The 72,089-nt window shown below is 32.3% G+C and overlaps 2 protein-coding genes and 1 pseudogene across 2 annotated transcripts; 2 read left to right on the top strand and 1 right to left on the bottom strand.

The window, feature by feature from the left end:
* The window catches only part of LOC120070147, an 11,526-nt pseudogene extending 3,588 nt beyond the window's left edge, over window positions 1–7,938 (top strand).
* Window positions 7,939–28,367: 20,429 nt separating this feature from the next.
* On the top strand, window positions 28,368–31,526 carry LOC120070150 (rho GDP-dissociation inhibitor 1-like). The gene is made up of 5 exons (XM_039022004.1): window positions 28,368–28,568; window positions 28,984–29,050; window positions 29,894–30,115; window positions 30,310–30,434; window positions 31,446–31,526. Exons 1-5 carry the CDS (start codon window positions 28,368–28,370, stop codon window positions 31,524–31,526), a joined length of 696 nt encoding a protein of 231 aa, XP_038877932.1.
* Window positions 31,527–52,447: 20,921 nt separating this feature from the next.
* Window positions 52,448–68,754, bottom strand: LOC120070148 (phosphoglucan, water dikinase, chloroplastic). The gene is made up of 19 exons (XM_039022002.1): window positions 68,262–68,754; window positions 67,362–68,127; window positions 64,494–64,580; window positions 64,287–64,418; window positions 63,160–63,285; window positions 62,864–63,042; window positions 61,150–61,234; window positions 59,731–59,898; window positions 59,600–59,652; window positions 58,948–59,156; window positions 57,738–57,856; window positions 57,384–57,454; window positions 57,180–57,297; window positions 55,643–55,729; window positions 55,408–55,494; window positions 55,249–55,325; window positions 54,961–55,144; window positions 54,702–54,810; window positions 52,448–53,736 (listed from the first exon to the last, which is right to left on the bottom strand). The coding sequence occupies exons 1-19, from the start codon at window positions 68,471–68,473 to the stop codon at window positions 52,835–52,837; spliced, it is 3,771 nt and encodes a 1,256-aa protein (XP_038877930.1). The 5' UTR covers window positions 68,474–68,754; the 3' UTR covers window positions 52,448–52,834.
* Between the last annotated feature and the right edge of the window lie 3,335 nt (window positions 68,755–72,089).

The raw sequence follows: 72,089 nt of genomic DNA, 5'->3' as shown, positions 1-72,089 counted from the left end.
TTAAAAAGACTAAGGCATTTTGTATTCGATTGATTAAGCCCTTCTTGTTTCTTATGGAGTAACGTATCCATTCTAAAATAAAATTTAAAGGTTTGTAATTGATTACAAGACGAGACATTCCTCGTTCTATTTCTACTTGATTATTAATATAAAAAGCTACATAGCTCTAGGATGATTTACTAGGTCGTATGAATCCTTTTTCTAAAAGTTCTTGAAATTCTTTATGACGGTATTTTAATAGTTTGACATTCATCTGTATAGGTCTGTCTTTTGTAGGAATTTTTTATTCATGAAAACCTTTAATATATGGCAGGCTGACAATATGTTTTTTTTTTCCAGAAGGCATTAAGAATAGAAGTACATATTTCTTTTTCAATTAATTCATTGAATTGATTAATTTGGTTTTGAATATAAGGATCATCTAGTTGTTTTTCATTTCTTTTATGATTTCTTTCTTCTTTTAGAAATTGTATTTGTTGTGTCTTTCTTTTGATAGAATTAATAGTTTTAAATATTGAGGAATGTTGAATAGAATGTATTGTTTTAGTGGATATGGAATTTACAAATTTAAAGGTAATATTTTGATATAAAATCTTTGAAATTATTCCTTTCTCAAATGGATAAAGTTGGGATAGGAAGGTAGTTCCTATTATTATTTCTTCATCTAAGTCCTTAACTAATATAAAGGTATTTTAAAAATAATATCCTTGATTGCAAATAGGTGCATTAGAGAGTTTGTAGCGAATTTGTAATATTTGACCATTGGCACCATGTAATTTTTCTAGGGTTTTTTCAAAGTATTTAGTAGGTATTAAACTTTCTAGTATACAGGTTTGATCAGCCCTGATTCGATTAAGACCTTAGAAGTTAAATGATATTCCTTATTTATGACAAAATTAATATTAGAGTACCATTTTTGTAATTGAACTTTATTGATAAGATTAATAAAAGATTCATGAAAAATTTCATTGGTTTTGTTATCAATGTCAATGTTTTTAGGATTTTCAGAAGTAGAAGGTTGATCAATTATTTGTTGAGTTTGAAGCGATAAGAGTTCAAATTTAATTTGAGAATTTTATTTTTTAATGTTACATATTTCTTCTTTTATTGTATTTATTCACCTTTGAAGATCAGAAATAGTTACTGGTTTTGTTTTAGTTTAAAGCTAGAAGTTCTCTCTTTAAGATTGTAATGTTGGAAACTTTGTTGTTTAGGTTTTTTTCTATAATAAGATCTTTAAGTTTTCAAAATATTCTTTTTTAATTTGTGGATCTTTAATTTGACTAATGCCTTCAAAAAGAATTTCTTGATTTTTTGAAATGACATTTATAGTTTTATTGCATGTACATGTTCCGATTTCATTTTCACAAGTGTTTCATAATCAGAATTATCAGTATTTTGTTCGATTTCAAAAATTTGGTCATAAGAGGATTTTTCATTGTTATCTGATGAAGAGAAAGGGTCTGAAGGTATTAATAAATTAAATAATTGAATTTTTAAATATTCTTTTATTTCTAAGCTATTAATTTCCCTTTCATAGGACAGTTGGGAGCTGTCTCATTTTTGTCTACACTTATAACAAGTAATTTCTTTTCTCTTCTTTTATTTTGAAAATATCCTTAGTGTTATAAGGTTTTCTATAAAAAAAAAATTCCAAACTTCTTGGGTTGTTTTCTTGCTGATGGAGTTTGATTTTCTCATAACCATATTATACCCAAAAGGATCCAAGTTCTTGCTTTTGCTTATGAAATTCATTTTTCATTTTTACTTTCAATTTAAGGTAGGTGCATAAAGCTAAACCTTCATTGTTTATAAAGTTAATTAGTTCACCATAGGTTAGATTATCGATAAAAATTGTACCATGATAAGTTTGTCTTATTGTTTGGCGTACTTTTTCGACAAACAATTTTGGTAATCCTAAGAGGAATTTTTCTTTCCAATATTGATTATTGCAGTCTGTTCGGGTGTAGACTTTGTTTAAGAAAACATTTTTGTACCATCTAAAATCTTAAAGTTTTGGACAAGTAAGGTTAAAAAGTATTTTAGAACTTTGTTCTTAAAATTGGATGGGTTCTCTTATAAAGTTTTTTGTAATGGTGTAAATCAAAGTTGCAGCAACGTCCTGTATTTGATTGATTCCTGAGCCATTTTGTTCAATTTTAATGGAAGTTAATATTCTTATTTTGTCACTTGAGGATACACAATTATCCCATCATCCTTTTAAATTTCCAATGAATCCGAAAATTAGTATTTGAGCAATTTGGTAGTCTGTATTTTGGTGTATCTTGTAAACAATGGCAGCTAAGGTCGTCTCATGCATTAAATTTAAAATTAGAAGTTTAGTCATACCATCTATATTCCATTCATAGATGCCATTTACTGTATATTGAGTTTGAGTTAATTGTTGTCTTTCTTCATATCGCATGTCAGGGAGAGAAGGTCTGGAATAATAATTTCTTAATTTTGGATATCTAGGATTTGTTATCTTTTGAAGAGTAAGGTTCTGAAATTGTTCTTCTAGGTTATGATCAAAATTGTCTTCTAGTTCGTGTATGTCAGAATGATTTTCACCAAGGGTTTTATTAATGGTATTAACTTTTGATGTTGATGTATTTAAGGTTTTTGATGAGTTTATCAAAATCTAAACTCATCAAGGGTTGTGACTATCAGAATCTAAACTCGTCAAGGGTTGTGTTTATAAAAATCTAAACTCGTCAAAGACCTTATTGCTAACAAATATCGATAGAATTTGCTAACAAATTTCCAGATGAAATCACCAATAAAAATTAATTACAAAGATTTTTAGGTTGCTTAAATTATATTTCCGATTTTACTCCAAATTTAAGATAAACATGTGAACCCTTGTATCAAAGACTTAGGAAATCTCCCCCTTCATGGACTCATCAACATACATGCATCATTAAAACTATCAAAGGTCTAGTCAAGAGTCTTTCATATTTATCCATCATCAACCCACATGCATCACTCATTGTAGAAACAGATGCATCAGATATAGGATATGGTGCCATTCTCAAATAATCCATCAATGGTCAAGAACAACTAGTTAGATATCATTCGAGTACCTGGCTAGAATCGCAAAAAAAATATTCAACCATTAAAAAGGAAATATGTACAAACAAATTTCAAAGTGATTCAATCAACAAAAGTTTTTTAAAACGTGTTGATTGCAAAACAGCTACAGATATTTTACAAAAGGAGGTTAAAAATCTGGTTTCTCGATAAATTTTTGTCAGATGACAAGCAATACTTTCTTATTTTGACTTCAAAATTGAAGCCATAAAAGGAAGTACAAACTCCCTTACCGATTATCTTAGAGAGAATTTCTTCAAGGAAAGAGTGAAAAAAAGAGTGAAAGAGAGAAAGAAAAGAAAGAATGAGTTATACTTACAAGAAAGAAGAAAAGAATGATCGTGATCAAGAACAACAACGATCAACACCTCCACAAACCAAAACCTCATACTATCAAGTGTTTCAATTTCTCAAAGGAGAATCATCATAAGCAATGAAAGATCGAAAAGGGAAAAATCCTCAACCAATACCATTATTTAATAAATTTCATATTTTGGGATAATTCATCCCTTCAAGATCTTTTGCCTTGAGAATAAACTCTTCTCCTATCAAAAGTGAGGAATCATCCACTCTTCCCACCACTTACGTCCAAGCCATTACAAACTCAAATTCTCAAAATTCAGAAGTTATACCCTCAAACAAAACCTTTAATTATCGACCATCTTCATCTACTTCTTATCATAATAAAACCTAAACTTCATCTATCATAACTCTTGAGCCGAAATTCCTAGGTAGCCCAATTCTTGAAACAATCCAAAAAACATTTCCATCAAATTTTCATTTCATTCCAAGTCATCCACAAAAATTTTTTTTATTCTATGAATTTATTCTTGTTGATACCGATTCAATTGAAATCATTCATAATAGAAGCAAAGACGACCCCAACATATTTGACTTTTCAAAAGTTAGGATTCTTCGTGTCCTAACTCCAACCAAATGGAATCAAAGTATTTATATTGAAAAAAGATTTCCTCATCAATTTCTTCCATAAACTTATTCTTACATCGATTATCAAAATGCTTGGTACAATATGTTTTGGTTAAACGATTTTAATCATTTCTGGTTCATAATGTTTGACAAAACATGTATTCAAAATTTTCCATTATGATTTAATGATTGGTGGGATATATTTGACCTTAATGAAACCATCCTGCCATACCCAATTCTTGAAAGTTTTAAATACTTTTCAAATAATATTTTCTCAAATTCTTTTAATTTAACTCTACATTTTTCAAATTATTTTCATCTGGCATGGATCTTTTGTTGGAATTACTTAATCATAGAATCAAATGGTGGGATAAATTAATACGGTTGTTACTTCAAAAATTGTGGTGGAAAAATGGTTTTCCATCTATCCTCACAATATGAAGTCAAACCTACAAAAAATCAACAATTCTTGACTCAGAAATCTAGACTGCAATGACACAACACTAGAAGAAATTCGAGCTTTAATGTCGGTTGAAAATAGTGAAATTGGATGTATAATGTCGGTTTAAAAAAATGGATCTTTAATGTCGGTTTTAAACCGACATTGAAGATGGGCTTTAATGTCAGTTTAAAACCGACATTAAAGGTGTAATGTTTTTTTTCTTATTTTATTAAATAATATATCCCTAAATCCCTAAATCCGCCGCCTCTTCAACTTGCACTCCCCTCTATTCACTCTCGTCATCGAAGGGACCACCGACATATCCCTAAATCAAATCTTTGAAGCCGCTGAGATCTACCTGTCCACAAAAATCACCTCCAACACCATCTGCCTCTGCATGGTTTTTGCCTGCTCATCGATTAGTCAAGGAAATTCTTCTGAGTTATTAGGTGACGCTGGGAGCTCTTGCACGATAGAGTTTTCTTGAAACTTTAATAAATCGCAGCGAAGCTCAGGTTCTTTGATAGCTTTAAATTGTAGGAAGGAAAGCACAGATTTCAATGATATAAACCAAGTTGACTGGGTCTCCACAGAATCAATACTGAGTACAGACTATCCATCTCCCCGCATTTCATCTATAAAGTTGTAAATGAGGGAGGTGGTGATGGTAGGCGGTCAGCTGCAACATTTCTTGACCCCGAGTCTGATTATACATATAATGAAGAGTATAGTCAGGATGGGCCAGAAACATTACGAATGAGAAGAGAACCACTAAGAAAAGGAAAGACAGGATCTTGTTATCGATGCTCCAAGGGGAACCGGTTTACTGAAAAGGAGGTCTGTATCGTGTGTGATGCCAAGTATTGTAGCAACTGTGTGCTTAGAGCTATGGGTTCAATGCCTGAAGGTCGCAAATGTGTTACTTGCATAGGTTTTCCTATTGATGAGTCTAAGCGAGAAAATTTGGGAAAATGTTCCAGAATGCTTAAGAGACTGCTGAATGAGTTGGAGATTCGACAGGTTATGAAGGCTAAGAAGTGTTATAAGGTGAATCAACTGCCACCAAAGTATGTTTGTGTGAATGGGGAACCTTTATCTTTTGAGGAGCTTACAATGCTACATACCTGCCCCAACCTACCAAATAAGCTAAAACCAGGAAATTATTGGTATGACAAAGTTTTTGGTCTATGGGGAAAGGTGAATCTTGTTACATTGAGTTTTCCTCCTTTTCTTTTATTTTCAAGACGTAATTCTTGGTTATGCAATTAAACTTTCTAATCTATTTGACAGAAAGGATAGAAACCTTCAAAGATGATTACTCCTCATCTTAACATCGGTGAGCCTATTAAGGCAGATGCTAGCAATGGAAATACAAAGATTTTTATAAATGGCCGAGAAATTACAAAAGTAAAGCTCCGGATGCTATAGGTAAATTTTGTACTGTAACCTTTGTCTCTAGCATAAACTTCTAAAGTTAAAAGGGAATATTTGATCGTTGTAGTTGGTTGGAGTTCAATGCCCTGGTAATCCACAATTTTGGGTCAATGAGGATGGATCGTACCAAGGGAGGGTCAGAAGAACACCAAAGGGTACATATAGGGGAAGGTACTATCTTGTGCAAATAGACAGTTAATTTTGATTTTAGCNGGGGAAGGTACTATCTTGTGCAAATAGACAGTTAATTTTGATTTTAGCTTACATATGTAGCTATAACTGGTCATATACTTGTTTTTAACTTCTTGATTACATTTTAGGCTGGAACAAAGCTTGTCTGTGTTTTGTTATCACTATCGGTTCCTTCTAAATCTTCAACTTGTTCTGGGGAACCAGACAACAACCTTATTTACAGAACTTTTCCTGACTACCTTGCTCTTCAAAAGCTCCTTTTAGTTGGTTATGATGGATCTAGGACAAGTACTATATTCAAGCAGGTAGTCTCTAATTGGTCAATTAAGTATATGGTACATCGTACCAATATCACTAGATTGTCTTTGGACAGTTCCATTGGTGGTTATATTATGAGAAATGGTGCTCCATTTATTTTATCTCTGAGATAATGTGTGTACTCTATAGATTTCTTTAGTAATCTCAATTTTGTCTGCATTGCACTCCTTGATTGCAAATCTTTAGTAGTCCAATCAAGTTGGCAATCTCATTTCCTAAATGCTTTTGTAGGCTAAAATTCTATATAAGGATGCACCTTTCTCTAAAGATGAACGTGAAATTATTAAGTTGAAGATCCAGAGCAATGTGTACGGATATCTTGGTATAATTCTTGAAGGTCGTGAGCGATTTGAGGAGGACAATTTGCCTGAAATAAGGAAAAAAACTATCTGATGAAGTTGACCCTGCTGGTAGGAGTTATGATTCTTGCCTCAATATCTATTTAAGGCATTAGACAAAGTTACTGTTCATGTGCTTGCTAGTTACGTTGAACAAAAATTTTGGATAATGACTTAGGCTTTTTAGATTTAGCATTCAATTGTCTATCAAATGCACAATTAGTGTTGAACAGTGAGCTTAAATAAGGAAAAATTCTTATGTCTTCTGGGTCTCAGCCTTGGGGCGGGCATAGGTGCCCTTTGGATTAGTGGGAGTGGGCCACCGATACTGGGTTATCAGGACAAAAAAACTGATCACCTTGAGCCTGGAGCCAAGGATATGAAACCTTTTACTAAAGACATCAAAAGCTCTGGGCTATGTATCGATCTAACTATACATGATTACACACTACTCTGTCCTCAAAGGAAATATGCAGTGCCCTCGTCAACTAGATTCTGTAGGATGCGGGTACTATGTGCAAAAGTATATATATGAAATAGTGCATAATCCTACTACTCCCATTACTAGCTTTGTACATAAATTATTTATTTTTTATATAGTGCTAGCTTTAATTTAATAAATGGACGTAAACTTATGTTGAATTTATCTTCTTTTTTTTTCCTTTTTGTAGTTCAATACAAAAGATGCACATACGCAAGGAGAGATCAACGTAATTCGGACCCAATGGGCATGAATGTAAATTTATCTAACCATGATCTTTGTGAATGAAATTAGTACTAATATGATATTTGTGAATGAGAGAAATGATGGCTTGGTGTAAGTATTCTATGAAAGTCTGGTTCTGGTATTGTGATTCTTATTTGTGGATAAATTCATAGGTGGAAGACATGATCTGTTTATTATTGGAAGTTGTATTCATGGAGTATTTGGTGCCCCAAGAATATGTCCAGATAATAAGAGAATATATGTTGAACAAATGTCCAGTATCCCCGTACAATCAAGTGTGTGAAGTGTTCAAGAGAGAGCTTGACATGACACCGGATAAGGTATATTTACTTGGCTAAACCTGTTTCATATAATCAGATTATGCATTCATTCTGTTGAATGGAGATTACTTTTGCAATCTGACAGAATCTGGTTATCTTGATTGTGTTACTGTTACGTATGAGTTGGCACTTCTATTTTTTGTATCCTGATCACATTATAGTACGTTTCAATGTGCATGACAAATTGAAGTTTCATTAACATTTGGCCTTTCATATGATTATATTAATGTGATTATGGTTATAATATTAATTTTTCTCCTTGGATCAGAGTCTGCTTGAGGTTCATGCAAATGCGACAGAAACATTATGTGCTATAGCCCGTAATGCCCCATCTTTTCTTGCTGCCAAACTTTATAGCCCCAGGTTGACCAAGAACCACTTCTTTATTTTTCAGTTTTTATGGTAGTATGTAGATATGTCATCATTGTTTTGACTTATCAATCACTTCTTATGCAGTTTTGTTGCAAGGGTATTTGATCATGCTTTGGAAGATTCACTTTCAAAGTTTGGCCTTGTGCATTCACTTTCTGTATGCATTTCTTTGTTGGATCCAAAGAGATCATCAACGTATTCTCCTTTGTATCACTCTTTCCGAAATCAACATATGTATGAATGTTCAGTTTCTGTTGATCCAGAGACTCTTAGTGCAATGCTCCCTAAACTTGGTTAGTCTATAATGCTAGTTTCATTTATTTGATGATGCCTTAGTTCACACTTGTGCTCTCTATATTTTCTAAATCAATGGGCTAGATGTATAAAAGAAACCATAGAAGGCATACAACTATCAATATCAGGTCAATAATCATCAAAGTTTCAGAGAAATATTTAATTGTTATTGATCTGATATTGATAAGTGTGTATGCTTTGTGGTTTCTCTTATACATCTAACCCATTAATTTGGCATGCATGTACACAACAGGAAAGTAGCATTGTGAGTAGCACTATGAATACAGCAGCATGGTCTCCATAATTGCAAATATTTGATTTACTTGTGGGAAGTAAAATTCTTCTATTAGTTTCTAATAGCACTTGTCTCACAGGTGATTTGTTAAAACTCTTAAACTTGTCATCTGATGATAAAGTATTACCCACAACATATGGAGAATTACGACCTCCTCTTGGAAAACATCGTTTGAAGGTAGGTGCTTAATTTGTGTTGTGTAAATTTACATGTTCAAGGTATGGCTCTCTGCTAGAAGTTAGGTTTAAGAGAATTTTGTTTTAGAACTTGATATTGTTCTTATGTGTTGTGATGTGTGTTTTCTTAACTCATATCCTAACTTCAATTTTGCTTCTTTGCAATAAACTTTCAGGAACTATTGACATGGATATGACTACCACAGGAGTATCGACAAGCGAAAGGATGCGAAGGGAGAGTTTATTATCGACAACTCACAACATTATTATGGAGAAAATGCAGCTTGGAGGACCCTCCATACGCCTGGCCGAGATCTGCTGCTAACTTTTACTGTGTGCAGTAACTTTACTTATTAAGTTGAAGTTAAATTCTAAATCTTTCCAATTCTTCTGTAGTTACTGGATGAGCTGAAGAAGAAGAATCCTGATAATGAAGTCCATTTCAACAATGTATATTACATCTCTTAATCTCTCAAACCCTCCCAAATTTGTAGACAAATAAAATTGTGTTGCCCTTACACGGAAGATTATATTGCCCTTGTAAAATCATAATCTTTGTATTACTTGTAATTTGTGTTTTCAAGGCCTAAATTATTGTAGGTCTTTTAAATTATAATTCTATAGCAGAATTTGCGGATTAGATGTAATAGATTTACAATCCATACGTGAATAATATGTCATAGCCATAACGTTCGATGATGATTTGTCATGTTATACTTTTTTACCAAAAAAATGGATTTGGAAAGGGAACTTTAAAAAACGGACAATAATTGATAAAACATATAGATTTAGGCTTCAATGTCAGTTAAGAATAATAATAATTAAAAAAACAGGCTTTAATGTCGGTTGCAAACGACATTAAAGGCTGTGTTATTGGTATTATTGAAGCCCTTTAATGTCGGTTTATAACCGACATTAAAGGGCTTTAATAACCTATCTTTAATGTTGGTTGCCAACCGACATTAAAGCCCGAATTTCTTCTAGTGCAAGTATCAAATGAAGAAGAACTCAACATTATCCTTCAATAAATTTCGTCTCAACCCAATACTAGCCAAGAAGAAAATACTCCAAAATTAAAAAAGAATAGGATGAGAACGAATTTGTAAATTTTATGCATCATACTTATACCCCAACTCAATCCACCGATCCAAATCAGTAGAAGACAAAATTCTCAAATTAGCAGATGAAGATAAAAGTATTGTACATGTATCACTATGTCAAAGTATTGTACATATGAAATTTGAGACTTTAAAAGTGTAATATTCTGTAAAAACGTGTCCTACAATCCATGATAACGTGTCATTGTAAATTATCAACGTGTCTTGTTAATGTAATGTATGAAAAGCTTCCCGTCTGTATATAAAGGAAGCTTAGTACGAATCAAAGGGCATGAGTCTTTTCTTAGCTTTTTGAGTGTTTTGTCTTGAGAGAAAAAAGAGCTTGTACTATGTGGAAATTTAATAAAGGTTCTTCAATTCTACACATTAGTGTCGATATTCCAAAACCTAAGTAAGTTCCTAGCATATTTATATTTTCAATAACTATTTTATTAATATCAATATTCTTTAACAACTTTTATATTTTCAACAACTACTTTAGTTTTCCAAGAGTTTTCTTCATCATTTCTCACAATTCCATTCCCACAAGTCCATTATATTAAACTTAATCACATCAATACCCACATATTCTTCTTTCATAATTTCTATCTCATACAACTATCATTTTTTTCAATTGCCACGTGTCAAGCATGTATGCATCTACCTCTAGTTACATGCATCCATCTCACGTGTCCATACACCTCATGTTAGTAATGGTAATCACTATTTTTGAATTGTCCTAAACGCTTTTAATTATTTACTATCCATGAAAACTAACCTTTAGTGTCTTTATTATTTTAAAGTCATTAGTATTTACCCTTAAAAGAAAAGTCATTAGTATTGATTCATTCTCTACATTTATAGTGTATTAAAAAGCATTTATACACTTGAAACATTGATGACCATTTTTAGTTTAATTATCCCAAAACAAGGGAATTCTAGTTCAAATAAAAAAGGACAAGTTCTAGATCGGGAAAATGAAACAAACCAAGGGTAATCAAATATATATATATATATATATATATAATAATAGAAATGTAAACAACAATAAATAGTAGTGTTCAATCTTGATTCGTATTGATTTTACATATATGTAATGGAGTATAGTTTCCAATATCCGATTCTCTAATTTTCTCACTTGAATGTGAACATCGATCAAGTGTTGTGGTCTTCAAAGAGTGTTTAATATTCAACAACTTGGAGATTCTCATTTTTAAAATTTGAACCTTTGAATCTCTAAAATGAAGGAAAGAAATATCTTGGAAAATTGACAAAAATAGCAACCTTGAACTTTCTATCTTTTAAAATTAGCACTTTTTTTAAAAAAAATTGTTAAACTAGTTTTTTCGTGAGATCTACCATCGAATTAAAAAATCACTCTTTCTAACTTATCAATATTTTCCCAAATATTAAGTAATACATCCAAATCTTAATATTTTCAAATTTTCTTCAAATTCAGTTATCTTTACGGAATATTACACTCAATTCTTACGTAATTTTAGGGCAATTTCTGTTTCCACGATTATATAAATTTCTAAATTTTCAAATGAATTTACCAATTAAATTTTTTTCAGATGGATGATTGCATTTTGATTTTTAAATTTTGCAAAAAAAAAAAGGTAATATATAGAAAATATATAAAATCTCGGTATTAGTCTACCTGAGAATTCAATGATCTCGGTGTTAATCTGTCCAAGATTCATATCGAGATTTTATATATTTTCCATATTTTATTTTTTTGAAAATTTTAATCTTTCCAAAAATTAAAAAATTAAAATCAATCAACTAAAATCCATGTAAAAAATTTCATTGATAATTGGCAAATTGATCTTGGAAATTAGAATTTGGGCTAAAGATTTAAAAATTACGTAACATTTTGATACAATATTTAGAGAATTTTTGTATAAGATCACATAATATTTTAGAAAAGTTATTAAAATTTTGGTGTAATCTCTCCGATATAGACCAAGAAAAGCCTAAAAGGGCAAAACAATGATAAATTAGAAAAAAAAGTTTATTTTTTTAATCTAAATCTATGTGCCGATCTCGTCTAAGATCTACTAAAAAAACTATTTGAACGAGTTTTTGAAAAACAGGTAAAAACTTAAAGGTGGTATTTCTTCGATTTCTCAAAAGTCTTTCATCGAGCCTTCTATGCGCATATTGTGTGGGTTAGGGCTTTGTCAATTTCAGGCAGGACCCTTAGGGCTTAGGCCTTGTTTATTTTGAGGGAAACCTTTTGGGCTTTACCATTTGGACTTTGGGCCAAGTAATCATGTAACGAACTTTTTTGGGCTTATTCGAACATGATTTTGAACAACATAGGATTCCATTTGACCAATCTATGCTTACTTGATCAAGATGAACGCACATGATATTATTTACAATTTTTTTTCTAGTTCAAATTTAATTTAGAACATAATTGTTAATTGACATGTCCCAACTTTTTTTTTTTTACGATATGTAGGATGACTTCAAAGTTGATAGTACAAACATTATATCAGTTGAACTATGTCTATTTTAACTACATGTCCCAAATTTAATAATATGTAAGATTTCAATATAAATATACCACCATAAAATTGTATGATGGTCAATTTTTCTTTACAAAAGGGAAAAAAATATAAATATAAGATCTAAAAGAGATGAACATGTCACGTTACTAATTTTAACATAAACTCACATCAGAAAAAAGAGAGAGGAACATATAACCAAAAGAATTGGAGAAAGCATTTCGAAAAAATATTGAGAAACATAGGTGTTAAGTTGTAAAAATATAGGAAACGGTGTCAACTTATTTACAAATATAGCAAAATATCACTGTCTAACAGTAATAGATATTGATAGACATCTATCAGTTTCAGTTATAGGTAAAGTCTATTACTGTTTATCACCATCTATCATTTATAAACAATGATATTTTGCTATATTTGATAATATTCCAACCGTTTTATTATTTAAAATAATTATTATATATATATATATATTTATTTATTTATTTATTAACAAATACTTTAACTAATATCGTAATAGATTTTTAAATTGAGAAAGTAAAACGATAATGATTTCTAGGGAACTAAAATATGAGCAATATTTAGGTGCAATCTAATTTATGCTCTCCTTTCTCTATACACACAAAAAATATTTTTTTAATATTTTTTAAAAAATAAATTGTCGCGTGAAAGATTTTAATTGAGTGCAACAACGACTACACAATGAATCGTATTTTGTGGTTGGTTGGTCCTCACCTCGGTTATTGAATTTGAGTGTGGTGAGCTAATTAACGGCATTAATAATTTGGTTAGTGGCTTAACGAAGCTGGATTGTTTAGTAGACAGGCTGCTCAGGTTGGGATTTGTTTTGGTAATCGCTATTCTTTCTTTTTTTGAAGAAGTTGCTAGGAGTTCGTTTGTGTCACATGCACTTTTCTTTTGGATTCTGGTTAGTGTTGTACCATAATATTTTTTTTTTCTTTTAAAATATGGAGAATGGAACGATATTAAAAGCAGTTAAAATATCATTTTCATTTATATATTTTGAAGTTTGTTCTATTTTTGTTTATCTACTTTCAATAAATCATAAATTTAATTTTAGTTTATTTAAAAAAAGACTTTTTGCTTTCTATTAACATTTTTACTATAAATTTTTTAAAAATATTTAAATATATATTGTTTCTTATATGAAAATTATCATTATTATTTAATCAATTTTGTTAAAAATTTGTTTTTAGAGGACTATATTTAAACTTTATTTAAAATACAAGGACTAAAGTTGGACAATTTAAAGTATAAAGATTAGAATTGGACAATTGAAAGTACAAAACTTCAAAATATTGGGATCAAAATATTATTTTAACTTAGAAAAAAAACTCCCTTTTAAGTTTTGAGTTTTGAAAAATAGGTGTGTTCGGTCATTGAGTTTTCAAAAATGTAACTTTTTAATTTCTAAGTTTTTAAGAATAAATGTGCTTGGCCACAAGTTTTCAAAATATATTTTCTAAGTTTTTAAGAGTAGACTAATTCATTTTATTATTTTAAATAATTATATTACATTTTAAATTAAAATAATAATCATAAAAAATTATCCATCACTTGTCTCATTTTCTCCCATCTCTCTCCACCCTCCTTACCATATATTCAATGCCAGTTAGGCAATTTTTTTTCTACGATTTAGAGAATTAATCTACTATATAACTAATATTTCACAAATACGTACTAAAATTTAGTAATATTTCATCACTAGATTTCATCAACATTTTGAGACTTTTCTTTAAAACTTTTTTATAGCTTCTCTCTCATCTTTTAATTTCTTAACATTTTAAAATAAAAAATATATATCCTTAATTTCTAGATTTATTATTAATTATATAAGGATTTCTTTTAAAGATCAATAATTACATGATCTCCAATCAATAAATTTTAAAATATTTAATTCTTTTCTTATTAATATCATTTTCGAATTTTAATTTTACTTATGTTATTTATTAATTTCAGTTGATATTCATTTAATGTGAGATATTTCAAATTAAATATTTCTTTCATTTTAATCAATTTCGTTTATTTTCTTCCATATTCTTAGCTAAAATTCGATCACTTTTGTTCGCACGAGGTTTCCTGAGAAATTTATTTCTTGGAATTTGAACTTTTATATTTGTATTAATTTTAGTATAGCAAGTACAATCTCTAATACATAATCCTCTAATGCTTTCAAAATAAATTTTAATATTTATACTGGTTTATCTTCTTGGATGACCAGCTTTTGAGCTTGTTGATGTTTTTGGATAACTGACATTTGGGCTTGGTGATCTTCTTGGATGATCGACTTTGGGCTTGTTGATCTTCTTGATGATCGGCCTTTGGGCTTGATGATCTTATTGGATGATCGACCTTTGGGCTTGATGATCTTCTCGAATGATCGGCTTTTGGGCTTGATGATCTTCTAGGATGATTGACCTTTGGGCTTGATGATCTTCTAGGATGATCGACCTTTGGACTTGATGATCTTCTTTGGATGATCGGCCTTTGTGAAGCTGCTAAAGAGGCTATTTGGCTTAAGAAGTTCCTTACTGATTTGGAAGTTGTTCCAAATATGTCTTTGCTTATCACACTTTATTGTGATAATAGTGGTGCTGCGACAAATTCTAAGGAACCTAAGAGTCACCGAAGAGAAAAACACATAGAACGAAAATATCATTTGATTCGGGAGATTGTGCATCACGGTGATGTGATTATCACGAAGATCGTGTCGGAGCACAACGTTGTTGATCCGTTTATAAAGGTTCTTACGACTAAAGTGTTTGAGGGTCATCTAGAAAGTCTGGGTTTATAGGATATGCGACACATTGTCTAGGGCAAGTGGGAGATGTTATTGGGGTATAATGTATACCCTAGTTTATTGTATTTTGTACTTTATTTGTATTGTACATTAGTCTTCTTAGGTTTTAGGACAAGTGGGAGATTATTGGGAATGGTGTCCTAAATCTCTTTATAATCTCGTAGTTTGTAAACTCTGTATAAACATATTGTTATTAATAAAATAAGTGTTATTTTATAAGCATATACTCAATCTAATAAACTAAGATCCAAGGATATTTTATGTAAATTTATACAAGTATGTAGAGACATACAGATGGATTTTGTTTAAATAATAATCTAAATAGCATGTAATAGATGGATAAGGCTGGGTACCTTATCCTAGTGACACTACGGATACGACCCGATTTGTAGGTGTTACAAATGTTGTAAAGTGCTACAAATGATTTGATCCTGATCATTTATGTGGACACATGCAAGCGGGGTATCCTATACAAAGAGTTTGTATAAGACCGGACCACGAAATGATTAGTCTCTTTATATAACACCGTTGATAATAAAGACTTACATTTCACTAGGATGACCATAAGTGACATGACCTAAATCCTAAGTGAATTGTGAACTTCTGTTCACGAAGGCGGTCTTTTGATTTGTATGGGTGAAAGTGACCAGATTGCCAACTCAACAAGCCTAACATTTTGGGGATTCGTCTTATTGGGGATCTAGAAACTCAACTACACAAGACGAAATTCACTCCTTTCCCAATACAGGGGCAAGTACATAAATTACTACCTTAAGGGCTGATTCTAGGTCTTGAACATAGTAGCCATACCCTCTCTTGGCCAGAGAGGAATTAGTCATAGTGAGACTATGACTTATTATTCATTAGAGGAATCAGTGGTACTTAAAAGAAGTTAGATGTAACTATAGGGACAAAACGGTAATTTGGCCCAATTGTACTTATGAGCAATTTGTGAAGGGTCATCGCGCTGTTGATTGGCTATATCCAATGGACACAGAAATATATCTGTACTGTGCAATTGTCGATTTTTAGTGGAGTGCTCGACAATTAACGAATGGTGGATAATGTAATTAAAGAGTTTAATTAATTATTCACGTACCATTGGAGCTTCAAGCTATAGGTCCATAAGGTCCCCTTGGTAGCTCAAAAGGATTATGTTGAGAATCAATTTTTGGGTTAATTTGGATTGTTCAAATTAATAAGAGGGAATTTAATTATATATATGATATAATTCAATTAATTCAATTATATATGATATAATTGATATAATGTATTTGATACATTAATTGGAGGAATAAATATTTGAATGAGATTCAAATAGTTGTTAATTTAATATAAATATAATTTATATTAGATGCCATAAAATAGAGAAAAAGAACTATAGTTTATATTGTATGTGATGCAATATTAAAACTATAGGTTATAAATATAATATGATAACCTATGATAAGTTGGTTATCATATTTGTTTATATTATTTATTATTTTGAATAATATTCTTTTTTTCTCAAAAACTACCTTGGTGGGTAGCTATGGAAATTTTATGGCAATTGGAATAAAATGAAAAAGTGTTTTTCATTTTACTTCGAAGGCTAATACACAAAAAATAACAACACGATCACAAAGGAGAAACTATACGATAGTCTACACAACAGACATAGAGCATATACGATAGACTCTCTCTGTCTATGCGATAGCCTATGCAATTGGAAGTTTTGTTATGCGATAGCCTAAACGATTGAGAAGTTTGCTATGCGATAGTGCTTCTTCTTTGATCGTCTTCCTTCTCCAAACTGACAAATATCCTTTTAGCTAAAATAGTTAGAGTCCACCACTCTTGGGTTCTCACCCTGAGCATACTGAGGAATCCGAGTAGTAGTGTCCCTGTTGGTTCGAGGATCGAATTGTTGTTTGCTTCTTGTTCGAGAGGAGTGTTCGTGACTTGTTCGAAGCGTTTGTGAAAAAGTTGGATTGAGGGATTACTTAAAGAATGGTTATTTAAAGGTATAATCTCTCAACCTTTGTATTTTATTTCAAAAGCATGTTGTAATTTACTTTAACCGCATAATTTGTTTGTATGATTGTAAATGTATGAGTTCAATCACAATAGAATTTAGACGATCCACTTCCACTCAAAGAACTCCTCATGTTGAGTTTCCCTTCATGTTGATCTTAGATCAATCTTTTGGCTTCTTGATATTCTTGGATGATCGATCTTTGGGCTTATTGACCTTTTTGGATGATCGACCTTTGGGCTTGTTGATCTTCTTAGATGATCAGCCTTTTGGGCTTGATGATCTTCTTGGATAATCGTCCTTTGGGCTTGATGATCTTCTTGGAGGATTAGTGTTCGCACGAGGCTTCCGGAGAAACTCGTTTTGTGGAGTTGAACTTGAGTTGGTATTGATGTGATTTAATGCGATGTAGTTCGATCTCTAGTATTTGATCCTCTGATTCTCTCTCAGATGAATATGTGTGCTTGACTTGAAAAAGCAGAGCATGTGATGTTCTTACGAAGTCTTGGAAGAGTCTTTGTATTTTTAGGAGACTTGTGTCTTCAAATTTTGTGCAACTTCAAGAATTTGGAAGTCTTTTCATTGTTGGGAGATTTTTCTCTCTAGGCTCTCTAGAATGTAAAATTGCTGAACCCCACAAATGAGAAAAGCTCCTCCATTTATAGAGTTCTTTGGTGGGCCTCGTGGGCTTGGGCTTGGTTGGTCTATGGCTTAGCCCTTGGGCCTGATTAAATAGATTTGGCTTAGTTGGTGCATGGGTCTGACCTTTTAGTCCAATTAGTTGGATTTGGGCTTGATTTCACATTTAGGTCAAATTTAGCCCATTTTTAGGCTTAGTTGAATTTTAGCCCAAATAATAAAACCAAATTAGGTCAAAATACTCTTATATGATTCAACGGTCATGATGAAACCACGTGGCGTCATCAGAATTTGTTTTCAACTTCAAATTGGGACACATGTCAATTCCTAATTGGTCCCAAATTTGATGATTTAGAATTTCGTCGTGAATGACGTGGCAGTTTGTGGTTGGTCCAAAATTTCTCATTCAAAAAATGCCCTTTTCGAGATTTATGAACATATATAGGTGGGTGAGTCTCGAAAAATATAAAGTTGGAATCGAAATTCAGATATATCTATTCTTAAATTTGATTTCAATTGATGTGTCAATCAAACTATGAAGTTGCCAAATTTTAATTTGAGATTTTACCCCAAATTGATTTAGAAATAAGGATAAGAACCTAAATCTGGATGAATTTGAGATAGAAGTTGGAAGATGCCCAAATTTGAATTTCATATCAATTTGAGATTTTATCCTCAATTTAATTTGACTTGAGGATATGAAAGTCTAAATTTGGATAAAATTTGGAATATGACCAAATTTTTAATTTGAAATTAGGTTGAAATCAAAATACAAGTAATTTACTCTTGATTTTGGCTCCATTTTATGTATCAAATTTGGAGAAGAAATTTGAATATCACCCAATCTTTTCCCTGGGATGAAATTAAGAGACTTTATTTCTAATTTATCTTGACTTAGAAATAAAAATCTAAACTAGATATTTGAGTTTGAGATAAAATTGGAAAAATGGCCAAATTTCATACTCCAAATTTTAATTTGAGATAGACTTGGAGATACTACCTTAATTTAATTTGGATAAAAAAAATGATTTGAATTTGGGTTAAAATTTTGGCATATGGCCAAAATTTGGTTGACTTCATCATCAACTTAAATTGGCTCCAAGATTTCCAAATTTTGGAGAAAAATTTGAGATTTCTTCCTCAATTTAATTTGCTTGATTTAAAATTGAGAACAGATTGGAATGATTTGAATTTGGAATAAAATTCGGAAGTAGACGAAAAATTTATTTGTAATAATTTTGAAATCTTGCCCACAATTAAATTTGGGTTGGTAACAATTTCAATTTGAGTAAATTGAATCTTGGAGTACAATTGAAATTTGACTTCCTCCAAGATTTTTCTTTTTTTGAGAAGTCGAAGATTTGAGATTAAAATGAAGTTTCTTTTTGAAATAGATAAATAAGTTCAGGAGAGCTTGGACTCCACAGAAATGGGAAGGAGATTTGAACTTGGATTTTTGTCCCGCCTCGACTCAGCAATTAACTCTAAATTTTACTTGAATCCCGATAGAATTTGGATCTCCATTTGATTATTTTTTTTAAGAACATCTCAATACTTTTTTTTTTGTTCAAATCTTAACTTGATCGGCTAAATTCAAACCTTGGATGAATGTAATTGTGATAAGATTTTGCTTCAATTTAGACTCCAATAAATTAAGCCAAGATTGGATATGCCCTTCTATCTCTGTTCGATTGAGAGGGAAGATGAAAATTGAAGTTTGTTTTTTTCTTCTCCAAATCACGTGCCATGCTTTGGTCATTGTATGGCACATTTGACCTTCACTTCGACTTCTGCAATCTTCTTTTCACAACAAATCATCAATTCCCTTCTTGTTTTATCTACTTTTATTTTTTTCAATTGAAGTTTTTTTTTTTTTTTTAAATCTTTTCTTGATCTATGCTTTTATTGTCTTCTGCTTTCTCTTTTCCTTTTTCTTCGACCTCTTCTCTTTCCTCACCTGTTCTTATTTTAATGCTGCAGTTGGATGGATAGCCGCCGAAGTCGTTGCACCGTGGCCACTGCTCACCACCGGTGGTTGCCGCTGCTCACCTCTTCTCTTCTCTTCCCTCACCTGTTTTTTTTTCCCCTCTTTTTTTCTTTTTCTTTCTTTTTTTTTTTTTTAACTTCCCTTTTCTCATCTTTCCTTTCACGATTTTTTTTAAATTGTTTTCATAACTTTTCTTTTTTCTTTTTCCTTTTTTTTTCAATCTTTTTTTTTCTTTTAATTTCCATTTTCCACCATTTGGAATATAATTTTTTTTTACTAACTTGCCCCCCCCCCTTTTTTTTACAGGAATTAAAGTTACTCGTGACTTGCATTCGACGGAGTAACTTTTTTTTTTTCCATCTCGCCAACTCCTTATTTTTTATGTTTTTTTGGTAGAGGGTGGATTTTATTATTATTATTATTATTGCTTTTTTCTTTGTTTGTAGCAACGACCTGATACGTGATTGCCTCCTTGACAAACATAGGATGACCCCCGAAAGGTTTAAATAGCCTTATTATATCATCTTTCTTGATCAACATAGCGATGACCCCGGAAAGGTCTAAACAATCCTATAACATCACTTATTGATCCAACTTTGAAGATGATGCATATATGCCATCAAGCTTTGAAGATAGGGAGAATATGTCATCAAGCTTTTGAGCGGAGTCAGGTTAACCGGAGTCAATCTCGCATATGAGGCGAAGCCAGACGGACCAAAGTTATTCTTTCATATGAGGTGGAGCTAGTTGGACCAAACTTGATCTCGCATATGAGGTAAAATCACATCAACATTTTTGGATAGGAAGCAAAGCTGTCATGACATTTTAAAGAAGGAGCGAAGCTGCATCAACATTTTTTTAGAAGGAAGCAAAGCTACACCAATATTTTGGAGAAGGAAGAAAGCTGCATCAATATTTTGAAGAGGTAGCGAAGCTCCAAACCTGACGTCGAAGAGAAAGTGGCGAAACCTCCGAACTTAACGATGGAAGAGCATCGGAAAAACCTCCGAACTTGACGATGGAAGAGCATCAGAAAAAACTCCAAACTTGACGATGGAAGAGCATCGGAAAAATCTCTGAACTTGAAGATGGAAGAGCATTGGCGAAGCTTCTGAACTTGAAGATGGAGGAGCATCAACGTAGCCTCTGAACTTGAAGATGGAGAAGCATTGACGAAACCTTCGCACTTGAGCTTGACAAAGCATTGGCAAATTTTCCGTATTTGAGTTTGACGAAGCATCGACGAATTCTCCACTTTTGAGTTTGACGAAGTATCGATGAATCTTCGACATCTGAGCTTGACGAAACATCAACAAATCCTTTGAAGTTGAGCTTAAGTATCGACAAATCCTCCGCACTTGAGTTTGACGAAGCATCAACGAATCCTTCACATTTGAGTTAAAGTATCGGCGAATCTTTGGTATTAAGCTTGACTTCGCGACTTTGAGCATGAAGATGACATTGCAAAGCCTCCAAACTTGAGCATGAAGATGGAACATTAATGAAGCCTCTGAATTTGAAGATGGAAGAGCATCGATGGAGCTTCTAAACTTGAAAATGGGGAAGAGCCTCGACAAATCCTTCAAACTTTGAATTTGAAGATGGAGCAGAGCCATGCACACCGATCTTGAACTTAAAGATGGAGCTGAGTCATGCACACTGATCTTGAACTTTGAAGATGGAAGTGGAGCCTATGCACACCGATCTTGAACTTGAAGATGGAAGCGGAGTCCTACACACTGATCTTGAACTTTGAAGATGGAAGCGGAGCCATGCACACTGATCTTGAACTTGAAGATGGAGTGGAATCGTGTACATCGATCTTGAACTTAAAGATGGTGTGGAGCCATATACATTGATCTTAAACTTGAAGATGGAAGTGAAGCCATGCACATTAATCTTGAACTTGAAGATGGAATGGAGCCGTGCACATCGATCTTGAACTTGAAGATGGAATGACATGCAATCCAACCCTCAAACTTGGAGATGAGATGCATCAATGCAACCATCAAACTTAGAGTTGTAGAAGCAATAGTGCAACTCTCGAACTTGGAGACGAAGAAGCAGCAGTACAACCATCAAATTCAAAGATGGAGAAACAGTGGTACGACCATCAAAGCAGCAGTCTGATCCTCGAACTTGGAGATGAAGAAGCAGTAGCACCAACGTCTTTGTAGAGTAGGTGAAACTGCAACAACTTTTGGAGAATGAGCGAAGCTACAGGGAATAATATTTTTTTAGGGGAAGTAGGGAAGTCGCACCCAAGTTGAACTTCGAAGAGGAAGCAATGAAGCATCCAAACTTGACTTCGAAAAGGAAGTAAAGCGCCATACCAAGTGTGTGCTTTTAATTTACTGTATTAGCTCCTTACGAGGGATGAACATCTTCAATATGAAGTGTCATTCTTTAATGAGGATCATGAATATCAATCTTGTAATATCATACTTAGGTGGTTGTGGTACCCTTTCTGACGGACTGAACTTTCTTTAAGTTGCCTACGTACCCTTGAAGAAAGTGATCAAGACATGACGTAGTTCAAAAAAAAATTCTTGTTTTTTTTTTGGGTCATTTACCTTTTAAGCTCATGCAGGCTAAGAAAAACATGCAGTTTAGGCTCTTGCGATAAGGAGCTTCTACATTTAAATTTTCGAAGTTCTTATTTCATCATGGCTTTGATCATTCTCTTCATTTGTAGGATTCGTCAATATGATGAGTTTTGGCTTCGCCATCAAGAAACCTTCTATATTTATATCAACAGACAACTTCTTCTTCATGTATGAAGGGACACGATTATGAATCTTCTCGTCATTGTTTTCTTCATGAAATTGTCTTGCCTTCAGGGTTTTCATCTTCTTTTTATGTTGATCACTTGTCATCTTAAGACGATCAAAAGTCGATGTTGAAGGTCAATCTTTCTTTGATGTAGAGATACTTAACCTTTTGACGGCTGAAGTTCGAGTGGAAGTAGACGTTGAACATTGATCTTCTTCTTCTACCGTGGTCATACTCAATCTTTGGAAAACTGAAGATCGAGCATTTGAAGGCTTAATACGATCGAAGACAAAAGTTTTTTGCTTCATTTATTTTGAGTCATCGACTTCTTCAGCAGTTATATGATTATTGTCGACTTCCACTATGCCAACAACGTAACATGCAGTAACTTCTAATACTTCCTCTGGACGATTATCGAGAAAACTTCTTGGGAGAAATTATGCCGAAGTTACTGGTTGCCGACATGGGAGAAGTCCTTGTTTTCTTTCTGCATGATCTTAGCCTTCTTTGTTATTTTCTTTTTTTGAGTCTTGTTTCCTCTTCTATAATTTTGAGGGAAGAACAACTTTTTTTTTTTTTAATGGAATTTGATTTTCCTCTCTTTCGACAAGTCACGAGGATCCACCCTTTGTCATTATCTTCAACATACTCATCTCTCTTTTGGGAGTCTATCATTTGAATCTTTTGTTGGAACCGAACAACTATAAGCTCGAAGGACTCAAACTGGATTAACCTTTCTCTCTGATCATAAAACGCAGTCGACGTTGAAACACTAGAAATCACAGCTACTATAGCATGATTTGTTTGAGTTACTTTATCAAAATCTAGCCCAATCTTCTTTTCATGAGCCAACTTCAGAATTCTCTCCTTCAGCACGAAGCACTTTTACACTAGGTGGCTAACGACTTAGTGATACTTACAGTAGTTAGGATCATCTACTTTTCCTCTTTGTTTCGATCACTTACATTCTGGCAGTTGAATAAGTTGTTTCTCTGATAATTGCTCCAACATGTTGGCAACATCAGAGTCAGAGAATGGATAAACCTTCTCCAGTCTTTCTTTTAAAGTTGGGCAATGTTTCTGGCCGCTATCATGCTTTCTTTCAAACTTTGTTTCCTTTCCTTTGGAGAAAAATTTTAGCGGGGTCATATTTACAACCATAGATTCTGTTATGACATTATAAACGATCTTTTCAGTGCCTTTAATTTCTTTCTTATCCTTTCTTTCTTCAGGGAGTAGGAAATCTTTAGTTCCCATGTTGGTGATGCTCAGCTTCATATCATGTGCACTGTTTCCAACTCCTTAAACATACGAGGCTTTATACTTTGCAGAATGTAGAGAAGTTCCTGGTGCATGCCTTGGGTGCACATTTCCACTGCAGATAATTCACTGAGTCTATCTTTGCAATCTAGACTCAAAGCTCTCTTTCGGTTGATGTAATCAATGACTGACTCTCCCTTCCACTGTTTGGTGTTCGTCAACTCCATTATGCTAACAGTGCACTTTGTGCTATAGAAGCGATTCAAGAACTCCCTTTCTAGCCGTTCTTAACTGTCATAATCACTTTTGGCTCCAAATCAGTGTACCAGTCAAAGGCGTTCCCTTTTAAGGTTCTAAAAAATTGCTTGACTAGCAGATCATCTTTAGTTCCTGCACTTTCGCAAGTTTTAATCAAATGAGCAACATGTTGTTTTGGATTGTCTTTTCCATCGAACTGCTGGAACTTTGGAGGTTGGTACCCAGTTGCGATTCTCAAGTCATCGATTCTTTTGGTGTACGGCTTGGAATACAAAAAAGAAGTTTGCGAAGGTCTTTCATAGGGAGCTCTTATGGAGTTTGTGATCATATCCTGAAACTCTTGAACTGACAAGGAGGCGATAGAGGTGGATTGTGGCAGTTGACTTTCCTGCAAGACAGTCTTTCCTTTATCATTGGCTTTGACAACAGGAGTTTGACTTGTCTCTGCAATTTCTCGAGCCTGTATTTGATCTCTTAAGGCGGCGATTTCTTGATCTCGCTTCTCAATAACTTTCATAAGGAGATCTATTCTCTTTTCCATCTTTGTCATGAGCTCAGCCGTTATGTCAATCATCATGACAGACACTACATAAATTTGTAATTCTTTCTCTGATGGATCAAAAGTAGAAGCATAATTTTCAAACAAGGGATTTTCTCTTATGATGATCTCGCCTTTAGGAGATTCCATCAACTGTTCCCAGATTTTCTCCGTGATGACAGAGCCTGTGTAAGTGTTGCTTGCGACGGTAATATTGGATACAACTTTCTTTGGTGCCATTGATTTGTTGGGATGTTGAAAGAGAGATGAGAGGCAGAGAGGTCCCACTAGGCATGCCAATTTGTTCGCACAAGGTTTCTTGAGAAACTTGTTTCGTGAAATTTGAACTTTTATATTTGTATTAATTTTAGTATAACAAGTACAATCTCTAATACATAATCCTCTAATGCATTCAAAATAAACTTTAATCTTTAAGCTGATTTATCTTCTTGGATAATTGGCCTTTGGGTTTGATGATCTTCTTGGATAATTGGCCTTTGGGTTTGATGATCTTCTTGGATGATCGGTCTTTTGGTTTATTGATCTTCTTGGATGATCGACCTTCGGGCTTGATGATCCTCTTGGAGGATCGGCCTTTGGGCTTGATGATCTTCTTGGATGATCGACCTTTAGGTTTGATAATCTTCTTGGAGATGATCGGCCTTTTGGCTTGTTGATCTTCTTGGATGATCGACCTTTGGGCTTGTTGATCTTTTGGGATAATCGACCTTTGGGCTTAATAATTTTCTTGAATGATCGACCTTTGGGCTTGATGATCTTCTTGGACGATTGGCTCGCTTATTGATCTTAAGTCGAATTCTCTCTGGCTCTCTAGAATGTAGAATTGTTGACCCTACAAATGAGGAGAGTTTCTCTATTTATAGAGTTCTCTGGTGGACCTCATGGGCTTAAGCTTGGTTGGTTCATGAGTCTGATTAGTTGGACTGGGGCTTGGTTGGTCAATGAATATGACCTTTGGGCCCAATTAGTTGAATTTGGGCTTGATTTGACATTTGAGTCAAATTTAGCCCATTTTTTAGCTTAGTTAGACTTTAACCCAAATAATAATATCAAATTGGAACAAATTAATCTGATCTGATTCAACAGTCACAATGAAACCACGTGTCGTCATCAAAATTTGTCTTCAACTTTAATTTGGGACACATATCAACTCCTAATTGGTCACAAATTTGATGATTTGGAACTTCGTCATAAATAACGTGACAATTTGCGATTGGTCCAAAATTTCTCATTCAACAACATCTCTATTAAAACATCAAGTATATGTTGAATATACTGATAATGTACCGAAAATGTAAATATACATCGAATATATTATTTAGTATATAAGACGATAAATTGTACAAATTAACTTGTTCATGCAATTATCAAATCTAACCTAGTTTATTTTTTTAGAAAATTCAAATATATATTGTTGTATATATATCAAATATAACTTGTTTTTTTCTAAAGCTTTTTGGCGATTCTTGCTTTCATTTTTAAGGCAACAATTTTTAGATTTTTGGAAAACCGCTTTGAAAAGAAAATTGTTTTAGGACGTTTATAACTGCAAGAAACTTCTTTAGTTCCTTACATGTTTCTTTTGGTATATATATACATATATATTGAAAAAACTGAATGGCAAAGAGGATTGAAAAGGTGAAATTGAGTTGACTTTTATGTAAAATAAGAGTCTAACAGGCTATTCATATAAAATAAATAAATAAATAAAAGTTTAAACAATTGTATAATTGAATCTATCTATTTAGATTATATATATAGAAGTCATTTTGTTAGTACAATAGAGATAGGAAGATTCGAAAACATAAATATGTTTACAGAATTTCCGATGTACTATTAAGATTTGGATTATGTAACATAGATTATTATTATTATTTGCTAATGAATATTATGTAGCATAGTTTTGTGACAAGCTGTTTGGGAGTTGGTTAAAATTAGATCTAAAACGTAAAAGTTTGTTAGACTGCCACTTCTATTTTAATGCAATATTTGGTAAATGCTTTAAATGTCGCACTAATCATCTCACTTCCTTCTATGACTTATCTAATGGAGTGTCATCTTTAGATATGAAGATCCTTGTGCAACAAGATAAAAACAAAAAATAAGCTCCATTCAAAGTTTAAAGACAATTAATTTTTTTTTAAGTTAAATAAATATATATATATATCTTCACTCCAAAATTACCTTTAGAAAACATAAAACTAAAATTGGCCAAATCATTTAAAAAAACCCTGAATTACAGTCTTTATTTTAAAATACTCATATTTATTTTACAAAAAGTTGCAATATTATCCTTAAAATTTAAACTATTCATTGAAGTAGAAATACTACGAGAAATATCATATGAAACTTGAAATCAAAGGAATAGTGTGGTTGTAACCTAAGAATAGAAAATTGGATTGTTATAACCTGATTTAGTAACCATTTGATTGTTTTGTTTTTTATTTTTAAAAATTAAATCTATAGACATCACTTTCATCCATTGGTTTTTATAGTTGTTTATATTTTATAACTGGTTTAATAACTATTTAGTTTTTATTTATTTTTTTTTGTTTTTTAAAATTGACTAAGAATTCAAATGCTTATATAGAAAATATAAGAACCACGAGTAAGAAATTGAGAAAAAATAAACACAATTTTGAAAAAAAAAATTATCAAATAGAGCCTACGCTATTCTAGGTTACCACTTCACGGTCTTAACTTTCAATTTACATCCATAATTCTAAATGCATGATTTGCTACTTCAAATTAAAGGGTGTTTAGAACATTTATGAAACGTCGAGGTGATATTACAATTTTTTAAAAAATAAAAAAACATTTTTCTTAAACAAATGAGAAAATTTATGTATATTTGTTTCAATTGGGAGCCATTAAATTTTGATTTAAACTTAATCTTAGGATTGTTTTCAAAATATAGAAAACTGAATCAAAATATTTATAAATATAACAAAATTTCATTGTGTATATGTGATACATCGTAATAGACTATAATCTATGTCTATCAATATCATGATAGGTAGTCTATTATGATCTATCGCAGATAGATTGTGATATTTTACTATTATTTATAAATATTTTCAACAGTTTTGTTATTTAAAATAATTTTTCTTAATTTTAAGGTAAATATTAGAATTTTTTTTCCAAGAAAAAGAAGCAAAAAAAAAAAAAAAAAAAAGGAGCCAACGGTACATCAACATCATTATTTGATGTAGCTTATGGTTAATGCAGAATCCTTCTGAGTTGGTATACCACATAATTAATTAATAATTAGCAAAAAAATAAAAAATAAAAAATCACATATATTTTATGTGTTGAAAAAAAGGGTTGGCTGTTAATTTTTGCTTAAGACAAATAATTAATATACTGTTGCCCTTACCTTTCTCTCTCTTAGCTTCCACAATTTTTATTTATATAAAAGGGAGAGGGAAACATCTATTTTTAGCAAGGCTATCTTCTAAAAGCATCTACGCTTTTTGTTTGGTGCCCTAAACTTTCTCTCTTTCTTTCTTCCTCCATTTTACGATGTCGGCCGTCGTCGATTCTCTCTCGACTAAGGATGTCAAGTTTAACCCTCAAATTGGAGAGGAAGAGCTCGGTAGGACAATGAACAATAGAGAAGAAGAAGAGATCATTGAAGAAGATGAAGAGAACAAACTAAAGTTAGATAGAGGAATGGATCTTGGTCCTCAGTTCTCTCTCAAGGAACAACTCGAGAAAGATAAGGTAAAATTTCAAAGAGTAATACTTCATTGTTAACTGAAGTTTAACGTTTTTTGCGGCTTAGTCACTTGCTCTAATGACACCGTATCATGTAATAAGTTGATTTTTTCAAGAATTTTTTTTATAGTTTTTCTCTTCGTGATTAGATTGAGTTAAAAAAAAAAAAAAAAGGACTGTAGGCCAACGAGTAATCAAATATGTCTTATTTTTTATATGAGATTTAATAAAGTAAAATGTACATTTAATTAATTAAAAATTTAGATCTTTTAAATTAATATGTTTTTTAGGTTATATAGTCTAAATAAAACATAATAAGTAATTTTTTTCCCTAAAAAGTAATAATATTAAAATTTGTTATTTTCAAAAGTATTCCCAAAATTCAATCAACTAAGCATTTTCTTTGGTGTTCTTTCTCTAGGATGATGAGAGCTTGAGGAAATGGAAAGAACAGTTGCTGGGTTGTGTGGATCTCTCAGCCATTGGAGGTGAAAATGAACATTAATTTTTCTTTGTGTTCATTATGTTTTTTTTCTTCTTTTTTAATTAGTATTGTTATTGTTATTATATTTTATTTTCTGACTTTTAGATTTTAGGAACCACATAAACAAACCACTTCTAATATAAACACTCATCCCATCTTTGAATTTCTTGATTTGTTATCTATTTTTTACCAATATTTTAAAAAACCAAGCCAATATTTGAAAACTAAAAAAATAGTTTTAAAATATTTGTTTTTGTTTTTAAAATTTAACTAAGACTTCAACCCTTGTATTTAAGAAAAATAGAAATCATTGTAAGAAATTCTCGAAGAAATAAGTTTACTTTTCAAAAATCAAAAATAAAAAAAAAACGAAATGATTACTAAATGAGGTCTTTAACTTTTGATTTTTAGTTTTTGATTTTTGAAAATCGTGCTTGTGTCACGTAATTTCTTGATCATAATTTTTGCATTTTCTATGAAAAAATATGAATTCGTAGTTAGATTTAAAAAACAAAAACTACATTTTTGAGTTTTCAAAACTTTGTTCTTGGATTTTGAAAGGGCACCCAGACAACAAAAACATACAAATTAATAGAATGAAAGTGATGTATAGGATAATTAATTTTCAAAAACCGAAAATACAAAACAAAATAAAAGATCGCTAATTTAGAAACCGTGCTTTATATACTCAGTATCGACTATAATTTATGAAAAGTTATGTATTGAATTTAGTAAGAGAAATAGAAGGGTTAAGGATTTAGCTTCAAATTATTTAAGAAACGTTACATAATGTTAATTTAAGATTCAATCATAAGATAAAATAATGTATGTTTTTAACGTGAAGCAGAAAGCAAAGAAGCAGAAGTGAAAATCCTGAGCCTAACAATCCAATGTCCAGGGCGAGAAGATCTTGTGCTGCCATTGCCATTTACCAAAACTTCCAAGAATAGCAGCCTCTTCACCTTAAAGGAAGGCTCCCGGTACCGACTCCGGTTCAGTTTCGTCGTTGCCGGGAATATCGTCTCGGGTCTCAAGTACACAAACACCATCTGGAAGAGTGGAGTTAGAGGTTGGTTTTCATATCGATTTGAACAATCATTTAAAAAGTGTAAAATTAAATGTTAAATTAAATTTGAATGATTAAAGGTTTATTTAGAATGATTTTGAATATGACAAAAATGATTTTAATAATTTTAAAATTAAATAACTCGAAATTTAAAATAAAATTTTTGGTTTGATTGTGTTGGATTAATATTTTGGCAGTGGATTATACAAAGAAAATGCTTGGAACTTTCAGTCCTCAGAAGGAGCCTTATGTGTATGGAATGGAAGAAGAAACTACACCTTCTGGAATGTTTGCAAGAGGGTCTTATACCGCAAGGACAAAGGTCAAAATTGTTGATAATTTAAGTTTCGTTGAATAATTATTTGATTTTCTTTTATTTTAACAATTCGGTTAGGCTTTTTCACAAATTCTTAATCAAGATTTTTATTTTTTTTCTCAAGAAAATATTTAAATTTTCAGTCGAATTCCAAAAATAATATATATTTTTTAAATCTATAATTTTTAGTTTTCAAAACAAGAATTTGATTTTAAAAATACTCTAAAAATACATACAACAAAAGAAATAAACCAAGGGATGAAATTAGTATATTTATAAGCTTACTTCTTACTATAATGTTAAATTTCTATCGACATGTCGATATCTTCATCGATATTTCACGTTTCTATGGATTTGACATCGACATGAGAGGTGAATTGATATTTTCATTGTTTCGTAACAAAATCTATGAAATAAAAAAAAATAACAAAAATGTCACTAATATACATATAATATAAGTAATAGACATGTTAACTTATTTAAAATCATAAAATATTTATTTACTAATTTAAATTTCTTACTTGATTCTTTTGTTTATATAACTTTCCAGAAATATCTACAAATAGATATTTTCATTAAAATTTCTATAAAATTAAGATTTTTATAATTCCGTTGAAATTCACATTTTAAATATTGATTCTTACCAATAAAAAGCTAAAATATGAAATGTGGTTAATGTCCTTTTTTTTGTTTTCAATATTTAAAAATTAAAGCCTACAAAAAGTACATAGAATCCATATTTTCATTACTATTTAAAAGTACTTTTGAAATTCCAGGTCAAATTATAATTATGTATATATATTTTTTAATTCAACCTCTCATTTTCTGTAACTAGGGAATTTGGGGTAAGTTCTTTTAAGCAGCATATAAATACAAAAATTAAAAAAAAAAAAATTGAAGCAAAATACAAAAATCAATTAGACCTAGACATTTATAGATTTTAAAAATTGAATAAATAATAATAAAAAAAAGGATATAAATAATTGAAGTTTCATTTGATTTGTTTTTGTTACACAGTTTGTGGATGATGATGGGAAGTGCTATTTAGATGTGAGCTACCACTTTGAAATCCAAAAGAAGTGGCCAACACCCTCTTGATGAGTATTGTAATTCAACAGAACTTTCCTCTTCCTATTGGAAACTTAGCTTTGCCTTTATTATTATTATTGTCTTACCTTTTCTATTAGCTTTTTCCTGTAAATCCAAATGGGATTGTGTATCACTTGTTCATTCTATATAATATATACTTTTTTCCCCCCTCTCATGTCTATGTTATCATTCATCTTCTTTTGGCCAACTTTTTCCATTATTTTATCAACCAACTTACTTATATCGTCTTCGTACTAAATTATCATTCGATAGTTCAATTCAATATGTTAACGTTTTGTTAGTACACAAAAAAAACATCCAAAGAAGAGTTATGTCATGATATATGCTTGTTAACATTAATGTTTTAAGCAATGATGCTAACAATATTAAAATCAAACTAAAAAAAATTAGAGATGGATGTGTGTAGCTAATTGACAATAATATACCTTTGTATTTTTTTAATTTAAAATGTTAGATAAATATCATATCCCATCTCACATCCATTATTGTGAAGTTTTGTAAGAAGAGTTTTCAAAAATAAAAAAATAATGGAAATTATTTAAACAAGTTTTAAAAATTTTACTCTTTTTAATCTTTTTTTTTTTTATAGAGATTGATAGAAGTTTATCGGTATTTATTAGTGATAGAAATTGATAGAAATCTATCACTAATAGACATTGATAGAAGTCTATTAGAGTTTTTTTTGTTATTTCGTAAATAGTTCAATATTTTTTTATTTGTGAAAATTTCTCTTTTTTCAATGAGAGATCCTTGTTACGTGAGAAAACAAGACTTTTATTTATTTTATTGTATAATTAAAGAGGATACTTGTTATTATAACACATGTGATCATAAGGATATTTTATATGACATTAATTAGAGAAAAATACTTGCCATGTGATCAAAGGTTGAAATATAATATTTTTAATTCAATAAACCATGGTGGATGGAATTTATCGTAACGAAGGTAAAAGATTTATCATATATATATATATATATATATATATATAATATATATATATATATATATTATAATATATATATATCCACTTGGTTATGTTGAAATTGACTCACGAATGTTGTTGATATTGTTAGAATGACACCAATTTGATCGTTTAAAAACGAATTAGTTGAATATTCAATCCCTTATCGAAATTGATTTTAACTCTTATGTATGACATTCATTCTTGTTCAATCCGATCCTTAGAATCATATTTAACATTAATAGGACGAAACTTCCTTAGGGAATGTATTATGTGTTTTCATGATTCTGCCACAAAGTTAATTATTCTATTTCATGTAATTCTTATTTTATTTAAAATAATCTGCATCAGACGTTTTAAATTTCTAAACATTTTATTTATAAAAAAATCCTTATCAATTTTATTTGATTCATTCGTTTCTTCACATCAAAGTTAAAAGTTAATTTCTTTCCACCCAATCCATTGGGGCATACGTCTCTTCTCCACGTTGGCGTGGTGGTCATTTTAGCATTATACTTGGAAAAATATTTAGGTTTATCTCGATTATTTTTATATGTACTACCAAATTATTCAATCATAATTTATCATATAATAAATTTTTTTAATTTCATTTTTGAAATATTTTAATTTTTTATTTATGTTTGTGACGAACCTTTGATGCATAAACATGACTACATCTACGTGTTTGTCTTATATTTTGAGAGGAATAAAATTAAAAGTAGATAATATTAAATTGAGAGATGAAGAATGTATTTGTAACTTTTCAAGTGTAGAATTTTGAAAATAAATTGTTTTGGAAAAACTTAAACGGTTTAGCGACCACTCAAAATAGATTTTGAAATATTTTCCAAGTGTATTTTAAATGTTTATTTTTTATAAAAAAAAAAAAGTTTAAATAAAAATGATATTTTTTTAAAACATTTTTTCTATAACCAATCCAATCAGATCAACTAGTGCTATAGCTTTCTTTTTCTTCATGTTTGTCACATTGGTGTTGTGTTTATATCTTTTTTAGAAGGCATGTTTGGAAGTGATTTTAAAATAGTTAAAATCACTTTTATCGTTTTTAAAATTGCTTTTATATGAAAATTGCATTTAAAATTGTAAAATTAAAATATTAAATTAATTGAGTAATTAAAAACGTGTTTCAGAATGATTTTAAACATGATAAAAGTGATTTAAACAATTTTTAAATCACTCCCAAATATGTACTAAGTTTAGGATTTTTTTTTTCATGTTGAGAAGGAAGATGATGAAGCAGTGCTTTAATTTGATAGCAACCAAGACGTCTGTGATTTAGAACGACTTATTCTTTAGTGTACCTACTATTACTATTACTATTACACTAATAATGTGTCCTCTTACAAAAATGGTTGGCTTTTTACATTTGATATTGATGGCAATTAGATTAAAGAGTTTTAGACCATCATTGTTGTAAATTGAAATACGTTGTATTGAGTGGACAAACTTATGTCTATATTGTTAAATGGTCTCTATTAGAAGACATTATTAGAAGTTTAGGGTTTCATTTGTTAGTGGTTGAATTCAATGATTATGGGTTTGTTAAAGCTTAATTATGAGAGGTTAAAATGGGGGGGAAATCATATAGTAGTGGGCAGCCCTCCCAACATGTGTTTGATTGCTCTTATTTTTTCTTAACTCTTACTCCAAACTTAAATCTTTTTCATTCTCTTTTCTATTTCCATTTGGTGATTCATAATTTGGTGGGTATTTGTCAAATCTTTGTTGGTGTGTGTTTATTCTTTTTTCCCCCCCTAATCCTAGTTTTGTTTGGAAACATTTCAAGTTTGTCTATAAATCTCCCTTTTAATTATTATCTTTCCTTGTTGGTATGCCATGAAAATGTTCCAAACACAATCAAGGTTGAATAATAAATCTAAGACGATGAATGTTACATTTGGTAATCATTTCGTTTTTTGTTTTTGTTTTTAAAAATTAAGCTTATAGATACTGCTTCTATCTCCTAATTTCTTCTTTTATTATCTACATTTTTGAAATATTTTAATTTTTTATTTGTGTGTGTGACGAACTTTTGATACATAAACATGACTACATCTACGTATTTGTCTTATATTTTGAGAGGAATAAAATTAAAAGTAGATAATATTAAGTTGAGAGATGAAGAATGTATTTCTTGCTTCAATATTACTTACATCTCTTACGAATATTTTAAAAATTCAAGTCAATTTAAAAATAATAATATTAATGTATTTTAAACCAAAAAAAATTTAAAAACTAATTTTGGGTTTAAGTATATATATACACATCAACAAAGTGAAAAGCTTAATGAAGATTATAAGAAAACATTCAGAATTTTTAAAGTGGAAAACCAAAACATACCAAAAACAAAAAACAAGGCCTAGTTTAATACTATTAGGTATTTGATTTGACCAAAATTATTAACAAATGAAGCCTATAATAGTATTTAAGGGGCCCATCTAATTTAAAATTAAGCTATTTGATGGACTGATAAGAGAAATGATAAATTTTAAATTTTCATTTAAAAAAATGATAAAAATATTTCAAAATTATAAAAATAGTAAAACGAATTTAAATAATAGGATATAATTATTAGTAAATGACCAAACTATCATAAAAACAACTCAATTAAGTGCAAACGAGAATTCAAAGATACAATGCTTAAAAAACAACTCAAATACCATGTATCTAAACATTCCTGAAGCAATAATTAAAAATCATCTCATATGGCACTTCATGCTTCTGGCTATGAATAGGACGCATGCGTGCAAGGAAGCCTATAACCAGACGACAATGGTCGTCAGAAGCTTGTGGTTGTTCAAAACGGTGGACTTTTTCCAAGGTGAGAGCAAAGTTGATTGTATATCAGTGAAGTTGTTGTTGACAAGCGAGTATTTGAAGAAACTGCAACTTTTGAATGACAAGCTTAGAAACCTTATTAGATTTAAGATCGTGTTTGACATCAATCCCAGAACGTCATTGTTGAAAATGGTGTTCAAAGAATAAACAAAAGGAAGAAACATGCATGTTAGCAACTAAGACCGATGACCTGGTGGGAATGGTTATCAGAAGCTAGTTGAGATGATGAAATTCAAGGGAGGATTGCTGAACCAACGGTGGATTGTTGAACCAATGGGCATGAGATTGAGAAGGAGAGAGAGATTTGGGGAAGGGGGCAGCGACTAACTAAAAGAGAAAATTAAGATGAGACTTATGAGTTTTTGTTATTTTATTTTATTTAGATGGTTGAATAATATATATATTATTGTAAGAAATTGCAAACAACCCATATTTGATCTTAAAGATGTATCCCGGGGTTACATTTTCTTTAAACTTTTTTTTATTGATTTAAATTCTATTAAAATTTATTAGATTCTAGAGGGAAATCTAGAATTTAAAATTCTATTAAAATTAGGGCTAGTTGCATAAATAGAATTCAAGCCCAAAATAATAGAATATATAGTACAAGGATAAAATAATTACATATATAGATCAAAAAATGGTAAAAGACTAAAAAAACACATGCCTAACCACCATTTTGTTCGCTTCTTCCCGATTTTCTCAGATTAAAAGCTATCATTCATAGCAGCTATCAGTGATAACCATTGATAGCTGCTATCAGCTGCTATTGCTGATAACTTCTATCAATTGTTATCGATAATAGCTGCTATCAGCAATAGCTTTCAATTTGAGAAAAATGAATACAATCTTAAAATATTAGCTTTTAATTTACTATCAATTATTAGTAGCTATCATTGATTCACTTTCATCAATTGGAATCAACGTTGAAATATTACTACTTATGGCTATCAGTGGCTATCAATGATAGATTTATAAATAATGATCAACTTTGGAAGAAGAACAACAACTTTGATTAGTTATCACTAATAATCTTTTATCATGGCTATCACTGACAACAACTATCAGTCGTTATCACTGATAGACTTTCATCAATTAGAATCAACCTTAAAATATTAACACTTAAGACTATCAATGATAGACTTCTATAACTGATTATCACCTTTGAAAGAAACTCGATATATAGATATCACCTAAGTTTTATCACCGATATCACTAACATCACTCATATTGTGGTTATCAGTGATAGCTTCTTTCACTGATAACATCACTAATAAAATGCTATCAATGATCTCACTGACATCATGTTATCAGTGATAGTTTTCTATCACCGATAACGTGCTATCAGTTGTAGCTTCTATCACCAATAACGTGCTATCGGACAGCTTTTATCATCGATAACATGCTATTAGTAGATAACATATTATCAATAGTAGCTTCTATCAATCATAGCCACTAAACACTTTTTTGCCCCTTTCTTGTCATTTCCAAACATTTACAAGTCCATTTTCTTTTCAATGATAGTTTCTATCACTGATAAACATGCTATTAGTGGTAATTTCTTGGCATTCCACTTACATTTTAGTTTGAAATTCAACTTTATTAATTAAATTGACTAAGTTGGCTATCAATGATAGATTTCTACAAATGGCTATTAACTATGAAAATATAATCAAAGATTAAGCTATCAATGATAGAAAATATTAGTAGCTATCACTGATAGACTTTCATTTGCTATTTATATTTATTATTTGTTATAATAATCAAACTTGATGATTGACTTGTTAGTGTTAAGTCACTTATGAATTGAGTACTTTTAAGTCCTGCGTACGAAATTCAGCTTCATAATTCTTGTGGAAAAAAAGGGGAAGAAGAAAAAATTCAAATAAAGGAAAGAAAAATTTTAAAAATAAGAGAAAGAGAAGAAGCAAAAACTGAAAAAATGAAAGAAAATTAAATAAAAAAAAGAAGAAAAAATCGAACAAATGAAAGAAAAACTAAAAAAAGAAAAAAAAAAGGAAGAAGTAAAAAATCTGATAAAGAAAAGAAAAGAAAATAACAAAAAAAAAATAAGGGAAGAAGAAAAATTGGAGAAATTGAAAAAAAAAAAAAAAAAAGTAATAAGCAAGAATCAAAGAAAGAAAAAAAAAAGAATAAGCAAATACAGAAGAAAGGAATAAGCAAATACAGAAGAAAGAAGAGAAAATTAAAAACAAAGAAAAAAAGAAGGAAATGAAAGAAAATAAAAAAAAGAAGGAAAGAAAAAAAAAAGGAAAAAGAAGAAAATAAAAGAAAATAAAAAATAAAGGAAAGAAGCAAAAGAATAAAATAAAAAAAGGGGGGGAGAAGAAGCAAAAATTGAGAAAGAAAATAAAATGAAAAAAAAAAAATGGAGGGAAGAAGCAAAAATCGAAGAAGAGAAAGAAAATAAAAAGTCTAAAAAAAGCTGTAGACCAAGATAAGACAAGGGAGAGCGAAATTGGAAATTAAAAAAAATCAAAGATTGACTAGTCAACTCATCCATATTTGCAAATATTTTAAAGATATAATATATTTTTAGATTTTTTTTCTCTTATTCTATTATGTATTACAAATATCCTTTACCTTACTAATCAACAATTATTTTAAATATTTGTGACCACATTTAATTGTATCTAATCTTTTCATTATTCCATACATATTGTTATGGATTTAGTGGTAAATTTTTTCATATTTATGAAATTTTCACATTTTATCTCATGATATATTATTAAATGTGGGAAATAAAATGAAAAAAAATGAAATAAGAGAGGGAAGAAGCAAAAATCAAAGAAGAGAAAGAAAATAAAAAGTCTAAAAAAAGCTGTACAACAAGATAAAACAAGGGAGGGCGAAATTGAAAATTAAAAAAAAAAAAATCAAAGATTGACTAGTCAACTCATCCATATTTGCAAATATTTTAAAGATGTAATATAATTTTAGATTTTTTCTCTTATTCTACCCTGTATTACAAATATCCTAAAATAAAATCAGATTTGATAATAAAAGATAAATTCATATTTAAAATTGGTGGAGAAAAATAAAGAAGAGATTGATTTATTTTGAATACATTTGAAAAGTAGTTATCAAAATAAAATTTGATAATAAAATATAAATTTGAATTTCAAAAGGGGCAAAAAATTCAAAATGGTGCTCATTTTCTGTTTTGGCAAATTTGTATATTAACTTACGTTGGACTAATTACACTATATTTTTATCTCGGTTATTAATCAATTTAATGTGGATTAATTTTGAATATTTTCGAAAAATGATTAAATGAAATCAAATCTGATATGAAACCGTCAATTCAAATTTAAGAAATAGAGAAAAAGCAGACACTTTTATCTCCTAAATATGTTAGTTTGAAATCTCATAACCGACTAACAATTACATTGTATTTTTATTGAGAATTAATATACAATCTCATAACCAAAAATTAATGACACAATAATCTAAAAAGATGTTATCCAATCGTATTAAAGATAATTTGAATTTGGAAATTAAAAAAAAAAAAAAGTATATGTCACGTGCACACAATACGCTTTTACCAAAAATCTCATAAGTTCTATTACTTTTTTTTTTTTTTTTGAAAAAAATCAAGAGGACTCCAATGAATTTGCTATTTGCTCCAATTTCTCTTATTGGATCAAGGATTAACAATGTGTATTTTGGCCCGGTTTATCTATTGAAAATTGAAAAGAGCTCAGAATTAGAAGTGCATGTTATTTCTTTATTGCTGCTTACCAAGAGCTATTTGAAATTAGAATTAGTAATTCATTGATGTTTTTTATTTCGAGTTGTATGTCATAAATTGGAATAGGAAGGTGATATAACACAATTACTAAAATACCTCTGTCATATTTTTAACTTCTTAAAATACATTGCTAACTAATACCCCTATATAATTCAGGGTTTAAATTGATACAATTTTAAAAGTCCCAGTTTCATTAATACAGTTATTAGTTTAAGGTTTAAATTGATACAACCCTTAAATTTCTGGGGTATAAATTGAAATTTGCCCTAATTTTTAATGAACATAATTATATTCAATAATAAATTTTAGGAAAAAAATATCACTTTATACCTCAAAGCTTCGAAGATTGTATCAATTAAAACTCTGGACTAATAATCGTATCAATTCAAACTCTAAACTTTTGTCAATATATCAATTTATATTGTCCATTACGTTCGATTTAAAAAAAAAAAAACATTGTATGAAGCTTATAATTGATGTTGCTAAGTCCATGAAAGAAATAGATCTCTTGACTGATTTGAATAAAAAAATTGAATTGGAGAAAAGGAAAGGTTCTTGTTTCGTTCTAAGTAATCTCTACGTTATTTGAAACTTGAACGATAATGACTATGTGTGAATAGAATGTTGGTTGTAAGCCTTCTTTCAAAGTTGACATAATAAATTTTAATAAGATGTGCGTACATTCAAAATTCCCTTTTTTTGGTGCCAATTTAGATCTCTTATCGTTTATGATATGTCGATCCAAAAAGGGGCAAAATGAGTCACGAAAAAATGGATTCTGAAAATTCTAGTATAGATAAGAGATGAGATTGAGAAATTCTAGTCGTTGGCTACCAAGCGACAAGAACAAGTTGGAGTCATCCTATCTACCTAGAAAGATTCTCGAGGACTTTCTAATAGTATCAATTAAATCTCTAAACTTCCACATGTGGATCAATTTAGGAACGTGTTAGGAACCGAGGTAGTATGAGATGCCTTTGTCCCACATTGGTTAAAATGGGATGACCAATTTGGTACTTAAGTGGCTTGGCTCTCCTACCCCAATAGCTAGCTTTTGGGGTGTGGTTCTCCAAGGTGCTTAAGTAACCAACAATGGTATCATAGCCAGTTGTTGATGTTTTGGAGTGGAATCGGCAAAGGGTTCTGATCAGGTGTGACCGATTCTTGTTCTTCTTACTTATATATGGCTGACAACTTTACATAAGGTGGAGATAAGTCACCCTTACTGTCACTCGATAGAACTGTATGTGAGATTTTCACCCTTGTCACAAAGATTTTTTACTTAGCCAGGAGTGAACGAGATTCTTATTCAAGTTTCGGAATAAGCCGTGTCATTGAATCTGTTAGAAAAAAATGGATATCTTAACTCACTCATCCTTCCCGAATCAAGCACTAATATAGTTTTAACGTCTCATTAGATTGGAGAATCATTCTAATTAAGAACATAAACCTGTTACTTTTTATTTCTCTATGATTGGATCATAGTGCTCTATGGAGATGTTGAGAAAAGATATATTTTACATCCCAAAAGGACTATAATTGGAGATACCATTGTTTCTGGTATAGAAGTTCTTATAAAAATGGGAAATGTCCTACCTTTTAGTGTAGTTTGAACTATTGATTTATGTAATTGGAAGTAACCAATTAGGTTTTCAAAAAAACCTAAAAATCGATCACTGATCCAATTTGAATACCTCTACAGGATAGACCTCAACAGAAAACTGAAGAGTAACGACAGCAAGTGATTGAGTTCAGTAGTTCCTTATATAAAATTATTGACTGGCGAGATATAGTAATATGGAGAAGACTAAATTGTTTCAAATACCGACAAAACCAGAAACGTCCCTTGTTTCAAAGAGAGGAGGACGGGTTCACTAAATATCAAACACCTGACTCCATGGAAACCACTCTTATTGTAAACAAGGCAGAAGTTTGAGAGGCTAAGACAAAGCCCCCTCCATGATTGAAAAGAAAAGGTTGAGTTTGCACCAAAAGCCTTCTCATAGGAGAAACTGTTGGAACGCATTACAATAGGTCCGAAGTCATATCTAGTAAAAATCTAGTGATTTGCTTTAGGGATTGAAAAATTCAGCTTCTCACAATCCCAAGGGAAGGATGTCTTACCTAGCTTGGTGAATCAGTCAATTTTCTCCCTTCACAGTCATGCTTTATATACCTCTACCGAATTAACTTGTTAGAGTTATAGAGAAGGGATTGAAAAATAGCGTCGATTTCTGATGTGAAGCAGGTCGTCCCCCCTTCCTACGGGTTTCCCCACCGACCTACGGACACACCAACCATGCCTCTTCCTTTCTTCCGATCATAAAGCCCCCTGGCCATTCTAGGCGGGTCGTAATAAGTCACTGGTTGAAGGTTTTGACCAATCGCAATTCATCACCATCTTGTCTGCTTCCAATTGATGATTGGCTATTAAATAAGTGTTGACCTAAGTCCCTGTGCCAGGGTTCGGCTCCCGAATGGAAGCTATTGGAGAGAAAGAAGTGAGGCCTCAATCTGTCCTAAAGACAAAGAAATTCCCTTTCTACGTCCAATTCTTGTTCAACTCATTCCATGACTATCTCTTTCCCCTCCTAGAGAACCTGGTGTTAACCATAACATTGGTGACATAACAAAGGCGAGACGCAACTAGGCCTAGATATAACCTTTCGAAGGAGATCATCTGCTAAGAATTATGGTAGAGCAGTTTATGAATGTCTACGTGGTGGACTTCATTTTACCAAAGATGGTGAAAATGTGAATTCCTAACAATTTATGCGTTGGAGAAATCGTTTCCTATTTTATGCAGAAGCCTTTTATAAATCATAGGCTGAAACAGGTAAAATCAAGGGACATTACTTGAATGCTACTACAGGTACATGCAAAGAAATGATGAGATGAAAAGGACTGTATTTTCCAGAGAATTTGCCCATTTTATGAATCCATTCTTATCGCAGTTGTTGGTTTGTTGTACTATTCTGTACCTCTTTTAATTGATAGAAAGACGTTTGGGATCTGGGAGTGCCTATCGTGAGGGAACCTTCCTTTTCACGGTAGGCGAAAGTAAAGGGGAACAGTGTATGTCCACAGTGATCGAGGTAGAGTAGTATATGAAGACAAAAAAAATACACATATGACACTGTCTTAGATTCTGGTAGATGATATTAATTTAATTCAATGACGTATCTATTAGATTTAGAAATTAATCAATAAACTATTCTTATTTCATTTTTAATTTTAATTTCAATTTCAGTTTTAAGTTTAAATATTTGCACACAGAAATATACCAGCCTTTTGTATACCTATCTGAATATAATTTTCAAAAATTGGATTGTTAAATTTTATTTAAAAAAAAAAAAAAGAATAGAAATTTTTAATCATAGTAAGATTATTGTGTGAAATTGTTAGCATCAACATGAAGATTCCAGATCCAAGTGGTAGTATCATGACCCTTAGCTATTGTTCTCGAGAAATGACCCAGTCTGGCCCATTCCTCGAAAGAAGTTTTTATGGGATCCCTATCTACCAAAATTTTGACTTCTGGTTCCGGCGAACAAATAATCATTAAGTCCTCCTCTTTTCGAACAACACATACAAAAAGACCCGCTAACAATTAAGTAATTAGTGAACCTATGAAAGATTTTTATATTTAGTTTCTTTCTCCATTATCTCTCATCTGTTTATTTTATTTATTTTTAGTTATTCACTAGAACAATTCATCCACCGAGAGTTTCAGATTTAATACCGATATTTTGGCAACAAATCCAATAAATCTAAGTGCAGTGCTTGGTGTTTTGATTTTTTTTGGAAAGGGAGTGTGTGCAAGCTGTTTATTTCAAGAATAAGTTGGATACAACCAACTGTACTTTTCTAGTTATAACTACGAAAAGGTGCATGATCCCGCGAATTACTTCTGACAAAATGAAGAAATCATATTGAAGAACCATAACATTTCGTGCAGGATTTTTTTTTTTTTTCACTTTACTTCATGCTCTTAACCAAATATTCAACCAACGTATTCATCATATTACTTGATTGATTAAAAGTTTTCTATCAATGCTATTTATAAATAGAATATGATAAAAGTAGTAATCATAGAATAGATAGATTCCAAATTGAATTTTCTCTAAGCAGGGTCTGGATACTTCATTTTATTAGTACAATTGAGAAAACCATTTTCCTCTTACTATAAATTTCATTTTTGTCGGTATTGACATGTAGAATGAGACTCTATCTTTATTCTATTCGCATATGATTAATCAGTTCTTCAAAAGATCTATCAGACTATGTATGATGGAGTAAATGATTTGATCATGCTTAGCTTTCAATTTGCCTCTAATCAAATAAAATGTGAATAACCCGTCCTACTCTCTTTGAAAGAAGGGACGCTTCTGGTTATGTCGATGCTTGAAATAATTTAGTCTTCTCCATATTACTATATCTCTAGAATCAATAATTTTATATGAGGAAGTATGATTGTATGTGTGATAGCATCTACTATATCAGGAATATCAATAAACCCGATTATTGAAATTGCTCAGGATACCCTTTTTTAGTTTAGCTTCTAGAATCTATTTCTTAGTTTAAGATCCCTCTTACTAACTGGAACTTTGAAATCTGATGGAGCTTTTCGTAGCAATCCACAGGGTTGGTTTACTTTTGGGCATGCTTCGTTTGCTTTGCTCTTCTTCTTCTAACACATTTGGCATGGTGCTAGAACCTTGTTCAGAGATGTCTTTACTGGGATTGACCCAGATTTGGCTCAAGTAAAATTTGCAGCATTCCAAAAATTTGGAGATCCAACTACAAAAAGGGAATAGGCGTAATCGAACATGTTTTTTTTACATATCTCTGGTTATTTGGGACCCTATTCATCTCTTTGCACTTCTATTAAATCGAGAAATAGGTTTGATTACCATATCTCTGGTCATTTGATGAAAATGGAAGGATTTTTCCCTATTAGAAAATGGCCTATAAAGTAAAGGGAAGTGCATCAATTCTTGGAAAAAGAGGGAGCGAGCCTATAAATCTAAGAAAGTCAATTCAATGAATAGATCTCGAGTCAACGGTACGACAGACAGCGCTGCCTACACGCGAATTAGCTTCCAAGGTCAAGCAGTCTCTTCGAGAGGCTTTCTCTTTATAGGATCCACTGAGGTTTTTGGCTCGCAATAAAGCTAGGACCTTGATCGAGCAACTAGTAGTCCTATCTATCTACTTCTCCAGACACAATATCTTGAGTACCTATGATGGTGACCATATCCGCTGGCATGTGATGTTTAGACATAGAATCGAGTCCTTATGAATGGGCAGAGCAAGGTGTTCTTATTTTACATTCATTATGATCTAGTTTAGTTATTGAGGCAATTGAAAAAGAGTTTTACTTGTTCCGGGATCCTTTATCCTTACCTTGAATCATTGGGTTTAGACATTATTTCGGTGATCTTTAATCGTTTCAAAATGGTAGCTCCAGACCTTTACCTACCGTGAAAAGGAAAGTTCCCTCACGATAGGCCCTCTCAACTCCCGAACGTCCTTCTATCAATCGAGAGAGGTATAGAATAGTACAACAAACCAATAACTGCGTCAAGAATGGACTCATAAGATGGGCGGTCAGGGAAGTGATTTCATTTGTGTTATCCGCCAAGGAAATGATCAAGGAATTCTCTATACACAGCTGAGATGAGTGGAACGGCCGACATCTCACTCTAATGTCCTATAATGTACCAGAGAGGTGAACCAAGCCAAGCCCCTTGACCTGACTTATTCAGATCAAGAATGCTCGAAATTAAGTTCCTTCAACTCTTTTCCTGGAAAATTCAAACGAATAATACACTACTATGTTACTAGTCTAGATATATAGTCTTCCTTATGGGGAGAGCTATAAAGAAAAGACTGTTTCGTGCTTTCCATGCATTGGGGGTACACCCATAGGTGGTGCATGACATGTGATTGAAAAAAATTCTCCAATGTTCCACTTTTTAAAAAAAAAAAAAAAAAAATAGTGCTCATCCTTTTTCCAAATCTTTAGGGGCTATGGATTGGCTTTTAGCCCGGCCTTGCTCTTTTTAAAAGGCACCGATTCACGTGCTTCCCCCGGGGTTGGGAGTTTTTTTCAAATATCGGGCAGCTGAATCTTATAGCTTGAGCTATTCTCCTTAAGCTCCGAGAACGAATGGAGGTGAGATGATAGGCGAATAGTATAGATAGGGGGTGCTTAATGATAAGCACCACATACTAACGTCGAAAGTCAAATTAACGATTCTTCGATTGTGCGACTTCTTTCTTCCTTTCTTCAAGTATCTATCATAGAATTCAATGTTTCTTGATCGTGAATATCTGAATAGGACGAACCACCCCGTGGTTTGCTTCGGAACAAAACAATTAGAATTAGGCTTGTTGAACTGGAATGTGTATTATCCTTATAGGAGATGTTATGGATTCCTTGTAGATTCTTCCCCCCGTTCCTTTTATCTTGGGCATCTCAGAATGCTATGCATTCTTTTCGATCTTGTACTGACGGTACACGGAACCCCCGCCCTTAACTTAACCCATTAACGAAAAAGAAAAAATCAAAAGATCTTTCGCAGGTTAAGAAAAAAACAAAATTTTTAGAACATTTATACAAATAAGTCTTCTTCTTCTTCTTTTTTTTTTTTTTTTTCTTCTTCTTCTAAAAGCATAAGTAGTAAATTTGACTAGGGTTCCCATATATGCAAACATACAAAAGAAAACCAAGCAAGGATAGTTAGCATAAATAGGACTCCAGTAAGCATTGGAGTAGTTATCTACTAAACAAAACCAAAGAAAGTCATGTACTAAAATGCACTACTTTGCGTCTATAGACAGACAATCTAAACAAAAGAATCAATGAAATGTTGTTTGGTCTTAATTGAGAACTTGAGTAAAGAGTATTAGGGGTTTTATACAATTTGAAAGTGGGAACTCCTTTATTTAATGTAACTACTTAAGCCGGATGAAAAGAAACTTTCACATCCGATGAACAGTTAGCCTGAAAGTCCTGATAGTGATCTAACTTCTGCCAAAGACTTCGCATTTCAGCAAAATAGACCGACAAACTTCTATTTTCCTGTTTTGTCTCATGCACCTTCTTCCAACTCTAAAAGACACTTAGGCCAACTTACCCATCTTTGAATAGGTCTGAGAGGCCACATTCCATGTTGATTAGGGGTTTGTTACCATCTCTCACGTGAGTTGGATTGTCTGCTTTTGATTTTGGTTTAATTGACTAGTAGCAGCAGAAAAAAACTATAGGACCCGAGGCATCTTCTTACCGCTCGAGAGTAGTGCCCTAAATCGATGAAAGCGCTTACTCTTTAAGTACCTGCTTTCCCAAACCAACGAACCAATGAGATTTTACCACCGTGGAGTGGCTTTTTACAAAAAGATGAGGGGGAAACTCAGTAAGATGTTGGCAAAGCGAAATATACGAGATCACAGATGTAGATTGCTCGCGGTTAAATATGAATTGAGATGAAAGATTTATTTATAAAGCCTTTTGTAAAGATCCCAATCTTTCTAGTGATATGTGGGACAACACTTTCACAAAGAAACTCAATTCGATTATTTGAATTGAAAGAAATATACGAGTTGAATGAAGCGAAAAACGAAAAAAAAAAAATCAATAATAAGTAATCGAATGATCCAAGGCTCGTCCATTATAACTCAGTCTATGGAGTGGGCAAGATTTCATTGAGAGAAAAAAAAAAGATGAAAGATCTGACTGATAGAACAAACACCATAGTTAAACAAAGTGTCAAACATTGGGAACTATCCAGGGAAGAGTTAGGAATAGGAATAGGAAGAAGCGGGAACCACTTAAATAGAGGAATTGATTGTATTTCGTCCTTTGTTCTCCATAGAAACTGGGGATCAAAAGCACCAAATTTGATGACTTGTTAAGGGAAAGACGAAGTAAGAGCATGCTATTGAAGACATTGCAATATAGGCATTGAGTTGAGATGCTATTGCTTAGATTAGATGGTTAGCTCAGTAGATTCTTGTAGCTACCTATCCCCAGAACTACTAAACTCTATGAAAGCCATAAAATTGTTCTACTGACCATGGACTCTACTTTTAGATAGATAGAGAAGAAAGAAGAATAAAATGTGACCAATTAACCAACCAACAAAACTACTTGTTACAAATAACATCTTGTTGTTGCATTGAAACATAGAAATGTTCACTAATTTGACTAACATTGAACTTGGTAAAAACTGAATAATTGAAAATTGAGATTATTCAGAAATACACATTGGATGCTAAGATTACGCATTGAGTTTCTGGTAGTAGATCCATAATAATAATAAAAAAAAGTGTTTGTGATTGTTCCAGAAGAAATGAAACAAAAGATACGGTAGAGCTAGGACAGTTATTGTATGAGGTCTACCCAATGCTAGATGTCGAGGTGCATAATAGATAGATATGAACATCATGAGTTGTCCTGTAACAAAACCTGTTGTTGCTAATACTTTCTTCCCAATTCCTTCTTCCATAACCCGAGCTCGGAGAAGGAAGAGATAAGAGGGCCCTATGGAGAATGATTCCTATTGATGTCAACAAGCGAAGGGTCAAAACTGGTATCAAATTCCACAGCGGTGAATGAATCTTTTCCATCTAAGGCCAGTTATGGGAGACCCATATACCAGGGGTGGAAAGAATCCGTATTAGAGGTGATCAGAAATGCAACCCCATCTCCAGAAGGACATAGTGAGGAAGATAGTTTTGAGAAGGTGTTTTCATGATTCTATCACCCAGTCAATTCTGTTCCACTTAATCCCTATGTCAGGCCACATATTTTTCTGGCTAAGGAATGGGAAACCTTTCTCTTGTTACATGAATCCAATTTGCATTTCATCCAGGAAAAGCCATCTTTTTCTCAACAATGTCTTTGTCATTTGATCGAATAGTGTTCTGGTAGATAGGAACACGAAAATGGGAACCATTAACTTTAACTATTGACTGTGAATTCATAAATGATTATTTGATTTAAATTGAAAATTTGGTTTCCCTAATGATATAAGAAAACAATCCAAAAATTGATACATTACCTAAAAAACAGGAAGAGCTAGAATTCTAACCTTGTGTCAGGACCTACGTGCCAAGGGACAATCTCAGGTAGACAGTTTCTATAAGGCGTAGGCCTTCCAAAAGATAATGGAGGTGTGCAAAGGTTTCCTCCGGTCAGACGGAGATTGGCCCTCGATTTCCAAATTAATCAAAGATATCAAGAAAAAGACTATCCTTATACGAAGAGTTTTGTTGAATCCATTGCAATACATAAAAAAACGAATGAAATTAGAACCAACAATCATTATGATTTGCTTGTTCCAGAAAATATCTTATCCCCTAGAGGTCGTAGAGAGTTTAGAATTCTAATTTGTTTCAATTCTGGGAACATAGAACTACTAAGGTGAAAAGACAAGATGTATTCCGACAAAATGCTATTGATTTTAAGAGGACTATAATGAGGAGGACGAAAGACCCACTCACGATCTACTAAAGGGAAAGTAGCTTGATTGGTTCAAATCCAAGTCGTGAGATAGCAGTGACGGTGAAAAAAAGGCATAGGTTGGCATGGCCACTATTGATCAAATGAAAAAGCCCAATAAAAAAAAAGGATAAAAAGTTTAGAAAAAAGATGGCTTTACCTGGATGAAATACAAATGGGTTTCGCTCCATACAGACCCTACTTGAGAATGCACCATTGGTGTGGAATAAGAAGCCTTCATTACCTAGTCTACTGAGGGGTGTATAGATGTTGCTTGTTATATAGAAATCCTCAAAAGGAGTAGCAAAGCTAGTGAGTTTCAGATTTGACTTATCTGATCTTATAACTAGTTAGAATTTTTTTCTTTCTAATAAATCATGAATTTTTCTCAGACAGTATTCAAAATCTATTGAATGCTTACGACATCTTGTCAAAAAAAAAAAAAGTTTAATGATTCGTAATAAACGAGTTTAATACAAAGAAGTCTTATTTTACCGGATCAACTTGTAGACTGTCTTTTATGATTAAAAAAAAAAAAAAAAAAAAAAAAATAGTGTTTTTCGTCTAATTTTTCTTTCTTACTCTGGAGTGGGAAATGACAGCCTTTACGATAAGCAAGTGAATGTTGGTATCCAATCAATTATCTGAAGCTCCTGAATCTCATGGCCCCTAATATCCTTCTCCCAATCTCAGAAGATCCACACTCCTATTGAGAGATTTTTCTCCTATGGTTCCTACTTTTTCTTACCTTTCGAGCTTGAGCACAAGTCTTTCATATTCCCTTTGAAGGAACTTTAATTACAGAGGACCTATGAGCAGAAGCGGATCATCCAAACTCTATTGTGAAAGAACTCATACATTTACAGTCATACTAAACAGATTATGCATTAAATCACAAATTACAACATGCTTTGAATTAAATACACAAAATGAGAGACTTTACCTTTGAAGAACCTTTCTTCAAGTGTATCCCTCGATCATTCACCAACGTGTCAAACAACACGAATGCAACAAGCAAGACAATCTCCTTCGAATAGCAACGAGTAGAAACTCGATCCTCGAACAGATCTGGATACTACTACTAGATTACCTTGGTATTTTCGATGTGAGAATCCAAAAGTGGTGGACTCTGGCTTATTTTGGTTTGGGGGAAGATTTACAGTGGAGGAGGAGACGATCGAGTAAGCGATGACATAGTTGTGTAGAAGATGAAGTCTATTGTATAGACTCGATACTCAATCGTTTAGATAAGAACTATCGTATAGTTTCTCGATTTTATCATGTAGTCACTCGATAGTTAATCTGATATCTCATAGGAACATTAGAAAACTGTTTTCATTTTATCCCTAAATTCCATAAAACCATGCAACTACCCACTAAGGGTGGTTATTGTGAAAAATATTTTTAATTAATAAATTATAATTAAATATAATAACTAACTTATCATATTATATTTATAACCTATAGTTTTAATATTGCATCACATACAATATACAAACCATAATTATTTTTCTATTTTATGCCATTTAATATAAATCATATTTATATTAAATTTAATAACTATGAATCTAATTCATAGAAATTATTTTTGAATCATATTCAAATTCCTCTCATATTACCTTATATTATAATGTATCAAATACATTGTATTAATTCTGTCTCTTATACACATCTAGATGTGTATAAGAGACAGGTCTACCCCTCTTAGGCCAAGAGAGGGTGTGGCGCCACATTGTTCAAGACTCGGAATCAGCCCTTAAGGGAACAATTTATCTACTTACCCCTATTTCGGGGAAGGAGTGAATTTCATCTTGTGTAGTTGAGTTCCCAGCTCCCCAATCAAATGAATCCCCAAAATGGTAGGCTTGTTGAGTCAGAAATCTGGCCACTCTCACCCATGCAAATCAAAGGACCGCCCTCATAGGCTCGTTCACAACTCACTTAGGATTAAGGTCATGTTACCTATGGTCATCCTAGTGAAATGAAAGTCTCAATTATGAACAAAGTTATGTAACGAGACTAAACATTTCGTGGTCCGATCTTATACAAACTCCTTTGTATATAATATCTTCGTTCGCATGTCTAATATACGAATGATCAGGATCAGATCATTTGTAGCACTTTACAACATTTGTAACACCTACAAAGCGGGTCATACTTGTAGTGTCAGTAGAATAAGATATCCCTCGTTATCCTTATATTACATACCATTTAGGTTATCACTTAAAATACGATCCACTTGTATGTCTCCACATACATGTTTAAATTACAACAATAACCATGGATCTTAGTTTATTAGTTTGTGGTTAATGCAACTAAAATATCAAATATTTCATAGACCGAAGTGAATAAAATATCATATATTATAAATCACATCTTTTTTCTTAATTCCAAGGGACTTTATCTAGATTGTAGATGGAAGGTGGTTGGTAAGGGATAATGAGTGGTTGCGGTATAGACAGGGTGAGGTGTTGAGTCGGGATTTGAATAAAAACTAGATTTTGGGGTCAATTGGATCAAAAACAATTCTTGAATGAGGTATTGAACTCAAGGGATGAATCGAAAAAAAAAAATTTATTGGTGCTAAACTAAAAAAGGGTATCCTGAGCAATTTCAATAATCAAGTTCATTGATATTCCTGATATGGTAGATACTATCACACATACAATCATACTCAATTCGATAGAATTGTTTGATCTTAAAGGAGATCTTCTATAATTTCGCACGTGAGGGGTTATTTCTTGGTTTCGTCAAGTCATTAATAACTTGATTATTTTTAGATAATAGTAGATAGAAACAACGCTTATAAGGAGTCCTATTAAAACCAAGAAATATAGGTCTGCCTGCCATCTACACCAGAATAAATGAAGTTTTCCGAAAAAAACCTGCTAGTGGAGGATTACCTCTTAAGGATAAGAGACATAGGGCTAAAGAGAGAGTCATTCGACACGTACAATTTCTTTTCCGTCTATACGTCCGACAATTTGTACTTGAATTCCCTTTGTACCCGCCTGTTCAGTTAATTCAATAGCTTTTTTCATTGCTTTGCGAAATGAAACTCTATTCTTTAATTGTCCGGCTATAAATTCTGCGAGAATATTAGGGTGTCCATGAGGGTTTCCTATTTTTATAATAGCAATGTTGAGTTTTCGGTTCCTAGAACTCCATTCTTTTTGTACATTCATATGTAATTCTTCGATTTTTCAAGACCCACCTTCTATTTTATTAATAACTTTGGAATCCCATGAAGATTATCACTTGAATAAGATCAATTCTTTTTTGAATCTCGATACGTGCAATTCCCTCAACACCAGAAAATATTCTCATGTTTTTTTGTACATAATTCCGGATACAGTCTCGTATTTTTTTATCTTCTTGTAAACCTTCGGAATATAAGATTCGAATAATCTACCATGATTCTAGGTTGTTTCCTTGAATTCAAAAATATTCCTATTTTCCATTATTCCAATCAATTATAAAAATTCGAAATCAACAAAAACAAAAAAGTGGACTTAACCCATTGAATCAATGACTATATTCACTATTCTGATATTCAAATTCAATAAGGATTTAATTAAAACAGTGGATCTTTTTTATTTCATTTTCATATTTATTTGGACTCCACACACAAGAATCTGTCGATATTTCCAATTAAATCCTTTTGTTTCTAGACATGCTATAGAAAAAAATGGATATTTTTCTTTCTCCATATATAAACGTTTATTCCAAGTAATTGAAACAATTAATAAAAAAAACAACCTTAACATTCAATTGCAATCAATGAAGTCAACTCTTGAAATGCCAGTTATTGACCTGTTAAACAAATAATTTATTGAATAAACTACAAGACAATATTTAAAACATGTCAACAGACAACCTATTATCTCCCAAGAAATCCTATTTGTAGCCTTGGCCAATAATGAATTCAGCTGGATACAAAACATAGCATGTTAAATCGCTATTAAAGTATTAGGAGAAGAGAACACTTCAGATTACTCTATGGCTTTACTAGGAAACTGTAATACAGTAACTGCAGTTAATTACACAGCTTCCTCTTTGTATCTAATAAACTTCAGAGAATGACATTTTCTTTTAGGACATTATCTACTTGAGATGGTAGCAACAAAGCAGATGATTAAACTTCATCATCTCATCTCTGAATCCAAGCAGTAGCTCATTGAAAAGACCCTATGTTCTACAATGGTTGCGGCCGTGCTTGGACTATATAAATGTCATTACCGACCGTGCAGCCTTCAATATCCTGTGGGCAGCCAAACTTGCATTCCAAGAAATAGCCAACAGCACAAAGACGTTGACCTAGCTGTTCACGAAATGTCGGGTTGATAGACAATGGTTTTTTGCTGTAATCTACAGTAGAACGTGTCATTTCTCCATCAGCAGGGCCAGTAGCAAGAACTCTTAGTTCTTCACTGAAGTTTGCAAAGGCCAGTGTTTGTACTAGACCATCAAACTTCCCAGATGAAAGACGCCAGGGCGTGCCACGGGTGCCAGAAGCCAGAGTTTCACCAAGTCCGCAGGCAATCTCAGCCTCAACGGACTTGTCATTTTGGTCAGTTGGGCTGTACGTGTGTAGAACAAATGATAAGTCCGGAGAAAGCATTTCTTGCACCAGTACTGCCATTAAAGCATCCTTCTGAGGTACCCCAGCAGCTCGTCTGCTTAGAACTGCTCTTCGAGTGTATAAAGACGCCCATACTTTGCTTACAGCATTGCTAAAGACAACTGCATTTCGCAAACTTACATTTGGAATTGAATCATAAAGTCCAGCAGCTGACATGCCAGCCAAATCCTCGACATTCGCACTAGAACGGACGATTAAGCGTGCATCTTCAGGAAATATTCTCCCCACATTATCAATTATGTCTTGTGATAATTGCAGAGAGGAAACCAACTCCTGGAGCTGTTTGCAGAGTTCATCTAGTTCCACTCCTACTTTTGCTGTTTCTATTTGTTCCAAAATAGATTTGAACGTTCCCATGGAATTACTTTGAGTGAGTGCCAATTCCATTGAACCAAATGGAATCACTGCACCCGCAGGGACTCGAAACACAGCTGGAATTTGTCGATTTGTAAAACCTGCCAACAAAATTTATTCCTCAATGGCTGGTGGTTATGTGTAATATAATAATATCTGGAATAAATAACATTAACAGTGAGATATGCTCGAAAGTAATTTGAGGACTATTCCATAAATGCATCACATCAGAGTAAAGCAGTTCTGAAGTCTCTCACCGTGCATTAACCAGATAACTAAAATAACAAATGTAACAATTTTTTTGGAACCATTTTTCCTCTCTATCCATTTTTTGCTTTTATATTTTAGTTTGAAATGAAATTTAGCCCAGCTCATCTACAATCATAATTTACAGAACAGAAATCCATTCGCTTCCCTTTCAGGTGAGCAAATAAGGAAAATCTTTGATGTCTGAGAGTCTAAGCTCTAGGGCTCTGGGGCGGGCGTGGATTTTATTAGGACATACACTCAATCATAATTTTTGCTTTAGACTTCATCCAAATTAAGAGACTTTGCAAATAATATAATCGGCAATAACAATTCCCTAACAGAACAAGAAACTTAAGATAATCTAACTTGGGAAAAGGCAATACTAAGGGTATCGGGGCACTGCAATTCCATAACGAAAGTGTTTATGAAATAAATACATACTAGTAACTACAGATTTCACATGAAACCTCTGGGATTAATTATTTCAAAATATATGAAGCAGCAACAAAAATTAACATCATTAGAATATTGATATAGATCTACTGACCTCCCCTATATAAAGAGCGTCTTTTTCTATGGTGTACCTGGATGAAGAGGTACGTACGAATATTCACATCTCTAATGACCTCTCCTTAATTTAATCTTATGTTGTAGTTAACAGAAAATTTCCTTGTGCAGTATGTTAGGACTTCATACCGGTTTCATTTGAGGTGGGAAATATTGAAACTGGAGCATAGTTTCTTCAAATACAAATTTATGATGCATATGATCGCATATAGATTTTTGTTAAGGGAAAAAGGTTAGATTCAAAATGTACTCTTATCAGAGATGGCAGCCAAAGAAGCCAAACGACCACAAGCTGCAGCTTTTGCTCCTGCAATTTGAGCATCTGCATAAGCAAGCGGTACCACTCCAGAAGAAATTCCCTAGCAAGAGTTCAACCGTCGCTAATTAGGAGAAAAATCAATATACTAAGAGAGGGAACAAATTCTGGTGAAGCAATTTTGGAGATCTTTTAAGGAAGGAAGATGTGTCCAAATGCTATCGAGGAATGATTTGACTACAGTATATGAAACCTGTTTCGAGTAGGGAAATCCAGAGGGAGGTAATAAGGGGTCCTCCATACTAGACTTTTCAAAAGTAAACACATATTCATCTGGAGCAGTTCTGGCAGGAAATTTTTCAGTGCTAATAGGAAAATTATCAGTGCTGGAATCTGATGGAGGAAATATATGAACAGCAGTTGCCGATGCTTCCATCCTGCAAATCTCAATAAAAAAACACTTGGTAAAGCATCACCCTACAATCACCATGAATAAGAACATGAACCAAAAAACCATAAGTAGGGGATGAAGAGTAAAGACCTCACAAAGTTCCCGAGAAGTTTCCGCAGAACAGAAATTCTCTCCTCGTCTTCACATGTCACGAATACAACTTTTTCCTACAAAGCCCACACATATTTCATTAGTACCGTACAACAGCATTTGGAAAAGACAATATTATTATAGAGAGGTTGCACTTACTTGTCGAGCCCTTACACCAAGATGAGATAAATGAGGTAGTTCCTGTAGTAGCACAACTCCAGTTATGTTGCTTCCAGCAGCTGTTATCTGCAAATCATCGACTTTAACAACATTGTCTTTTCTCTTCTTTCACGGAGGCACATTGTAATACTACCATCAATATCATAAGAAAGAGGTGACAGACAATAAGGAGACCATTGATCGGGAGAGTAATGGGGGTCATTTAGCTTCAAACCTCTTCATCACCATCAGCTTTGTTAACCATAAGAATAACAGAGCCTTCTACGGATGTTGGAAGAGACCCTGGGACAATCCTCTCAACCTGAAGGCATACTCACAATTACAGATGCACAATGGTAAAACTTCAACAAGTAGGCTTATGTAGATATCTTTATATAATATTTGGTTGCAGGCTAACTATCCAGGATCAATGCATTGCATATTATGTCTCTCAGTAATGTTGTAGGCCTCATCTACTTGGTACTTTATGTAGGTAATGTTCTTTTCCCTTACAGAAACAATTAGGCAGTGAATACGTGTTAATATTTTCCTAACTAATTGAATTCTATATTTTCTTAGCAAATAAAAGAAAAAACCCAAGTAACAAACTTATGAAAGATTGTTAAGATGAGTCAGTATCATTCGAAAAGAATATTAGAATATTAATCATTTCAAATGTTTCATTAATCTTTATATGCTTTTGTTCGGAGTATTCTTGCTTAAGCCTCTAGCCTCTTTAATAGGACTTTGATATTCGGACTAATTAGTATTACAGTATTAGATATAATTAGATGGGAAACCAACTGCTGAATCAGTTGAATAAATTAGAAGGGCACTGGCAAGAAAAATCAGCGACAGAAACAGGTTTGCTTATGCAGTTTAATCTTTGTTTCAGAGCCAAACAAACCAAGGAAGCTTAATCATCAAAAGCATTTTTTTTAATTCTGGATATTGTACAATCTGCAAGTTAATACAGTATCGTATATTTGATCTACAGACTGTACGCTTAACAAATCTTCTTCTTCTTAGCTAAAATTCTTTAAAGGGAAGCAAACAACCAATGACTGGATTATTCTCATCTTACCGACATTGTTGCAGAATTTTCTAGTCTCTAAGATCTGCAAAAGTTTCTTTCCGCTCAAAACAACAGCCTACTACCTCTGATGATAATTGTTTCTTAATATAATTTGAATTAATATATTTTTATGTGAGTTTTATTTCCAATATTATATTATTTTCGGGAAAAAAAAAAAAAGATTCCAATATTATTGTCAAGTTATTTTATTGGCAAGTGCATGGTCAGGTTTAGTTCACGTCATGTAATGGTTGAAGTATCACAATTAAGCTATCTCCAATTTATCAAGCGGCGGGCAGAACTAGCAAAAGCATGACCCAAAATTTTGCTGTTAGCACTGTCAAAGCCGTTCTTTTCAATCCTCACTCTAGCATCTTTCTTCACTACAGAAAATCTTCTATTGCTCAAACGAAGCTCTTTGCCCTAACAAGAGTTCGCTGTCTAGGGCTACAACAATGGTAAACTGTAAGATCCTTTTAGGATCTCCAACTTGCTTTTTTCTTTCTTAAGTATACTCGTGTCTCCTAAAAAATTTAAACTTTAGATACATTACAAGCAAGTTCTAGCTAAGGTATGTGTTTTAATGTGTTAATATGATGAGATAGATTGCAATGTTTGTGACGAGACTCATTAACTTCTTTAACCTCCTCTTTACTTCAATACTTAATTCTTGTAAAACAAATAAATACATGATCACCTGGACAAATGTTCCTTCAACAGATCCTGGCACAAGAACATCCCAGCCCTGCGATCCAAGTGCACTTCTGACTGCTTTCAAAAGAATAGTGCAAAGCTTCGATACCTGAAAAATTACACTAGAGTTTCCCAACAGGCTTCAGCATCAACTCTTGGTCAACGTACAGTAATAAAGAAGAAAATAAAATTACCCAAACCATTATACCTAGCACGAATTTCAGCTTCAGCATATGTCCTCACGCTGTTCGCAGGGATCCCAAATGCTTTTCCAAGCATCTGAAATGAATGCCAATCGAAGATTCTATGTTCCATTATGCACAAGACAAGCTACAATTCCCAACTATGCAACTAGAAGAACCATAAAATCCTCTACAGAAGTCTAAGACAAAGGTTGTTTTTAAAATGGTGATATCCCAAAGAAACTATAGCTATTAATAAATTTACTGTTGCCCACAAAACCACACATTAATTCATTGGTTAAGTTCATTGCTCAGGATGTCGAGGTTACCATCTCATTAAGTAGTTCTTTTGTGTTTATGGTTAATAGATATATTTATACCTGAACTTTCTCAGGGAATATTTGAAGAAGCGCTTCAGAATATTCTTCAGTTAGCCTCCTTGTTCTATCCAGAGTAGCCTTAAGTCTCAATCCCCAAATTTTTTGGCCATCTTCACTTCCTTGATTAGGAAAAGTCGATCACAGAAATGTCAATTGATTCAGAGCTACGAAGCATGAAAACCTTAATTTGGGTATGTCCTCACTAATATAAATAATGCATCCATATTTGTTGGACATATGTTAGACATTGGGTAAACACAATACATACATGTCCAATAATTATTGAATAAATAGAATTCATGTATACGTTAGTTGGATATGTGTTGCACATTTGCTGACCACAATAAAGACATCAGGCAGTTGTGAATACATGATCAACAATATTTGGAACAATTAAGCTAAAGTGTTCAATTTTTTTTTCTTTTTTTTCACTTATTTGACGAAAAGATTTATGGACATGAAAAAAAAAATAGGTGAAATAAAAATAAATTTAAAGTTCTTTTAAGAGATGTTATGGTACATTTTAACATCAGGGCCTATTTGTTTAGATATTAGTAACTAGCTTCTTCAAACTCTTGATGTATTGCAAATTTCATAACATCTTTCACAAGTATCATATACTAGAAAACGATTAAGAAAAACATTATAATAGTTAAAATTAAAAATTAAGAAGTTAAAAAGTTAAAAGTAATCATATATATAGAAAACGCATATTTCAATAAAAGTTAAATTATAAGTTTAGTCCTTGAACTTTCAAGTTTGTGTTCAATAGGCCCTTGAGCTTTGAAAAGTATCTAAAAAGTCCTTGAGCTTTCAATTTTGCAAGTAATAGGTCCTTAAAATTTAAAAATGTCTTATAGATCCCTAAATCTTCAGTTTTGTGTCTTATAAGTCCATGACATATTTGTTGTTTCTTAAATCTTATAGATTTATTAAACATTAAACTGAATTTTGTCTAATAGGACATTAAACTTTCAAATTTGTTATACAATAGATTCATGAATTTTAGAAATTGTCAAATAGGTCAAAAACCTATTAGACACAAATTTACAAGTTTCAGGACTAATTTATGATTTAATCTTTAATTCAATGTTCTTTTTCCAAATAACAAATAAATAAATAAACAGTAAGTCCATTTTCTGATCTTGTCAATTTTAAGCAGAAAGAAGAAACCTACTCTTCTTTTATGTTATGCTAAGGCAACAGTTACCTTCTCTTTCAGCGAGACCTCTCTCCTTCCAAGCACCAATCTCATTTACAATAGCCACACACTCTTCTGGCTTCCAACCAGATAAACCCAACTGATGAGCACCAGAAATAAGGGCATCCAGTGGATCATTCCAACAGCTTACATTCTTTGACTTCACATTTTCTGCCAGCCAATCAGCACCCCTTGTTGCCTCCAGCACATTTAGGAATCTAATAACATCAGTGATAATTAGAGACCATCGGAATAAATCAACTTTCAGCTGACCTCCACCTAGAATATACTAGGGAAGTGATACTAAACAAAAGCAATTATAGTGATAATTAGAGACCATCCGATTAAATAAACTCAGTTTCTAGCCTCCTAGAGCTAACATCAAAATGTTTACCAAAAATGCCTTCAGAAGTTTCAAGAAATTAGGATGGCTGAAAATGGGAAGAAAGATCCAAAAGATACCTATGCTTAAAAACAATAAAAAGTTCACACTTGTAGGAGTCTACTGCCTCTTCCAACTATGGTCAACCTTATCACCACTGCCACATATTTCCTAGCAAATTATCTAAGATAGATGCTTTACAAACAATTCAATTCAACATGCACTGCAGGCCTCTATAATATACAAGAAAAAGGCTCTAGGAAGCCTGAAAATATGTACCTGCTAAGAAGAACAAATAAGTAGTCCTCAAGCCCAATCTCACAAAGGCGCCACTGTACTTGCACAAAATAAGACCTGTAAAGAACTCTAACTTGATTGATTTTATAAATAGATACTTCAAATTATCTTACTTTTTGTCGCATGGCTATTGCAGTATCAGAAGCATCATTTCGTAAGCCACTTTCAAGACCTCTTACGAGTATTTCTCTCAAAGCATTCAAGGACTGGATGGTTTTGAAAACCAGGTCAGTGCCTTGGTTTTGGGAAGAACTACCCAACTCGTCTGCAGCATCCAAGTTCTGGAAATAAAATACCATCCTTTCATACTCAGCCTAGTTATCTAAAGATTCTCTACCAAACATCTAAAGAAGAAAAAAGAACAAAAAGTCGTGGTGTGAATCTAGTCTTATTCAACTGCATCTAGCACTAAGAGGGGATAAAAAGAAAGGGGAAAAAATATATATATATACATATATATATAAATTTTAAAAAATAATTTGAAAAAAAAAAACAGAAAAAGCAAGAAAATGGAGGGCCTTGACGTCCTACCAAATTTATTAAAATGATGCAATGCCCCACATCTAAAAATCAGCAACGAGATTATGGAGAAAATAATTATCTATAAATGAGAAAAGATAATGTACAAGAACTGGAGAAATATCTATATATTAGTGAATTCTTGGACCAAAGTTGTTTGGAACCCAAAAGACTAAAGAAGATTAATATTCGCATCACGTTTTTGCTCAGTTTGTTATGTTTTAAGGCAAAAATGAGGATCAAAATTACATTTTTTTTTCCTATTAATCCTATGTGTGGAAATTGTTGGCAGGCTTCATCCCGATCTTTCAATATCCACTAGGTGTTCAAAAATAATTCCAGAAAAAAAAAAAAAAAAAAAAAAAAAAAACCCTCTTCAGCTCCTATGCGGTACAAAGTTCATCTCTAAGTTAAGTTGGTTAGATTCGTACTGTCAAACCACTAGATCAAGAATTTGGTGCAACAAAACCAAAGGATTTTTGAAGATAAGTTCCTTGCATGGAGTGAGAATATAGAATTAGCTAAATGTAAATTAAGTTCACGGTGTTCACTATCTCCATTTTTGTTCATGTTAATGCCAACCATCTTGATTAAACAATTGGCATGTAAACTGAAAGCAGGGACCACATAACCATTTTTCTAAACCTCATGAGTTAAAGTGTTGAGTTTGAAAACGGAAAAACCCATCCCACATGCAACCAAACCCAAACCTCATGACCAAACTGTACTTTTTTCTGCAAGTATTTATTTCTTTAAGTTTTCTTGTGAAAATTGTCAATTGGAGAATTGAAAGCTCATATGCATATGAGAAGAAAATGCTGCAACTGATAATATCTTAAACAAGAGTAAAAAAGATAATTGCATTTTCGTTAATCACTTTTTCCATTAAATTTATATAAAAAAAAAATTTAACATGAAAGACATGTTCATGTTTCCTATAAAAACAAAAACAAAAACAAAAAACAAAAAAACAAAAAGAAAACACAAACAAATTTAACATGACAAAATATCACCTTTTTGCACTCCAAAAAGTTGGCAAGAGCCGACAAGCCATGTCCATCAAGAGACTCTTTGATTGATTCAAGTTGTTCTGCAAGGCTGAAAATAGCACAAATTTCTCATTTGCAGAAAGAGTATTGGTTTTAAATTTTCACTTTAAGTTGACTCATCATAAAGACATGTTACAGGATTTCAACAAACTTGTTTAAAGAAGGGAAAAGGTATATATCTTATCCCCAAGTTGAAACAAAATTTTACGTTGAACTATTCTCAGGGTTTGTAAAAATTTTCATATTAGTTATCAAGTTTTAATTTGACAGATTGAGCACTGAAGATGTAGCCTATCAGTCACAAAACAGTGTTTTTGATATCGATACAAGATCATTATAATGTATGAGAGAGAGAGAGTGCATAATATGAAGAATATATTTGTTTGACCCCATTCTCATTCTAAAAAAAAATGTGAATTCTAATAAAAGCACTGTCAGCCCTCATAACTACTTAGGCTGTAAATGTGAAAGTTCGCCCTGATGATATTTGATCTCAAAGATTTGGCATGGATCACTCTTGATCTTTTCTGTGAAAAAAATTATCTGAATTCTGTACATGTTTCATTTTCTTGTTGCCAGACATGACATTGTTATAGCCCTAAGTGGCTAGAGGAGATAATCCTCCCAGAATCAAGCTTTAGAATCTTTACGATGAATCAAGTAGTATAAGAAATGAGAGGGAACTCCTATGTATAGGGAAGTAACACAAAAGATAGCAAAAAGGGTATTAACCTAATTTACCCTAATTTTGTGTTAAGCCTCCCATTATCCACGCCTATGTTAGAAAGGGTAAGAAATGGATTTCTCCAGATGGTTGGTTAGTGAAAAGGGGCCACCATACAAGGGAGGGAAGGGTGGTCCAAGGTGGTGGCCTATTTATGTTTTTTTTTTTTTTTTTTTGGGATAAAGAAACAATTCATTGAATAAAATAAATATGGTAAACCCTTACACAACTGACCTATAGGTGATTACATGAAATCTCTCCAATTGGAAAGAAAAAAAGATAAACTATAGTGACCAGTGAGTAAAAGGAGAGAACCATAGATGGCCTATTTATGTTGCTTTCCGTTATTTGCCTTTCTTTAATGATTTTGTTATATTTTGAGTAGAGTGAGACTCTTGGGAGAGAACCAACCCTCTCAGTTTGGCTGGAGGATATTTTGTTAATGAAAGTTTGTCCTCCAGTGCCTTTCCATTGTAATTCAGCAAGAGCTTCATTAATAGAAGGAAAGTAAGGAAAATTACCTTACATTCTCCCTACATAAACTTCCTAATACATTGTTGTCCTCTATTACATCCATGAGATAAGGGGAAGATATGGCAAGCACATACCACAATCAAGGAAAAGTTTTTCAAGTATAATTTAGTTGTTAAAGCTAGAGTTTTACTCAAAGAGGAGGATCTCCAAGTTGCTTGAGTTACTTTAGATATTTTACTATATTTTCTTAAAGTATTAAATACTATTTCTATTTCAATTTTCTAACTTCTATCAAATTGGTGTCAGAGCATCGGTTTTAGCCATAGATGACAGAAATCTAAGTGGCTTGAATGCATGTAATAGAAAGAAATATGCCAACTAATCCATTTCATACATATCACAGTACATGTAGCACATCAAACATAAACATCTAAGAAAGCCTAGATGAAGGAAGGCAAGTAATGGGATTCTTTATCTGACCTCCCAGCATTGAAGAAATCTTTCAATTCTTGGTAGAATATTTTGAACTGCTCTATAAAGGCTTCACTATATTCTCCAGGGTTTTTGGTTATCCTTGTAAGCATTGCTTCTGTGGCAATTAAGTCCTCTGGACCAGCATTGCGATGAAGCTTGTTTTGTATTGTATGTTTGATTTCTTGCTGAAATGTGAAACTTCAATAAAAAACATAGAAACCGTACACTCTAATGAACCAATACGTATCACTAGTGAAAGAAAAATCCATTTCACTGACATTTACAGGTCTTCAGTGTATTACCTTGAGATCATGAGGAATATCATTCCGATGAGCAATATCTCGTATACGTGTTAATGGAACAGATGCAGTAAATTCTGATTTAAAAGATGGCAAACATGGATGAATTTTTCGGACAATGAGGGCTACCTGAATATGAAAAGAAAAGAAAACAGTTTTTAGCTGAGAAAAGCAAAGTCAAAAAGCAAGAACAGAGTCAGTAATTGAAGCATAATTAAACTGTGAAATGCCTACCAAAAAAATGTAAAAAGTGATGAGTATATGACTGGATGCGAGTGTTAAAAGGTCATCAATGCCTTTTCTTTCTAATAGAAAATGGAGCTTTCATAAATGAAAGAAAACAAAAGCCTAGAAAAAGAGAAAACAATACATAATCTTTTCTTTTAACAGTGTTTCATTGATGAAATGAAAATCACACATTTGTTGTGTGTAACTTAACAAAATATCAAATTTTTACTATCCAAAAAGAATAATTTCAGAAGTACTATTTTTCAAAATATCATTTATTTTTAATCAATAATATGGTTTTTGTACAAACAAGGTATTGTTTTTTTCCTTTTCCTTTATTAATTTGAGTTAGTTCAAAGTCATTTTCTATTTTTTAATTTTTCTTTTAATGCTATGCTAATTTGGTATCGATTTTGACAAAAAACCAACGCAAACCAACCAGCTTACACCTTAACCCAAACACGCTCCCTTCTAGATTGCACTTTGAACTGGGAATTTCGTTTGAGCCCGTTTCAAGGGCTCAAATGAAAAAAGGCCCATATTAAGGTTTTTTTACCTTTTGCTTACATCATCACATGGTAAAATTACTACAACCCTCTAAAGCACGTGTGGTGGCCCTCGACACTCAATCCTCGCTACTAACTCTTGCCCCTCTCGATCCTCAATCTCACTCTCCCTATTAGTGACACTTGCTCTCACTCTTGTTCTCATTACTCGTTCATGCTTGATAGTTTTAAATTTGGACAGACATATAAAGTTTCATTTCTTCTTTCTTGTAATGTATGAAACGGAAAATAGAGGGTAAAATTCACGAAATATTATCCTCCAAGTTCGAGAAATAGAGGGTAAAATTTGCGAAAATAGAGGGTAAAACAAACAAGTTAGTAGTAGAAGTAGACCACCTGGGGAGAAATATCTTTCTTGGAGGACAATCGTTCTAATTCACGAAATATAATCCTAGAAATTTCAGCATGCCTATTTGGCCTGTGATGACCTCCATCTTCAAAACAAGGGATTTGGCCTGTATTTATCCACTGAACAAGAATGATTTTGAGAATATAGTACGGAAGAAAAAAAATTGATAAATAAAACAATGCATTGAAGAAAACCTTGAGGTAGATAGCAGAATATATCAATGACTCCAGGCAATCCTCAGTATGCACATTTTCAACTAATAATTCACGCACAACTTCAAGCTGCACAAGTAAAAGTAGGAAAATATATCAGGAGTATAGTTTTTGATAATTTTGTCAAAATGAAGTTGATGGTAAATTCTGATCAATGCCAAAAATACACCAATGACTCTCTTTTCATTTCAATTTAGGGGTGGATTATCAACTAAAAGTCTGCTTACAGGCTTAGCCTACTACGCTGTTGCTGGATATACTGGATTAGCCAGTTTGTTAGCGGCTTAAAAGAACCTTTTTTTTTCCTTTTGAAAGAAACACTTATCGTTGATGTAGCAAAAAATTATAAACAAAATCCAGTACCAATTGAAGTTTACAAGAAGCCATCCTAATTAGTGTTAATCACCGAAGGCATTGTCTATAGAGACCCAAAAAGAACAATAGAACTTAGTTACCCAGTTCTTTAACTTACTGTCGCATCAAATAGTCTTTCCTTTCCAACCATAAGCTCCTTATTCAATTGCATTTACCACAGCTTTCGGCTATTTCTTTAAGCTTCGAGTGTGACTGCAGGCTAATTGAAACTTTATAGTTTTAACCCACCAACTTGCTCAAGTACAGCTATCATAACCAACACAAACATCAAGCATCCATAACCACAGATTTTGACTATACCTTTAGGTTTGGCCAAGATATGCCCCTCATCCAAGCCAAGCCAACTTAGCGTCTCCTAAGCCATTGCAATCCACTGTGTCCCCAGCTTGGCCAGAAGAAAGATTGGCAAGATGTGCCACTCTTCACCTGCTTGAAAAGGCCAAGCCAACTTAGCGTCTCCTAAGCCATTGCAATCCACCGTGTCCCCAGCTTGGCCAGAAGAAAGATTGGCAAGATGTGCCACTCTTCACCTGCTTGAAAAGGTAGGCTCAGAACTTCAACGTAACCTTCAAACTATAAGTCAAGCTGGCACAGATTCTTTGCCTCTTCATTATTAATCAAAAACTTGGTACAAACTAGTTCCTGTGATCAAGAACCATTAAGGCAGAAGTTTCACACAGTCAAGCTACATCCATATCTCTTTCCATCAAACTAATGATCACTCCATTCTATAAATAATGCTTCCGTCCCCAAAGAAGTCAGCTATGCAACATCAATCTCTAAACTCTCTTGTCATCGATCCATAAAAACTGAAACTCCTCCATTCATTTGATCGTCAGAGTTCCTTTAGCAAGCACCAATCACCATAAATACGTGATCCAAATCTCTCAAGCCTCTTCTGATTTGCAGATGACCAAAACAGTCAAAGTAGGCCCAATACAGGCAACGTCTCTAAGAAAAACTAAGTATTCATCTCGTTCATCAATATTCATCTTGTCATACTTTTCAGATTCTAGCAATCTCATTATACCACCATCCTTTCAAACATACCAGAGCTTCCAACCACCAAAATGTTCAACAACCAACTACCTTGCATTTTCAATCTAAAAGGAGGTGTCGAGCATCATTACTCATAATCCAAATGATTGTTACCTAGGCACCCCAGTCAGGTAAGACTAAAATGGTAGTGCTCTTTGAGACATTGTAAGAAATGTGCAGTCATCTAAACGCCTTAGAAAAAGAAATCTCCTCTCTTTTTTCCTTCCTTCCATTTAAAAAGCATTCTCAATAATAGAAATTCAAAAGGAAACATCGTCAAAACCCATCTAGCATTGTTGAAGGAGACGCCATGAACCACCATCAAGACAGGCTTGATCCAAGCACTTGATCTACTCAACTTAACTGTATGACCATTCTGGTAGAAGAAAATCACTAATCGAAGAAATTGCAACATCCTCTCAAAAGTCAAATGCATGAGTCCAAAAAGGCCATGCAGGATGATTCTGCAGACTTCCTCAAGTGAACGTGTCCTAGAGCAAGAATGAGATGACCAATAAACAGTTCGAAAAGATTGATGTATGAGGCAAAAAGAAGTCAGTCATCAATACCATGACATGACCAAATTCCCTTTCATCTCAGCCATTAGCAGGACCGAGCTAACTCCAAGGTTCTCTGCTCCGAAATTTAATTAGCTCTAACATGGGTCAAATCAAATGACCCTATAACCATCTTGTCAATTATTGTCAATAAGTAGCACTCCTTGCATTCCTTTAGAAGGCAGAAATGCATTAAATTGTCTCCATCTTCACTAAAAGCTTTAAAGGCCCAATACTCCCTTGGTTCAACCACTTGAAATAGGATTATATCAAAGATTTCATCACAATCTATATTCTATTCTAAAGTTCTACTAAGGTATTTTCTTTTCTTTTTTTTTTCATTTCAACCGAGGTAACAATATCTTTCATCGAAATTATGAAACTCTTTATTTATATAAGAGGAAAAACATTGTAAAATTTTTATTTATTTTATATTTCTATCATGCTTAGCAATGTTTAGTCATACCATTTTTTTTTTAATTTGTAAAATATTTTTAATTCAATTTGAGGATTAGGCTTATACTGCCTCGCCTACGGAGAAACCTCAATGCTGCCTTTTGCCTTTAAAAACATTGTGTTGACCAGCATGATTAGTCTAACTATGCAAAAGAAACCTACTTAGATCGCCTCATTGTTAGATTATCTCTCCTCCAAATTCACATAATTACAGTGACTGTTTCAGAATTTTCATCACCAAAAGGTGCATCAGAATCACCAACATATCCAACACTCCGTTAGAAGCCAGGTTGTTTTCCAAAAAAGAAGAATAAAGAAAGAAGAAACGAGATAGACTAGAGAAAGGCATAAAGATCATGAGACATCCACATAAATTAGCTAAACTCGATATAAATGAAAAAGAATGACGGGTCTGATAAAATACCTTTCTCCGCCAATTCCTGGCATTTTTATCTCCTTCTACCAACTGTAAAGCTAACCCCTCAAGACCAAAAGTGTTCCAAATCCTCTCAGATTCTCGGTTGTGATGTTCATTAGATCTCATAAATGAGATTTCCTTCCCTTTCCACTGCCCAACAAAAGGACTGGCCTCATCTTCAACCAAAGATCCATTGCCAGCTTCAACATCCTTGTCTTTTTCATCTCCTTCGTTGGTCCCCGTCACATCAAAAGGCAAGGCTTCATCTCCTTTGTTGACCCCTTTTCTATCCACTGGCAACATTCCATTTCTTTCTTCGATGATCTTCGCATCCACAGGCAACGGTCCATCTCCATTAATCTCCTCTCCTTTCAGTGGCAACATTTTCTCTCCTTCACTAACCTCCTCTACATCCAAAGGTAACATTTCCACAGCCTCCCCAGTTTTATTCCATTGATAAACTAAGCTAAATTTCCCTGCCTTAGGCAGCTGGAGAACCCGGTTATCTCCAGATTCCCAGACCACACTCCCATCCTTCCCTAGAATGACAAACTTGAATTCCACTCGTTCATTCCCTCTGAGCTTTAAATCACAAACCCACCCGTCCTTACTCCAATTCAGAAGAGTATAATTCTTCCATGAACCCAATTCTTCAGTCGACCCTAGTATTACTACAGACTCCCCAAATTCAACTTGGTGGGCCAACCTCACCTTCAGAAGGACCTTCCCGCCACTTCCCAGTTTCCCAGTCATCTTTTGCTCTTCATCTTCCCTGTTAAAGCCCAACACCATTTCGTGATCAAATAGCTGAAATATTTGGGTTAATCGGAAGAACCAATAAAAGAAAACCTCAAAAGAATCAATCCTAATCAAAAGAAAAAAAAGAAGAAAAACTGCCCACTTAACCTGATAGTTTCTTGAGAAGCAGAGGAAACCCCACAAACGATCTGCCTGTTATGATTACAAACAGAAGAGAGAAACCCAAGTTGGGAAAAAATAGTTAAACGAAAGGGGTTTTTCCCACATTGCAGCTGGTGATGGCGGTGGCAATTCAAAGAACATGGGAGTGGGAATCTGTTAGAAGTTAGAAAGCAATTGGGAAAACGAATGGAAACCATTATTCCTGAAAGGAGAGAAGAAGAATCACTCGTATCACTACAAGCATTCCCAATTCAACAGGACTGATTGCTTCAAGAGAGAGAGAGAGAGAGAGAAAGAAAGTGAGATTTCAGTCGATTGATGGTACTTCCAAGTTGCCAATGAATGGAAGATATTTTAAAATTTATGAGGTAATCAATCCCCAGAATGAATCCCACCTTAGCCACGTGAAATTAAGTAGAAATACGAAACTGATAATAATAATAATTATGCTATCTTTTATCAGAATTGAAGTAAAAGACAAGCATACACAAGACAGAGCTATCAGCCAAAGAGGAAATGAAAAGACTCTTCGAAAATCCCAAGCCGTCGGTCTACTTCTTCTTCTTCTATAAGGCGACGCATGTGCTCAGACGTTGCTTTTCCTTTGGGTGATGTCGTGAGGATGATGATGAAGAAGCAGCTATCAACCGCAGAAACAATTTACAGCAACCTGCAGCCTTCCAGTCATCTGTGATCTGATCTCTCATATGAATTGGGAAAAAAAACACCTTTTTGGAACTTTTTTTTTTTTTTAATTTTTTCCTCGTGTTGGCTTCTCTTCTTTCAACCGTATTTTTATAGAACTTTTAGCAAAAGAAGGTTTGTACGTGATTTTGGCTGTCGTTCGACTCGTTCCCATGTAGCTCAATAAAGTTCTCAAGTTTTTTACTTTTTACTTTTTTATTTTCTTATGAAGAATGTATTATATTTCAATTGGAATGAGCCAAATTCGTCCCAGATCCAACTTTAAATTAGGAGTGTATATAGATTGGATTGGATTGAAAGATTTTTTAGACCCAATTCAATTGTTTAGTTTGTAAATTTCTTCTATCCAAATAACTCTTAAAGAAGAATTAGAGTGTATGTCACAATTTGAGACAAAATAAGAATTATAGCAACTCATGTGACATGCACATGGCCACAATTTTCGCCACAAATTTCTTAATCCCTGATTTGCCCTTGCCTTGTTGTAGATGTTGTTGTTAATGAAACTACAAATACCAGGTAATTCCAAAATAGAAAACAGGGTCGAGATACGGGGTAATTATTGATATTTGTCAAGGACAACTGCCCTCCTAATTTTGCTCATGTAATTAACATAATCTCTATATTTTATTATTACTTTAGATTATATTTAACGACTTTTCGAATTTATCTTACCTTAATAAAATATCCATATTTTTCTACTAATTTTATATTTGAAATATCCATATATTATTAAACTTATTTTATTCATATATTTTATTCAAATCTCTATTTTTTTTTTTTCATAATTGTATACATACATTTTTAATGAATTAGAGGTATATTTCTCACATTTTTAATAAATTAGTTGTATATGCTATTTTTGATATTATTTGAACATATTGGGAAAATAAATATCACTTCCTACAAAAATGGTCATGTGTTGATTGCAGAATTAATTGGATGGTTGCTCCATACATTGTCATAATTTTTGTTACTTTACAAATGTTTCATCCATTTAGGCTTTCTTTTGGTTTCTTTTAACAACCTTAACTTTACAATTAGGATTTGATTTAACCAATTGATTAATCAATATTTAATTTGTTTATCACCATTTGGATTTTAATTCATCTTTAGATTTTATATTATTTTATTCATTTTTTATTATTCTAAATTTGGATTAATTTTTTTAAATTTTAATTAGGATTTTATGGAATATTTTATACATATAATCATTTAATAAACTGTATATTTCATTTAAATTAAATCCTTTTTTGTATTTTTTAATTACCTTTTATTCATTATCATCTAATTATATTATTATATCATTAATTTCTCTTTTTGACAAACAAATAAGTATTCACTTTTGCAATCTTGTTGTTTTGCCTCTATAACGTTAGAAGGTTTTTGTGGTTAATGAAGTTATAAATACAGTGCAATTGTTGAAGCTTATGAAAATAAAATTATGAATACAGTGTAAATTAAATTATGAATACTAATTGTAAATAAACGAACTCCTTTTCTAATTTTTCTCCTCGAATTATATTTGAATTTATATTTTATTATCAAATTAGATTTTATCTAACTACTTATCGATTTTTTAATTAGAATAAACAAAAACTGTTTTTTCTCCCCAATTTATATTTGAATTTATTTTTTATTATCAAAATTTATTTTATCTAACTAACTTTTGATTTGTTTATATGTCTTTTGATTTGTTTATATGTTTGTTACAAATTCAATTGTATCTAAATATTCTTTTTTATTATTTTATACATATTGTTATCAAACTAAGTTAATCTTCTTTTTTTTTTTATATTTTCGATGTTTTCAATTTTTCATATACAAACATATAAAAATGGCTTGTTGAATCTGAAAAGAAATATAAATGGGAATTAAATTTTAAAAGTTTGAAACATGTGGGTGTATATATATATATTTTTCAATTTATTATTATTATTAATATTAATAATAATATTATTATTAGTATTCTTATTCTTATTCTTATTATTATCATCATAATTATTATTATTTATTAAAAGAAGATAACAAAAAACCCTAAATCTCATCTTCTTCACTTAGCTGTCCCATAATCTCAATTTCTCTTTTGCAATCTCATGTTTCAATCATTGGTTCAACAACTTTTTATTGAATTTCATCATCTTGACTAGCTTTTAATGACCACCCTCACCAAATTTCTGACCTTTTTTTCACTTGCACACATGTTTTCTACTTTTGTTTCTACTTTGAACATCATTTTCAATAATGATGTTCTGGGATTGATAGTGTTTAAAGACGGCTTTCAAGATCCAATGAGCAAAATGGTCACATCGTCATGAAGTTGCAATTTCTTCACATATTCACCTTCTGAAATGTTTAGATACTATGTATTTGTGGTTTTAGAATATATAGGTAGAGTGTAATTGTGGTATTCGTGTTGTTTTTGAAGCAGTGTATCTCTGCATTTTCATTTGTACTTAATTTTGTTGCTTTAGGATAGTTTTGTCATTTACTAATTAGTATTTTTTATTATATAAATTCGTTTTGTTATTTTTATAATTTTGAAACTTTTTTGTCATTTTTTCAAATGAAACTTTAAAATTTGTTTTTCTACCCAACCCAACCATTAAATATTTGGGTTGGGTTGATTCAGGTTAATCGGGTCATTTACTTAGAATTTCGTTATAAAAAGAATAAAACATAAATATATAAAAATTCGATTTAATTATTTTCATATATTGAATTAAGATTGACAACTCAATTTCAATTTATATAGTGGAAAAAGTGCAAAGTAACTACTTTTAAGAGTTGTTGAAGAATAAATTATTAAAAAAATATTTGAATTAAATAAAACTAAAATTAATATATGTATAAATATTGTGTTATAAGTAATAAAAAATATATTTTAAAGTTAATAATAAATTCGGGTTGGTTTGGGTTATAGTAGGTGAACCTATGAACCAACCCAACCCATAAAATTTTCATTTATTTGAACCCAACCCAATCCAAATGAGTTGATAACTCAACCCAAACCGCAGGGCTGGGTTGGGTTGATCGATTCTTTTGGGTCATCCAGTTTTTTGAACACCCCTTCTTTAAACCTCAAAATTGAATTAGGCTCGTGTTGAC

Source organism: Benincasa hispida, unplaced genomic scaffold (assembly GCF_009727055.1).
Source record: "Benincasa hispida cultivar B227 unplaced genomic scaffold, ASM972705v1 Contig970, whole genome shotgun sequence".
Taxonomy (NCBI): Eukaryota; Viridiplantae; Streptophyta; class Magnoliopsida; order Cucurbitales; family Cucurbitaceae; genus Benincasa; species Benincasa hispida.
This window is presented reverse-complemented; position numbering and strand designations above follow the sequence as displayed.

Bases quoted from the DNA above. Each gene is read 5' to 3' on its own strand.
- LOC120070150 (XM_039022004.1), top strand. From the start codon at position 28,368: ATGTCGGCCGTCGTCGATTCTCTCTCGACTAAGGATGTCAAGTTTAAC. The intron at 30,116-30,309 runs GTTGGTTTTCAT...ATATTTTGGCAG, and splicing joins CTGGAAGAGTGGAGTTAGAG to TGGATTATACAAAGAAAATG. The intron at 30,435-31,445 runs GTCAAAATTGTT...TTTGTTACACAG, and splicing joins CTTATACCGCAAGGACAAAG to TTTGTGGATGATGATGGGAA.
- LOC120070148 (XM_039022002.1), bottom strand. From the start codon at position 68,473: ATGGTTTCCATTCGTTTTCCCAATTGCTTTCTAACTTCTAACAGATTC. The intron at 68,128-68,261 runs GTTAAGTGGGCA...GGGCTTTAACAG, and splicing joins GCTTCTCAAGAAACTATCAG to GGAAGATGAAGAGCAAAAGA. The intron at 63,043-63,159 runs GTAATACACTGA...TTCACATTTCAG, and splicing joins ATATTCCTCATGATCTCAAG to CAAGAAATCAAACATACAAT.